We start from the raw sequence: 72089 nt of genomic DNA, 5'->3' as shown, positions 1-72089 counted from the left end.
TCACCGTCGGACTACCCCCCGGATTACCTCGTGCATTCATTCTCACGGATTACTGTGTCCTCTCATTCCTTATCCCTAATCGGATTTCACTGGAATTACTGTGCCACACCTGGATTACCTTACTATGGCCCACACGGACAGGTCGATAAACAAATCCCTCCCTAGGGATCTAGTGGGATTGTTTATCCCGTTTCTCGCATATAGGGTCTCTCACTTCTCCCTTAACGCTGACCTCACGGGGGGAACCAAAGCCCTAGTTATTACCTTTGACTTACACCAGCCTAAAAGATCTAGGGCTCAGCCCCTCCCCCCCCCCCCCCCCCCCCCCCCCACAACTGCCTCGTCGTGACCCCATATCAGCCAACGCTCAACAGCTACCCACCCCCCAAGCCCAAGTGCCATCTACAGGGGATGATATTAGTGACTCTCTGCCGCCAATTCCACTTATTGCCATTAACTCTCAACCTACCAGCCCTCCTAACGCCAATCTCCCACCCCCCACTTCAAACTTACCCACACCCCCACAAAAAATCCCCACTAAAGACTCACACACTTCCCCGAGGAGGCCCCCCGAGCAAATTAACACCCCCACGCAAACTGACCCGCAACCTAAACCTATCCCTACTGAAAACCAAACTGTCCTGGAATTAAACGCACATGCTGATAAAATATTAAATGACCACTACATCCTCCCCTCACCTCTAATGCTCCAAGCCCCTGGCATCCGCATCTACAAAAGTACTCATAAACGTCCAAATTTCACTATGATACAGTATTTAGAACAAGAAAGATTTGAACATGAAATTCTCAGTATTCAGGACCTTAACTCATTCCTTACCGACATTCAAGACCAGGGCATCCAACTCACCACCCAATTCATCATCAACAGCACTGCCCACTTTATTAAGGAAACTTATCACCCCCTCCTAGGACAGGACTTCACTATGGCTAAATACTTACTAACAGGCCCACTTGTTGCTATAACCTAAAACCACTTGACACTTGCCCTCCCCCGCCTTCCACCTCCCTGTACTTAGCGCCATAGCCTCCCCCCCCCCCCAAAAAAAAAATCCAAATAGGATCGCGATCCAAATCACCCACTTCTAACTCACTTCTCCGACGTCCGCGCCTCCAATCAGGATTTTCCATACTACTCAATACTCTTTCACTTAACCAGCCATAAGCTACCAGCACCCCAAGCCCAATGCAGCTTAACTGCTACTCTAATCAACCCCCATAACTCCCCACTACTGGCCTAGTCCAGGTTACTTCCACCCCCCACCCCCCTGACAGTTTTTTGGGTATGGTGTTTACATATTTATACCATATTTATTTTAGTAATACCACCTACCCCGTCTGCGAAATGCAGTAAATGCGAAGCGGACGTAAAACCCATAAATCAGTCAGCTTCAACCTCGTCCAATTAAGCTATGGCCGGATTTACGAAAGTTGAGTATGTCTTGTCCCAGAAAGGTGCCCCACAAGTTCTCCCAGTATGCTAAGAACAGGACAATCTGATGCCATGAACGACTACATCGTTACGACATGGGTGGATGACGATGCCCGGTTCCCACCTCGACTGTGGAATCCCCATGCGACACAAGGGCCCCGTACAAACAACAACCTAGAAGGTTTCCACTCCAGAATCGGCAAGTCCCGCCAGCACAAGCATCCAAACATCTCCAGATTTATCGAACTGATCCAGAAAGTAGAAATTTCGGAGAGAGCGAACTAGCGCAGATGCAATTTGGAGCAGCACCGCCACCCAGGAAGGTTGTCTACAAAGAGAAAGAACATCGCCTTGTCCGACTCAAGGAACAGCTTCATCGCCGTGAAAAGACACCTCTTCAGTACCTGGATGCAGTTGGTCCACTGATGATAAACAAGTGAAAATGACTGATAATTATAAATGACAATGAAATAACATTTGAATAAAAAATTGTGAAATCTACCCAGCTTTCTTTCTTGTTACATGGGTGATACCATTTTACTTAATCAAGGGTACAGGGTACTGATGCAACCAGCCATAACGAGTGTTGTTTTAACGGGTCTACGTTTTTGCAGGTCTACGTTTTGGGAAGATACCCTCGTGGCATTTCAAACACTATACACACACAAACACACACGCGCCCGCGCGCGCGCTCGAGTGCGCACCGGACCAAGTCGAGAGTCGTCAGACGCGTCGTCCTCATGTCATCTGATGCAGACCTGTGTCGTGAATATTTTGTGCTGCCGAATCATAATTGTGCAGTTGGTGTTTTTGACAGTAATTACAAGCACATTCATAACATATACGCCATCTGATCATATGGTTGGTTTCACAACTTGAAATGAGATTGGGTTTCATGACAACCACACAGTGTAAACTTAGCCGTGCAATATGAGATGAATCAATGAAGTATGAAGGTAATGCCACTCATTGAGAGAAGGCTGGTTAAGACACATGAAGTGATCCAAACGTTTATATTGGTCCCTTTAATTTTGTATCCACCGTAGATTTAATAAAAAATCTCAGTGGCAAAGTCAATTCAAATAGTCTTCCTATCCATTTGTACCATGTTGTTCAGTTATAAATTATAAACAACCACCTTCAAACAATCCCGTTGCGCCCCTCGTGGTTTATTCTTCCTGTAGAATTGTATTGCAATATAAGCAACTTCTCCTCGTCGATTATTCGTTAAACATAGAGGGAAAACAAGATCGTGTAAGTTTTAAATTTTGTTAAATTTGGTTACTTGTGAAAAACAGAATCCATTACCTCAACGTATTAAAAATGAAATTTTATAGTTGATTTAGTGTCGCTTATCTTAGACACAGCCAACAGAGAGGTCAAAGCCTACAGTAGTATCATCAATATTTTCAGTATTTGTAAAATTTCTTTCTCTTTTTTTGTCACTATTGTCAGAAATTTATGTACGTATAAATGCGTTATAACCACCGTCCACTCTCTCTCTACATCCAAACTGTAACAGGAATATCGGCTTTGTACCTTATTCACCTACAGCCAGAAGTATAGATTTGTGCTATAAATTGAGCTACATGTACAGATAGAACTTTCAGAAGATCAGCGGTAAGCAGGCGCCCCTTATTTCGATACCGGAAGTGACATAATCCAAACAGGAAGTATAAGTAACAAACTTACAAAGTAAGTTACAGACATAATACATTTTCGATCGAAGGTCTAATTTGGCCAGTTTCTGTGTTTCGAAGCCATTAGTGATATATATTAATCATAACCGGAGGAACTCATTACTAGAACTATGAGAATTCTGTTTTAAAGGTCTAATAAAGTAAGGAACCTTCACAATGAATTGCGAAAGATAGTCCTCGAAGCCCGACATAACTGCTTGCATCTATACTTACTTTTGGTTTGTTTTGATATTATTGAAATATGGAAGTGACTATCATTTATTGAATACAATAATACTGTTTCTGCTGTATGGTTTTGTTTGATATTATTGAAATATTCATTAATTAGAATGTTTTCTCATGGGCATCATATATTATTCTCTAAAGACAGAGGATTTAATCTGATATGTCCCTCTTGAATCAATATCAAAATTGTCATCGTGCAGAAACATTTTCCGTATTCGTCAATTGTCTGTATTTTATAAAAGAAATATTACAAGGGATAGATGAGATATGGCTGCATGTGCGAGGGGTTTTCCAAGTTTTATTCTGACTTAAAGTCATGTACTTCTGGACATTCTGATATCAGTTCATGATTCTGTGGATTAGTTATGTCCCAAGCACGAACTTCTGTAATGCGTTTGCATTTTTGCTTTAAAGCTGCTGACGGTAAGAAAACTCAATGTCATTTCTCCTTATCCCCTACATACTTAATCAAGACACAACACCATTAACATGGAAATACGCTGTGTGATACACGGCCGATTTATTTGCGTATAGTATAAAACAAAGATATTCATTGAATACACATTTGTATATACATTGTCAGCAATCTGCTATGAATATTTATATTTTGCTAAAGCCCGACACGTAAAACCAGATATAAAAACTTTTATAAGAAAACATCTGGAACCGTGTTCCCTCAACGGATGCAGCAGCAAATACTGGAGGGTATACAGTATACTCATGACATGTATATACAAATCCAAACAGAAATACAAACAATTCATGAACATATGTTACAAATGAATTTCATAATTTATTACATACAGTGCAACTCGCATAGTATATGCAGTATTATCAAAAGCAACACTGTATTATAAAGGCCCGCCGGCCAAGCAATATCATTGCATCCAACAATGCACACTTTCACAATAAAGCAATGCTGTATTATAAAGGCTCGCCAGCCAAGCGATATCATTGCATCCAACAATGCACACTTTCACAATAAAGTAACGCTGTATTATAAAGGCCCGCCGGCCAAGCAACATCACTGCATCCAACAATGGACTTTCTCAATGAAGCAGCGCTGTATTGTAAAGACTCGCCAGCCAAGCAATGGCATCACTTACAACAGTACACATTACCATCAAATGTGTATTCCATTTCAACGACTATCTGCAACACATGAAATCATTAAATCATAAAATGAAGAACCAAATTTAATATACATGTTCATCAAATAAATATAAGAAACAAGTGTGAGGCCGTGCATGCACAGTGAGCGAGAGAGAACAATTCAAAATTGAACTACCCCTTATATACCCCCTTAATCACGCCACCTAGGGGCACATAATCACCTTGATTGACATACCGCTAGGAGAAAATAATTTCTATCTTATTCATTCTTCAAACGAGAGAAATATTATTTCTCCTTATCCCCTACATACTTAATCAAGACACAACACCATCAACATGGGAATACGCTGTGTGATACACGGCCGAGATGTACAAAGAAAGTTATAGGCCTAAGGAAAGTGATACTTTCATTCTGTTATCAATACTATCTTTGATGTAACCATCTTTAGCGTTCTCGCTTCTCCAACGACCATGTCGTTTGAACATACGATCTGGTATACCATTATTTGCAGCTGCAGTAGCACCACCACTGCGTAAGCTATGCAGACCATACTTCTTGATGTTGTCAACAAAGGGAGTTAAAGCATCAATAAATAGTTCCCTTAACCTGGTATAAGACAGTGGAGCATTGTCCTTTCTAAGAACATAGCCTGAACGACATTTGCTTACATTCCTGAATATGTATTGATCACAATCTGGATGAATAGATGCAGCTTGTAAATATCTCTCCACACAGGCTACTGGACACAGCTTGGAATCTGTCCTACTAATAACAAGCCATGCGCCATCCCTGTATATATCCGTCTTTGACTTTTCAATAAAAATGACCATGTGTGACTTATAAAATAAAATATCAGAACGAGATATATGAATTAATTCTGCAGATCTTAAAAATCCGGCGAAAGCTAATAAACACATAGATACTATTCGCAGATCCATTAAAGATGCATTGATCATTTTTGAATCATACAACCGTTCAAGTATATCAACTGTGATTGGCTCCTTTTTAACCACTGGCTTAGACAGTTTGCGCTTTGCTCCTTCCAAAACATTCTTGACAAGGCTATTTTCAGTGGGACTCTCTAGTCCAATGTTACAATGAGCATGCCTTAAACTATAAAATGCTGTTAACACTGGTGATATTGTTTCACTCTGTTGCACAATAGACAACAGATAAATAGCACAATGCAAATGTGAAACGGGCAACTGATAACACATATTATTAGCGTTTGCCCACCTTTTCCAAGCAGCAAATCCATTGCTATATTTTTTATAAGTAGAATCTGCCCTGGACCGTGCCAACAAACCTGGTAGCTGTCCAGCTAACTGGCGCACATTCAAAGGGAGTTCATCAAGTTCATCACTATAGGCATTCAGAAGGCTATCTGTAAATACACAGCAAAATATTACCTAAAATCCACATAAAGTGCAATCATATTAAATGCAAATCGTGTTCCCGAACAAACCGCCTTTGATTCTGCTTGCAACAAACGCTTCTTTGGCCCTAGGCAAATATATTTGATCTTTGATTTGCAAAATACGCTCAGAATTCACATATAACAGTGGCCAAAAGCACGCTGAATGCCACTCTGGGACGTTCCAACTGCATGAAACTCTGCCATGTGTTTGATTACTCGCGGTATCAAACAAATAGGGGGAACAACCCAACTAATTGTACCTCTCCAGTTAACAGTGAAACAGTCCACTGCCTGGCATCCAGGATTACTGAAACGAGAGTTAAATTGGACAACTTTTGTGTCATAATATGAAGCCAGCCTATCAACTTGATGAGGTCCCCATTTCACATCTATTTCGTGAAAAATATTTTTGGAAATGCCCCAATCATCGTAATCAATTAGCTTGCTAAGATAGTCAGCTTGCATGTTCTCATGGCGAGGAATCCACTGGAGATGGAGCTCAACACTGTACTGTAAACATAGATCAAAGATCTGCAAAGCAAGCGATTGTAAATGGAGCTTCATACTGCCTTTTTCAATAATAGTTACAACATTTTGATTGTCAGTAAACCATTTGACTCTCTGATGACCTAGGGTTGCAACAAAGCTTTGGAGAACCATACACACAGCTTTCAGCTCTCTCCATGTAGAGCTGCGAGTAATTTCATCACAGGACCACTGTCCATGGGATACTACAGAGTCTACATCCACGCATTATCCACCATAACCACTTTGGCTTGCATCCGAATACACCAATCTTTTTGTCAATGCTGTTTGCACAATCGTTCTAGAAATATACCTATAGTATGTATATTGCGATGCCAAAATGTCAGCTGCTTGATGTTAGTATCTGACAAGTATATAAGACTGTTCCATGATGAAGCAGCAACAACATCAATACTCATAGCTCTTGTCATGAGTTGTACAACTGGTCCTATCACTAATTTCATAGAAATTAATTGACCAACAACTGATGCTACAGATCTAACCGATACACGTTTAGTCTTGTATTGTAACAGTTTAGTTATAGCTTGTTTGACCTTGTCAACCTTCCTGAGAGGTACAGTCATAGTCATGGAAGTAGTATCGATACCAAAACCAAGCCATTCAAGAGATTGGGACGGTAGCCAAAGTGATTTCTCAACTTTAGGAACAAAGCCTGAAGAAAGCAGATCTCTCTTTAAATCACACCCAGCTGTCTGCGCTCCAGTATCCGTGGATACAGATAGAATGCCGTCGTCTAGGAAGGTAACTATCTTATGGCCATCAAACCTCCACTTTTTGACTAGTTGTCTCATGACTTTTGTAAATACATATGGAGCAGACGTCAAACCAAAAGGCAAAACCAAGAATTTGTAGTAGCATATTCTACCTGCTTCGTTAAACCATGCAAAACCAAGAAAATCAGTATGAGATGGAATTATATCTATATGATGGTATGCTGAGTGGATATCAAATTTTATCAACCAGTCATTCATATTAATATATGCCGATGCAGTCTTCCAATCTTCATATTTAATACTCTGCTTGAAGATATATTTATTAACTCTGCTAAGATCAAGAATTAAACGTCTTTTTCCTGACGACTGTACTGAAACAGACAAAGGACTAACAACACTAGGGGGAGCAACACATTGGCACACCAGGTCCTTCTTCAACAACTCACCAATAGCCTGCGAGACAAAATCTCTGTGTTTAATAGCAGACTTGTTATTCTTATCATGCAATTTAGGCGGGGTCGTAATAAACGGAATTATATATCCATTAGCAATCCAATCAATAACACATTGAGATGCACCTATCTCACGCCAATACTGTATATTACTTTTGAGACGGCCCCTGACTAAGATTTCAGCTGTACCTTGTTCATACTCAAAATAGTTATCAGTGAACTTGCTATCCTTGATGACAAAGTTATCATTGAAATACTTAACTGACAAATCTTGACCAGAACTACTGGCGTTGCTGACTTGAGGCAACTTGTCCGCCGGCTGTCGCCCCTTGACCTGTTCCGAAGTAAGGACAGTCTTTCCTGAAGTGAGAGAATTCGCCACATGCGAAACAGGCCCCTGATCTTTGCCCTTTACCACGAAAAAGCTGGTTTGTGATTGACTGCATATGATGTAAAGTAGAACCAGGTTGAACAGCAAATGCACGGGGTTGGTGACAGTCGCCGAACGTCTTGACCTATTTGTAGAGTACGGCGCTTGCCTGGCACGTTTCTGTTTGAGTTTTCGGACAGCTTTGCTTTCAGCTCTGTTGATACGTTTGTCGTCATCGGAATCATCCGCCAGCTCACGAGAAACATAGTTCTTAACCGTTTCCCACCCACCTTCAGATGTATCTGCTATTTTGATAAGCTTGTTCCTTCTATTGATCCTGTCGAGCTCTGACGTTACGGAAGCTTCTGCTTCGTCCAGACGAGAAGACTGGATATCTCCCAGAATTTTCTGGAGGCAGTCTATACTTTCCTGATTAAAGTTGAATTGAATTTTATTCTTGACCATGTAAAATCTTTTTCTGCTTTCAACTTCTTTAAATCTCTTAAGTCTGTATAAACTCTTCCCTCAATGAACCAATCTTCTCATTAAGAGAGGCTTGAAACTCTGTTTTATTTGAATTGAGCTGTTGCAAAATGGCGTCCAGTTTAGCTTCTGTATCCATATTGACGAAACAAGTGTGAGGCCGTGCATGCACAGTGAGCGAGAGAGAACAATTCAAAATTGTACTACCCCTTATATACCCCCTTAATCACGCCACCTAGGGGCACATAATCACCTTGATTGACATACCGCTAGGAGAAAATAATTTCTATCTTATTCATTCTTCAAACGAGAGAAATATTATCACACTCAGGTCACCATCTGTTGCCCTTTAGGTACATAGTTATATTTATAGACGAATATAAGAGAAACAAATAAATCAATTATACACATATGTGAGGGTATAAACATGTGCTTCGAATATTCAGGAATATTCAGTGTTAATCTTTTTGCAGAGTTTGATATGTTTATGTAAAATTAATGGTTTGTCGCTTTTATTTACGAAGTTTCACAATAGCCAAGGTTCAAAATAACCTATATAGCTTTCAACTAATTATATAATTACCAGCGAATCGCTCTTGATTTACGAATTGACCTTCACTTTGTTTGAGTTCATTGGAGTATGAACCTTCATAGAGCGAGGGCCAAACTGTATGAACGTCGGAGCTTGTTCTAGAAAAACATGGGTCACAGAATGGTTAACTTTCATTTAGAAAATACCCGAAAATGTGAAACACTATTTCCATTTGCATAGCTAGCCTTTGTTTACATTTGTTGTACGGCTCCACGTGCTGTCATCGAATATTGTCACTTTTGATGTATAAATATATATTGTCATGCACCTCACTGTCGCAGCTTTAGTAGCATATCTATATAATTATGCAAAACAATGTGTAAAGCGCCCCAAAATACTTGCATTAGGCTAATCTGTTCTGATTTCAGAATAAGCGCGTTGGTTAACAAACAAGCGATAAGTCCAGTCACGTGATATGCAAATAAGCCCGCAGTAGTGGTGTTAGGGCAAGTCCCCACTGCGCTGGGGTGTTGTCAACAATACCACCCGGATGACGTAAACAATACACTGGTGCGCGTGAAGCGATATTTGCACTAGTGCACATCCGATTTGTATTAACTCGGAGCAAGGCGTCAAGCGGTGTCTGTGTCGATGCGGAACGTATCGACCTTCCGCATCCTGTACCCAAGGTATTCGATTAAGAACATCATGTACTGCTGTCATTTTCAATAATGAGAAGATGAAATTAGGTCTGGATTAGATCTCAATTAAAAAAGAAAATAAGCTGAGTAAGGATCAGCCATCTCAATATAAGAAACTGATTCACAGTGCAAATACATATGCGAACAATAAATATTGGATACTAGCGCTAGTATTAATTATCGGTAATAAAGTTCGGAATTAATGTGAGAACAGAATGGTCTTTAAAAGTAATTTATCAAATGTCGATATTTAGGGATAAATGATACCTCGTTTTAGATTGCACAAAACTATGACACGATTACATAAAATACCAACCTGAGAAGATCCGGTTTAGAATTTGTCTTCAGCACACCATGCTTGTCGTAAGGGGTATTGTAATTTCCATGACGCTGTGGAATACATTCTGTTATATGTCATGATCATGTAAGATCATGAGCAATTCAGTACATATATGTGGTAGGTGACTTAATTGTGATAAAATTCTTCAGTACCATAACTCTTGTTAAGTGCAGATTTTAGATGATTTTAGTCACTGGATCTGTAAAACCCCCATAGATATAGCGATACCATTCTTCGTGATCATTTGATAACTTGTGTTTCTAGCTCCTGGTTTAAAACCAGTCCTCCAGGATGCCCTCTCTACAGAATCCCGTAGAATCAACGTGACGTGGACTAACGACGATGTTATCGGAAACTATAGTTCCCTTTACATGGTAGCATGGACCCCAGTACCCTCAGGAACATCAGGATCTGAGAATACAACACTGAAGAATTACTCCATACAGTCTCTGTCACCGGGAACAACATATACGGTCACTGTTACATACATCATCACTGGGTACAACAGGGAACAGTTGATGCCATCGGACACAAGAACATACACAACAAGTATTCATGTGTTTATTTATTTATGTAAACCACAAAAGGATAAAATGATCCACAACAACATTGATGTTACAGTACTTTTCGTGACGTACTTTGGAGTATAAAAGAGTTGGCAGAATGCACCCATTAACTGTCAGTCTAACTACCTCTTGACATGAGTAGTGTCTTAGACAAGGTCGAACTTTCAATATTATCCACTCAGGTAGTGGCCGTGTCACATTTATATCCAGTTCATATCATATATATACTGACAACTACCACACCGATCGACATGACCGTAGACGACATATGTTTCAGAGCAAGAATATGGGGGCACTTGCAGCACCAGTATTCCATGCGATGACGCTAGTAACACCATCTCCTGCAACTTCGGTGTCACAAAGTGTCTGTGTGTTGATGGAAGATACCGCAACGGCCAAGCGTGTATCGAGTGTAAGTACAGAGATAGTTAACAGTAATATATATCATGAGATGCAAGTTCAACATTAAATTTGGGTTTCCTGCCGATTACTGGTTGTATTTGTATGCGTTTATTATGGGACCCTTGTGATTCGATATATTCATGTGTAAACTGCGCATGCGCATGCGTGCAAGTGTTTGCTGACGTAAAATAGCAAAAAGACCTTCAGCTCACTTCATCTTCTAAGTATATAAAATACCACAGCTAGAGTATCGAACAAAACGCATCTTAATCACGATGAGAACAGTAAATAAAAAAATCAAATAATCACAAATAACAAACTCGGAATGTTATAATTTACATCATTTACATTTACATTTTACAACTTGCTGGTTCTTTGGCCGGATATCACAATCTGTCTTAAATAAATCTAATTGTACAAATGAAATACTCAGACAAAGTAAGGGTATATTTATCCTTTTAGACTCTTGAAATCATACTCATCATGACAAAAAAATGTGTATGAATAGACATATACGCAAATTCCGTCCACGAAATTGAACTATTCAGAAGTGGCTGTTGAACCCTCAACATACTACTACTATATGCAAACGAATCACATAATGCCTAAGTTTTTTAACGTGAAGTTTGATCATGATCCATGAGGTGTTTGTATTGTCCAAAGGTGGTGGTTAACGTTTGGAGATGTGTATAGCAACAACTTTTAAATAGGACTCATAATTGAAATTTGTATATCTGTTGGTCTGGAACGTTGTTTATGTGTTGTATGTTATTCGTATGTTGGATTGTGAATAAAGCTGTCGTGCATTGTAGTTCCGAGCCCAAAGGGCACTGGATTTATCAGTGTGGATCTCATGTCACGTTAAACATGTCTGCATAAGGAGTTGAGATTCCATGGAACCGGTTACATTGGCATGGGGAAGATTTGAATGTGAAACGACTATGTTTTATTTTGAAAATCTCGTAGTACTGGCCATGGCGACCACATCTTTCCTACTTGTGACAAATTTACTCTATAAGAGTAAAAAGTTAAGGATAGTCTATTACTGTCACTTTTCTCCACAAAACTGGAATGTTTTTTCATTTGTCGATATTTGCCACAGATCTATAAATACGTTATGTACAAGTCATTGGATTTAGCTGGTGATCAAGAATTGACGATATGTAACGGATGTAACTTCTTATATGCCACTTACAGATTGTGTTGCAATAATCTAGCTTGGCAACACCAGTCTAGCAGAAATCCAACTGTGACAACACCAGAGCTCTCATTGGTGTTGCAGACTTTCAGCCTTGACAATAGTATACACGTTGTAGTTCTGTGGAGATATGATGACCAGCACTCTAAACATCTTGATTTCGACCCAATTGTCATGGCTACTGTGTTAACTTCACTCAATTTCACCGTGTTATATTACTATTCATCCGGGATTTCATGAGTTTTATGACAAAACCAATCACCGTAATGGGGCCGAATCCGGGAATTGAATGCTAAGAGAGTTGCAGCTCCTTAGCCTACTCACCCATCCCTGCCCCCTCAGCTGACAGGACTCAATGGAAGGTGTCTTGATGTGAGATTGTAAGATCAGGCGTGAAGCTTTTAGGAACTATGCATTAAACTAGGCATTTCATTCTGTTGACACCAGTAGGCTTTGATCGAGTCATAAGCTCAAGAGTCTCATTACGTGTCAGGACAAAATATCGTCAATATAACATCTGTAGACGATCTATGTCTAAGTTCGTGCCTTGAAGTACTTGTGTGATGAGATTGTTCCTGAGTTTGGAAATGTTTCCATTTTCATTATTTCGGCATATAAATGAATAGTCATTTAATGACAATAATAAATGAGAAGAGATCATACTTCACATCCCATAAAACATACGACTGAACGGTGGTCCTTTTAAATGGGTAAACAAAATGACTTACTACCAAAACGCTTGGAACTGATATCTTTCCTCGAGAGTTACAATCTATTAATCAAGATATGTTCCTGAAGTACGGGTGTCTCCTGGTAAGACAAGCAGATTGTGTGTTTACATTCGAAGTAATATTTTGTGTATGCATGAACGGCTTTCATTAATATTGCTTGCCACTCGACAGACATGCAAATGTGGTGGTTAACATGAAGGCGACCTCGATAATGTTGTCTTTCTACATGAGTCAGAAAAATATGTGGGAGAATTAGATATTCATGGTATGCAGTTTTTCCCTGACAGCTATGCTTATTATTGTTTGCAGACAAGAAGGTCACAACTTTGGCTTGATGTCTTGTCACTAATCAGGTTCATATGTTAACTTGGCTGAACGTTATGTTATTAAAAACAAAAGACAAAAGTTATGGTGTTTAAAAATAGATGACAGGAAAGCAAATTCAGTACCAAAACACACAAAAATGAAATTGTAAAACAACATAAGTATCTTGGACGGATATCTACCAGTAACTTAAATTTGAAAGTGCTTCAAGAATCATTAAAAACTAAAAACAATGCTTTAAGTTGTATAGTATTTATTTTAATAAAGTAGATAGTAAAACCTAGAATGTATTCTTCATATTATTTGACACCAAAATATTCAAAATTTTATCCTGTGGTTGTAAACTTTTTGGGTTTAAGAAGTTTGATTGTTTAATTTTAAAAATACAATTGCTTGCTTGTCAGCAGTACGTCAATCTATCTGATACAATTCATAGTATTGTTGTTTTGATAAGATTTTGATATATGTTCCATTTCTTACGCAATAAACATAAACAACTTAGTAATAACTACGAATGAAACTTCTGATATTATTAAATGCTTACCTATCAATAAAGGCTCGGGACCTGACAGAAACAGTTATAAGCTACTACCATGTATAATGTTCAATTTCTCATTAAAGCAAAGCGTGTTTCCTGATGACTGGGAACTATCGAACTATAGGCCGATATCTCTTATTAGTTGTGTTCGGAAACCATTTGAAAGAATTGTGTTTAAATACTTACATAATCACATTTATACGACCAACCCATTTTATAAGTATCAATTCGGCTTGCAAGTGGGCCAATCAACTGTCAATCAATTGATTGAACTTAACCATCAAATATGTACATCATTAGACAATTGAGAAACTTGTGTATGGTAGTTTGCGTCGTATCTAAAGCCTTGGACCGCGTTTAAAAGGGCTTATTTACAAGCTAACAAGGTATGGTATAAAAGAACAATTGTTAACATGGCTTTTAAGTTACACAACTAATTGTAATCAGTGTGTGTTTGCGAATGGAGCCCAATCACGGCCACGATATTTAAAGGCTGGGGTCATCCTAGGGTCAGTCTTAGGACATTTCTTTTTATTGTTTATATTAATGACATAACAGATAATTTAAGTTGTATTACAAGACTATATGCTGATGACACATCACTTGGGGTTCCCCGAAATGTAGGGCAATGATTTAAATTAATCTCAACAGAAACTTAGCTTTATTACAAGAATGGGCCAAAAGCTGACTGATTTCATACAACCGAGATAAAACGGAACTTTTAAAGTTACATTTAAGTTAGATACATGTAAATTAAATTACAGTTTGGTGGTCAGGCAATTAATACAGTTTAAAGCCACACATTTTTATGCGTTACGTTCGAATCAACCGGCAAGTAGTCTTGTCATATAAGCAATGTTGTTAAAAAACTAAACAAATTACATACTAAGTGAGAAATTAAGTTTATGTTAAACCGAGACACTCTCAATAATTATTTTTTTTAGATATTCACGAGGCCCCATTTTGTGTACACATGTGAGCTTTGGGATGGTTGTAAAATAGTTCAGAGTGGCAGACAAGAGAGATTGCAGTACGTAGGAAGCAGCCAGAATCATTACTGGGCTACCAAAACACACAAAGCGATCATCATTATATTACGAAACTGATTTGGAACCTTTTCAAGAACGTAGAAGGAAACGAAAACTCTGTCTTTTATATAAAATATATCACAACTTAACCCCATCTTACTTAAAAGATATTTTACCCTATTCGGTATCTTCCCAAAATTACACAATCATTTAATTTAAAACCTTCACATGATTCTTTTTTTCCCGTTTACTGTCAATGATGTGGAATGAGATACCATTAAAAAAGAATTTGCAGTTCAACTCAACATTTTAAGACACTTATAAATCAAAATCACCCCAAGGCCCCTTTGTACTTCTCCTTTGGCCCTAGAAAACATAATACTATACATACTAAGCTAAGACATAAGGTCGGTCAGTTAAATTATGATGTACGTAGACGAGGAATCAAATATACAGCAGAATGTTAATGTGGTAGTAAATGTGAAAATGCACATCATTTTTACTTTGAATGTTGCATATTAAATTCAGAAAGACCCATTTAACTTAGAAACATAAGTATTATAGTCGAAAATACACCAAATGGTCTCAATTTGATATTTGAATGGAAATGGGGTTTTACCAGAAGTAGTACAAAAATCAAATTTAGTTATATAATATGAGTTGTATACGTAATGCAAAGAGATTTATGTAAACTATATTGTTCTCATTGTTCACTTATCTTTCCTATTCCTTCTCACCTACTGTTCTGTTCATGTTTCGTACATTCGCATTCACTTTTTGTGAATAAAATATGTTTTGGGCGAATACGTTGCCACTGTATATTGCTTTTATGGAACGAACTGTGAAATATTGATTGAAAATGGATTTACAGATATGCTTAAAAATGTTATATAATTTATAAATATGTTGAATGTGGACATCATAAATGGGTAAAAATTAAAAGAACTATCTCTATGAATTAATCTCACATTAAATAACGTGTATGACCACCCCCTTCTAATCAGTTCTTGTCGGTTGGCTGGAGGATGTGGTCGCTGTTAAACACGACGATCCATGACATCACATAGGTGTTCTATGGAGGACATGTCTAGGGAGCGGTCGGGGCGGTCGGGTAGTCTAGTGGTTAAAGCGTTCGCTCGTCACGCCGAAGACCCGGGTTCGATTCCCGACATAGGTACAATGTGTGAAGCCCATTTCCGGTGTCCCCCGCCGTGATATTGCTGGAAAATTGCTAAATCGGCGTAAAACCATACTAACCCACTCACTCTAGGGAGCGTGCAGGCTCACGTTAACGTTCTTGGCTGCAAGGAAAATATGTCCGATTCGGCCTGTTTGGAGTCTGGCGTTGTCATGCTGATAAATGACACATCGTGGCAGCTGTTGTAAAATGGGAGGCCAATCAGACGAAGAATACCATCCATGTAAGGCTGAGCTTTCATATTTCCGTAACCCATGAAGACTTCCTGAGCGCTACATGCCGCCTTTCGTTCTCCCCTTCGACGTTAAACATGCTGTCTTCCATCAGCTCTGAACAGACAGAACCGGATTTCATTAAGGATGACGACTCTCTGGAAGTCACATCGCAGCCAACGACATACAGGCCTGGCCCATCTCAATCTCTGACGTCTATTTTGCCCTGTCAATAACAGTCCTCTCAGAGGTCTGTGAGCTCTAATTCCTTGAGCCCTGAATCGTCTGGCCACTGTCTGTTAATTAACCATATGCCCTAAGGCATTCGTTAGGACTCGATTCCGGAGATGCAAAGTACGCAAGTACCGGTCTTCATTGGGCGCAGTTACCCTTTGTTTGCCTGTCTGATGTCTGCCCGGTGTGTCTGTAACGTTGTCATAGTCCGGGCAATCAAGGCCATTTTTCACTCAACTTGGAACAAATTGCAACAGAATCTATTTCACCACAATGCATTTCTACAAGGTCCCGAAAACAACATACTAAAAGACCCAACCCCAGTTGTGGAAATATGTCTGATATGCATAATCCAATATCGCCACCAATTATCAATATATCTTCAATATTTCAGATGAGGTTCAATGTTTTGATGAAAAAGAAACATGTGTTGTATTGCGAAATAGCCATATTATGGTTCTAAAAAGATATTCACAACTACTGAACGTTTTCGACTATTGACAAATCTGCAATTTCAAGATGGCCGACAAGTTTCCTAAATGTGTGTTTACACTGTTGAATCTTTTAACACTCAAACAGTGTGCTAGGACTTATATTCATATAACTTGGCTAACTACATTTGTAACTCTCTGAAGTATCGTTAACACTCTTAGATAGAAACTCCATCACCAGAGCCCCCTGTTGGCCCAAAATTCTAAGATGGCCGCCAAGAGTTTGATGGCTAGACATAGGATATCAATACACTGTTGGTCTCTTATGACATATTTGAGTGATTGGAACTTCTACATCGGGGTAAACAGACTCAAGGATGCATGTAAAATACTCCAATATGACAACCAAATATCAATATTTATCTCTTAAATGACATGTTGATGGCTTCTCAATACAATGATTTAATTACAGCCTAGCCGTGTATATTCACGGGGAGGTGCGGTAGCCTAGAAGTTTATTCGTTCGCTCGTCGCGCAGATGACACGGGTTCGATTCTCCATAGGGGTACAATGTGATAAGCCCATCTCTGGTGCCCCTGTTGTGATATTACTTGAATATTGCTAAAAGCGGTGTGAAAAACGACTCGAACTTACTTGAACATCCACACTGCATGTAACTATGGAATGTCACTGTTTTTGTAAATGTATGTAGAGACTGTAAACTACTTGAAGTATGAGGAATGTAAAAGAATAAAGGTATAAAGTGCAAAAGAATAACCTGAATGACCGGAGAATGTGCCGATGGCAAGAGCAATCGGTACACCTGGTGTCATCTCTGAATTGCAGAATTTCAGTGATCCATTCATATAATTGTCACCGCTATGTTGCCTTTTACGCCCAATGGAATCTGTTTCAGCTGAAACATTAGGCTGTGTATGCTCTGACGTTCACATGTTATATTTACAATATAAGTCATAATATACTTGTATGTATCAGTACCTTTGCTCTCTAATCGTCTCCAAATATCATCCTTCAGATTCAACTTTGGCACCAAATTTTGGCACCACGACCACAGGAACTAGTTACGTCTATGTCCAATGGAGTGATCAATCTGCCTCTAATTACAATGATGTGTATCAGCTAACCATTTCACCCGATGGCACAGTACGTACTGCCACCGGGAAATTCTACAACTTTACAAATCTGCAACAAAGAACAAACTACCTCGTCTCTCTCGTGCGAACCATTACTAGATATGGGAGAACTCAGAGTCTACCTGCCGTCACCACAACGACCAGAACAAGTATGTCGTTCAACATAGAGTGGTGAAGCTTTGTGAAGAAATACTTAACGTTACTGCCATAAGGTTTATTTACATGCATGTCATCATACCACTTCAAATTCTTCAACGAGCTCTATACGTCATAGTCATTGTCTGCCGCATATGTAACCACAATAAGTCATGGCGCACGTTTTCTGTAGTCCTGTTTGAGTGATTCATTCAGACTGTCCAAGCATTTGCCTGTAAATCGTAAATCCTGTTTAATACTAACTTGTAAATGCGATGCGTTGGGTTGAAGTATATAAAAGGATTACTGGAAATTCGTCTAGGTATTCATATTATTTGAGTAAAGTATGTGTTATAAGTCTCGATAGGAACAACGTAATCTAGCGTGTGCTTACAAGGTTGAATGGTCACGGAGGTGACCCGGTATGATTCCCTCAATGCATGTAGTGTGTTTGGGGTATTCTTGAGGTCTTTGGCCATCAAACGGACTCTATATTGTTAAACGTAGCCAACAACACTCATTCTTGTATCCTCGATAATGGGAGTAAGTGGTTTTACGCCCCGTTTACTAATAATCCAGCAATATCACGGATGGGATCACCAGATGTGGGCTTAAAACACTGTATAACTTTTAGGCGAACCCGGGCCTTCAACGTGACGAGCGAACGCTTTAAGCACAAGGCTGCCCCGCCATACTTCTCTGTATTATGTAACATAACGTCAATAAGTATTGAAGATTTTAGATATAAATCATTCATGGAATGGGGTTAAATGCTTTTCATCACACTGTGGGTTCATATGTTACCAGCATCAAAGTATAATTCATTTTTGGCACAAGATCTGAATGTTACATAGATGCCTTTAATATGACATATTGAGATGGACAACTGAAGATTTCTACATTGATTTATATATAAGTATTACTAACGTTATTTTGTATCACGTAATGAACACAAACCAAAATGCCCACGGTACACCCCGGCAAATTCACTAATCACTTCTGTATTGGTCAGCGAAGCGGTAAGGGTACACAGTCGTTTCAGTAGTCACTTCAATGCATTGTTAAACCTTGTTGTCCTAGCTTTGATGACAAAAAATGTTCTTTTACTTAGACCATCCTTGTTTAAGACATGCTTTCAGGTGAACCATTGACTTCCCTTTGCATGTGCTTGTGATGCAGGATACGCTCACCTCTTCGTGAACAAAATGTGATGTTTAGTATAGAGTCGGAATCTTACAATGGACACTGCGCATAGCACATAATTCTTTTGATTATTGAAATGGATTGTGTCGCTTTAAATTTTATTATTAAAATCCAACCGTGAACCGTTAGCTATGTACGTCTCTAGACGTTCGTGTTCTGTGCAAAATGAAAAAAACACGATATTTTGGCAAAATCTTTTTAGATCTTGTTTTAGAATGAACAGAAAGCTACGTCCTTATGACTAATACAAGCGTATACAAGCAAATGATTCACATCATACACGAAAGGAATGTGAAAACAAGACATTATGGCCACGCTTTCGGATTCCGGCATTTGTGTAGTCATTCTTGTGTTTATACCAATTAAAAAGGTTCGCATTTATTCTAAAGCGATTTGTCTACTTAGAAATTGTAAGTTTCAATCAAGAAGAAAACCGTTACCGTGTTTGGTTCATGGGATCTGATACCTTTCCTCAACACAACGTATACGCTAAGGGCACTTTGACCGCAACACAAACGCCATTTCCGTTTAGGTTTTGTTCCCATTCGTCGCATAATCATTAAGACCAAAAAGGGTTCATTGGGTTACTGTCCTGCCTTACTGGCATTGAGACCGTTCATGGTGATTCGCGCTGTGTGTGGTCTGGCGTTGTCTTGGTAGAATATGGTCCAAGGGTAATGTTGCAGGTAAGGGAAACCATTGTCGAATTACCTCATCCTAGAGTTGAAAACTGCGAAATCCGTCTTCCTCTTTCACATGTTCCGCCCCATATCATGCGCTACCACCACCAAAAGGCTTGACCTCCTGAATGCAACAACGTGCTTTTTGCGCTCTCCGTCGACCGTAAATACGAAGAGGTAGAATCTAGTTTCATCAGTTTCTGTTTTGCCATTGGTTGACGGTCCATATGCTCACCTTTATCTTTGACGTCGATGTCGAGGTGTCAAGGCTATTCCGCGGTACGTTCTGAATTCACGAATGTCATGTTGCCGTAGTCTCCTCGATACAGATCTTTGACTGACGGGGTGTCCACGGGCAGTTGCTGACGATGACGTCACAGTGACGAATATGTTCCTCATATGTATGACGCGTAGACGCCGGTCTTCGTTTGGGGTTCCTGACGGATGGTCTACCATTCCTGGACCTGTCACTTAAGTTGGTTGGTTGGCTTGTTGTTTAACGCCACACTCAACAATATTCCAGCTATATGACGGCGGTCTGTAAATAATCGAGTCTGGACCAGACAATCCAGTGATTTAAATCATGAACATCGATCCACGCAATTGGGATCGATGACATACATCAACCAAGTCAGCGAGCCTGACCACCCGATCCCGTTAGTCGCCTCTTACGACAAGCATAGTCGCCTTATACAGCAAGCATGGGTTGCTGAAGACCTATTCTACCACGGATCTTCACGGGTCTGTCACTTAAGGGTTTGACCAGTGCGGATGTAGCGTGTCATCAGCCTGGTGCTTGTAGTGCTGGAACAACCGAAAAATCCTGATATGTGGTCATGTGAACCTCCCATTTGTATCTTATCTATTCCTCGTTTTCCCTCTTCTTTCGATAGCCCTGGAATGGTCGATTTGGGTGCATAAGACGACAGCTGCACTGCTTTATACCCTAACTGCCCAACTATAAATAACATCATGTTGCACGTGCATCAAACTCTCACGGTTGGGGTCATTTTGCACGAAATCCCGAAACGCTCGTGTTGGTTGGGCTAGTCGTTTTAATTTACATGAATTGTTTTCATTTTGTTATCTAAATTACAACAAATTATAATTTAAAGTTTGGCATAGCTTCTCTTGCCCGTGCTATTTCAATTATGCAAATTCTTTATATTTATATAGTATAGACAAAACTAACATGCGCTGTATTTATGAACTAATGCATCGTTGATTCATTCTATATGTTGTCGTAAAGTATGCAATACCTTGCGTTATATGCTTATGTCGTCGGAAATAGTCCGTCGTCCATACGCCTTTTAAATGTTCGACTTCTTCTCCGAAATGACTTCTTCCAATGTGAAGGGTAAGAAACCTGAAACGGGTCACCATATGTAATTCCAAATTTGTTCAAACTCAAAGGCATGTTGATTAGAACCCAAATCATAGTTCCCAGGATCAGCTAACATTATGTCCTTGCTTCCACCATTTCTTACACCACAATTTGGAATCTGATTTTCAGTTAGGCCACAAACCAGCCATTTTCAGCCAAATCTATGTAAATACTTAGCCTTTTTTGGTCCAACATAATGACATCCAGAAATCGTAAATAGGAAGATTATAGCATTAGTTCAAGAATCATTGTATTTCAAAATGGCTGAATCTTCTATTTCAGAGGTAGGCTACAACAAAAAATGCCAATCAGCGTCTGACACGTGTATTGATACCAACACAAGCTGTTATGGCGGTAAATGTCGCTGTAATTACAGATTCTACTGGAAAACCGGCTGTGTCTCTAGTAAGTGGAAAAATCATTATAAAACTAAGTTTTGCTATTTATTGGGCTTTTGACATTAAGGGATGTCCAATTAAGACACGTTGGACTTCACCTCGGTTGAGGATGGGTTTGTTTAAGCAACAGAAAAGAGATTGCAAAATAGCACCTTAAATGTGGTTTCAAAAGTACTTAGGGTGCTGGTTGAGATGTTGCAAACAGTTTACTGAAAACAATTAATATTTTGTTATGTTTACATCAAAATTTGAACCAGATAAAAATGCGTGTAAATGTACATGACGGCCAGTGACGTGTTAATGTATTACTTACAACTGTTTCTTCATAGATATGGTCTTTGCTTTAAGTATATATAATATCCCTCAAAATGTGTCTAATTACTCATAATTCCATGCCTTCAGAGGAAGTATTGAATACGGTCCATAATTTTTTTCAAAATCGTTTTGCGACTCAGTTAGTAATAATTACACTGAGTTCGCCAAAGTCATTCATTTCAGAAATAGAGCTGCACCCGAATTAATTGTCTAAAGAGTTATAAGAACGTGGATCGCACAAACAGACTGTATGTTTCTAACTTTAGACTGAATACGTAAACCTGTTGGGAGGAAAATACCATTCTTATACCATCTATTACATCGGGCAAAAAATTCGTGTTCATGAAATTGAAGTCAAATATGTACCTACATTTATTTTCTGTTAAAAAATTTAGTTTATTCATTTATACTTTTACGATATTAGCATAATAAGAATCACTGATGGCCAAGTATTTATGTGATTTAATAAAGTATCAAACGATAATTCATAAATGATTACGAACTTTCAATCTGTTCTTGAAATGCCCATTGAAGGGATAATGTAAATGTTACTACTTTCCTCCTTAATTAATTACCATCTGTGTATCTCTTGTGTCAATCAATGAATGATTCCCTATTTATATGACTGCGAATAACACCATAACTGTACAGAAAATATTGCTTTACATGTACAGTGCATGAATGATATTTTTTGTCAAATTTGTCAGTCATTGTTTTGTTATTTCAGTCGACGATCTCAGTCCCACATCTGTCGGAGTCAGCGTGGACAGCACAACCACAATGACTGCAAGCTGGGAATCGCCCTCAAACGCTGTTGTTACCGGCTACGAGGTGACCGTCACACCTGGTGACATCAATCAGATCCCTGTAGGGAACGTCACAAGGACCACGCCCATCACAGGCCTGACGCCAGGGAGACAGTACTATGTGTCTGTGAAGACAAAGATCACCTACCTGCAGGGACGAGATGAGGAGACAACCGCTCGTTTTGCGCAACCCAAAGTAACAAGTACGTAGATCAGGGAGGAGAAGAAATGTTGCAGGTCAACGAGGGCACGTTATGATGGATAAACAACTTCTTTCACGTGTTTGATAAAGATGTGAGAGTCTACACCGAAACGGAATTACAGTAAAGAAGTTGTCTATCTGTAAGATCATGTCCTTGTTCATCACACCGACTCCAAAATTCCACTAACAGATCTAGAAATGTTGAAGGTCCACTGAAATATTCGTTCATCAGCCTGCATATGCTGGATCCTACTGCGATATACCTACAGCGTATTACACTAAGTCTTAGTGTGTGTCGCCGCGGTGGTAGTGCATTTCTTCATTTCATTCACCAGCTATCTAAGTACAGTTCTAACTGCAAACCCAAATTTAAAATCTAGTCTATGACAGCACAGAACTGACAGATTGATAGATGTCTCAAAATCAACTATATAGCGTACCAGTGTTTGTGTTAAGAAATAACACAATGTAGCTTTGCAAGGGGGTGGATGCCTTTCAGCTAGCATATACCATTTGTGGTTAGTACATGTGTATGAGCAAACTAATAAGGCAGACTATCTTCTGTGTGTCCTCTGAGAATAATGGAATACAAACTACGTCGTGACAGAACAATATTGAAGATATCGTGTGGATAGATGAAACATGACTGCCTGAAAATGACAGTTGTTTGTACCATACATTAGTATAAAGTGGCATGTACATGTAAAAGTTTTGTAATCGATGTGTTTTTGTTGGTTGTCATCAGCACCTGATACCGTGGATGAGCTCGGCGACAAGACCAACCTCACAGCCCCGAACATCATCATAGACTTCCTGAAGGCTGACGGTGATGTCCAGTACTACCGGGTCCAACTACAGGGGATAACTGATGTGAACTATCTGCAGACAACGTTCGTAACTCCACCTGCGACAAATAAGACTTTCAATGGAGTTGTGCCTAACTTCCAGTACAATTTGACGATAACAACACACAGTAATCAACAACAGAGTACTCCTTACGCTCGGACTATTCGAGTTAGGGCTTCACGTAAGTAGCTTTTCTATAGCTCGACTACACCTGTTAATGCTGTAGTTATTTCATTTTCCCGCAAATTGCCCATTGTACGATTGGACTTGTACCAAGTGTACGAAATAAACTGCTAAACACACAAGATGTGAGAATACTTGTAAAGGCACCCATATGTATGACATAGAAACAGACTTGTGATCCGGAGAAGATGAAACAACAGGGAACGGACGTTTTAGAAAAAGGAAACGGCACGAATTGTTACAGACATGTATCGTTTTTCGAGGTGATTCGGCTAATATACCTACAGTGCTGACGCTTCTTGGGTTTCACGAATGAAACTGTAAGCGTATTGGCCGATTGGGTGTAACTGACCTATATCCAACTCCAGGCAAGTAAACGTCTTTTTTCCGTTTCTATTACATGGATTGTTCACGTATCATAGATGACAAAGGTAACTGAATCAGCCTTTCAAACGACCTTTAAAACGAAATGTCTTCAAAACACCAATTGTCTAATAATGCTCTCTCATCCTATCCGGTGGCAGAGCGGTGATGACAGTGGGTTAACAATAAAAAGTTCAAAGGTTGAAACGTAAATGGTTTCTTAACAGTATAAGTTTCATTTTCGAGTCTGAAATGGTCAACACATTTACGTAAAAGAGTTAAAGATTGCAAACTGAGAATAGTTCCAAGTGCCTGGAATATGTGTATTGGCCAATACACCTTTTGAATCAAAACATTAAAACCATGGCAAGGAGACAGGAAGAGGGGTAGAAGGTTTTCTCCAAACAGCAGGACATTACCTACCTCACAACACACTGCATAAACATACATATTGAATCACAAGCGTAATTCTGTAGGAATTGCATTGAATGTCAAAGAAAAGAAAACTGAGACAGTAAGGCAATTATTAGTTATATACCACACCCTCAGCTAACAGATGTGTGCACTAATGGACCAAATGTAGGTGCATGTAGTGGGAATGTTGCCTTATATATGCCGAAATATGTAATTTGGCTCTTGTTTCTTTGACGATTGGTTGGTTGGTTGTTTTACGCCGCACTCAGCAATATTCCAGCTGTATGATGGTGGTGTGTAAATAATCGAGTCTGGACAAGACAATCCAGTGATTAATATCATGAGCATCGATCCATGCAATTGGGATCGATGACATGCTTCAACCAAGTCAGCGAGCCTGACCACCTGATCCCGTTAGTCGCCTCTTACGACAAGCATAGTCGCCGTTTCTTTGAAGAAGGAAAACATTTGCAGATAAGATAAAAGATATTAATGTCATTCGGCTATGGCTTACAATAATGTAATTTAATGAGTGCTCGAGTTGATTTTGCTTTTTACCGCTAGTTTCCCTTTTACGCTATTTGGAATATGTTTGGTCGGATAATCAAGACTGGTTATTCTCTGTCGTTTTGATGTAGCATAAGCAATTTTCACCGGGGCAAGAACAAAGCGTCGATTGCAAATATGCCATCATATGTATAAAAGCGACAAAACACGCTTTAAATAAATAATCATAATACATCGATGTTAAATGCAGAGATCATTGTATTCCGACCATATCATGGAACAAGTTTGGGTTGTTAGTCTCGGTCAGATTTACGTCATACCTGTTTCATTGCAATATATTTTAAGGGCATTTATCTTTTTATCTAGTTGAATACAAGTGTCCGAGAGAGCGGAAACATTACCAGCCAACTCAAGTGGAAATAATGGCAACAATAACAAACGTAATGCCTGTAACTATTTGTACATAAGTCACACATATATTTTGTTCATCAAGGGCATCAAACACTGCTTAAACCACGGGCCATAAACCAACAACAACAAATGCTAGACCACCAATCTTATATTGGAGGAAGGCCCATCCATACATCGTACCAACCCTCAGTTATAACGTCAAACCGCAATAATATATATAACCAAACATCAATATCTTATGGGATAATGTAGTCGAATAATTCTCTGGTTGGAAGCGCTCACAAATTTAGGCGTGGAATAAATGTTCACATATAAGTAATACGATTAGGCTTGTCTGTATGAATAGTATCTTGATACGCACAGAGTATGTGAACCATAACTCTCATGAAATATAGGCAAACATGTTTTTGTAAAACATTATTCTTTATTTATTTATTTAACAACTCATTAAAGATATAATCTCCCGATTGGTTTATTTTGAACAACTATTCCTAGGGAATTTGTATTTTTATTAAGCTTTCCTTTCCTGAAATTCCATTTGGTCGCCACAGTTGGTGAGGTTGGGGAAGGGCTGAAATCTAATAATACGTTCACTTTGACCTTATTGCATGCTAATAATATTACATGTACTTAGATGGTGGACCTGTGAGTGTCATGTATCACAAGGAAAATCACGGATACCACCTTCTCTATTGTTCCACGGCAAATTCTTGTTCCTTCTTCAGGTGTTGATAGTGTAGGAGACCATGATATATATTTGTGACAAAATTAAATGCTATTAAAAGGGGAAGAAGATTGTTAGGGTGCTAAAATTGTACAAGGGAATCATTAATGTGTTATAAATATGTTAATTTGATAGATTAAACGAAGAGCTGATTGAATTGACTGGAAGTTTATACTGTTGATGAGTGTTTATACAGTGAACTTAATGTCCCAAGCACTCCCTGATCGCGTTTGATGGATGGCTTGGCTCGACTGATGTGGTTCGTATCTTGGAGTTTGTGCTTTATTCACAAACTGTATTTAAACAAAGAGGGAACATTTCTCTCTATGGTATGCAAGAATCACACCCCCGTGACTCTGCTGAGCTGGTAGTATGGGAGTTAAAAACATATACAGTCGAATGTTATTCTTGATACTTGGGACTCCCAAATGAGTTCGAGACAACCGGGATTTCGACACATCCCGTTCGACAGATCGGAGTATAACTTATAAACGCGATAGAAGGAATTCGCAGGAACTGGGAGGTGAGTTCAAGACAACCGGAAATTTGACACATCCATGTTTGACACCAGGAGGTTCGACTGTATTTAGATCTATTATGAACTGTTTATTACCGGTTTATTGCTGAGTTTAACATTTAGGATTTAAGGTAACTAAAATTAGACCAATTACAACTAGATGTATATTTTCATTATCATTTTTAAAAGTATACTTCTCATAATTTGGTGGTTTCTTGTTCAAACTACTGTTTGTGTGATCTAAATTTTAAAATGATGATTTACAAAAGAAATGGTCATGCAATAACGATTCTTCATATACAGTATTTCAACGCAGTAATGAATAGAGAGGGCAAACGAATTACTTCAAAAAGACTATACGCAGAATGATATGATTGTAGTGAAAGAAAACAAACTCTTTTGATCTCTGAATGCAATATTATATTTATTATACCTCAGTCTATAACTAAGTACCAATCTCATTTAAATGAGATCTTAATGCTCGTTACCGCTACGCGATCTTTGACTGCCCAATAAAATGAATTATAGCAAAAAAAAGGACATTTATAACCAATCAGAAAGCAGTTTTCTCGGAGCTTTACGGAACTAGTTTCATACTGGTGACGTCCATTCCAGCCTACGCTTTGAAAGATATATTAATTATACCATTGAAACGAGAAATAGAAATATGATTTTGACCGAATCAGTCTCCTAGTCCGTAACTGTCGTTCGGAATACCCTGTGTTAACCTTTTTGAAGTTACATGATATATTATATTATTATTGTGGTATGCAAAAGAGACGCAACACTGCACAGCACATTGTGCCTTAGAAGATTGGGACCAGTGAGACCGCCTCGAAAGTTTCATATTAGCGTCTATGCATAAAGATTCAAAGTGACAAAATTATCATAAGACCGCGTGACACTCTGCTTATTATATCTTTAGATAATATGTGTACGTCACCTGTTGTGACTCGTTGATATGATGCATGTAATATCGCCTATGATACCCGAATCAGATACATCACCATCGATCAATATTCTTTCTTTGTTACACCTGGTATGATTACTATTTGATAGAGCTTCATAAACACATGTTCATGTTATAGTCGAAATCGTACAATCGACTCGGCTTTATGCAGAGATTTCTATTGGATATGGAAAGGGTTTTGTCGCTTTCTTTAGTCACCATTCATTGTGGATGTATACTTTCTTTGGCCTGGCAGTTTATAAACAAAATTATCATTTTGATAAAACTCCTAAGTATCCCGTACATACTTGTAGGAAAGACTACGTAGAAATAATCCCAACACTCTGACACCATAGAAATAATCCCAACACTCTGACACCATAGAAATAATCCCAACACTCTGATACCATTGGCATTATCTACACCAGGACCTTTACCTGATTTCATCTGCTTTATGGACATAACAGGCTTCTCCACTCCCCTGTAACTACACTCCAATCTATCCAACTGTATAAACTCTACCCCAGATAGACAGACAGACAGACATTTTATTCGTATTTTTTTTGCTATGAGGCAAGTAGTAAAGTGAAAGTTCAGATCCGAATTACGTAGATCGATGTTCATGATGTCAATCACTGAATTGTCTGGTCCAGACTCGAATATTTTAGAGACTGCCGTCATATAGCTGGAATATTGCTGAGTGCGGCGTTAAACAACAAACAAACAAACAAACAAAACTAACATTTGCATCTCACGCGCTGCAATAAGGTAGGGGGTTGCGAGAGATATTTCCTCTCAAAGAATAGTCACTGGTAACGAGGGATGCTTGTCCTCACCCTCGGTCCTCAGCCTTACAGAGAAGGAATTGCGTAATAGGGAAATCCTTTGCTACGGTTGGTTGGTTGGTTGGTTTGTTGTTTAACGCCACACTCAGCAATATTCCAGCTATATGACGGCGGTCTGTAAATAATCGAGTCTGGACCAGACAATCCATTGATTAATATCATGAGCATCGATCCACGCAATTGGGATCGATTACATGCATCAACCAAGTCAGCGAGCCTGACCACCCGCCTTTTCCGACAAGCAGAGTCACCTTTTACAGCAAGCATGGGTTGCTGAAGACCTATTCTACCACGGAATCTTTACGGGTCCCTTTGCTACGGACATTACGTTATGTCATGGAAGTATATCCACAAAAAACTTCACTCAAATGAGCAAATTGTTTCGTTGTGACGCGTCAGCAAGAAAAAAGCATGGGTGTGTGACCTTTGGAAAATTTGCAAACATGAGGAACGTGGCATTGATCAAGTACTTGGAGATTGTTGTTTGCAGTTATATGATGTAGTATCGTCTTCGGGTAATGCTCAAGATAAACGCCAATATTTTAGTTCATGATGACACTCTGAGTGTTACTGTTAAGAAATGAACATTGAAATGGTTAACTGAACTCGTTAATCCTCCAAAGGTAGGTTTTAACTTTTGTTGACTAGATGTCATGTTAACCACAGAAATACCCTAACGTAGAAAATTGATGAGAATCAACAGCAATAACAATGTCACTATTATGTGGCCAATAGTACAAACAGTTTGTAAGGACACGCGTTCACAAGAACAACTCATGTTACAATGTTACTCAGACAAAATCTGAATTTTTTTTGTTAATGGTAAAAATCTATGGCATCAAAAATGGCAATCGTCAATTGTGTAGATAAGGTCTGAAAAGAAGCGCGCATTACTGCCTCTATGGAAACAATTATGATGTTTCTGAGAGATTCACACTTCAGGTATGCACAATCATAGCTGCTCTTAAGTTTCTCAATGTCATTTACAAAAATGAGAGAATGATTGTGCCTCGCATGAACTTATCGTTTTGCTCATAATACTGTTTTGTTTGTCTATCACACATGTGAGAGAAGTAATACTGTATGGCCTAGCAGTCGATATGTTCATGTCGGTGTATGCAGTATTGAGATCGTGCATAAAGTATTGCATAATGTAGAACTAACTACACATTAACACAATTTGTCTGACAAAACAACTGTTTTTTGCTGAGGTGTTATATGACCTGATAAACGTCAACACCAATAACTGAGGAACTAACCACACACAGCCACAGGGACATTTGTCTTTGAGATGACAACACCTGGTATAATCACCATTTGATCGTGATTCATAAACACATGCACATGATACAGTCTGAATCCTACAGGGCTTTTGACAGAGATTTCTTATGAATATGGAAATGGTTCTTGTCGCTTTTATATATCATTATGAAATGACAGTATGCATTCGAATTTCACGTACCCACAACTACGTTTAATCGTGGTCCGTTTGAAGCAGGATTTCATGTTCTCCAACTTTTAACACTATCGCGATAATTGCAGCATGTAGATGCAGGTGCTTTCGGAACCTCAAAAAGGCGAAATATCTACATGTGCTTTCTCAAAGGGCATGTGAAACGAAATAAATTTATTATAGAGAGACATTACGTATAAAAAAGGTATTTGAACGTCGAACTTTTGAAACCAACTACTATCTAGAATGTAGGGAGATCTGCCTTTTATTGTGTTTCGTGGCAACAAAGTACGACAGAGGTCGTGCGATTGGGTGACTGCAGGTTGGAATAGCCATTAGAAAAGTTGCAAGACGACTCCAACGGGTAGAGAGGACGGGTGAAGTTCAAGATCGACCACCTTCAGGCAGACCAAGGATAACAACCAAGGGAGATTACTGTTAAATTATCCTGACATCTCTTCGTCTACGTGCACTGACTCTCCAGTTACAGGCACCTACGCATGTGTATGTCTGTTCACAGATCGTCCCCGTACTGTCAGGATCAATTCAGACTACCCCTTCTGTAAGACCATAGAGCTGCTCGCTTTGCGTTGTGCATGGTTTCTAATAGTTCGAGTTGGCAGCAATGGTCACAGGTGTTGTTTACTGACATATTACACATCAGGCGCCAGTTCAACGATTGTTTGATTGGAGTCTTCAGACGTTGAGGGGAATGCTTCAAAGATGTAACCATACGAAAAGGGGACCGATTTGGTGTTGGGTCGGTTATGGTATAGGATGGCTTCAGACTTCATCACTGAACTCCTCTGTAACACGTTTATGGAAATCTAACATTACTGTTCAGACGCGAAATTCTTCGGCCACTTGTCGTTACTGCTTTGAATGTTATTAGACCTGGTGCTAAACTCCAAGATGACTGAGCTCGTGTTGATACACAAAACCAAGGATGCAGTGGCAAGCTTACTTTCCGGATCTGGCACCAATAGAGCATCTTTGGGACGTCCTTGGTTAAAGGTTTCGTGTTAATCATCCACATCCTGTAAATCATCAACAGTTCATTCAGTTTCTCGAAGCAGAGTGGCAAGCCGTCCCTGAGGTAACTCTCTAAGGAGGCTTGTTAGGTCGATGAGAAGACGCTGTACATAATGCATCCTACGTAGTGGAGGCCATACGCATTATTGACATTTTCACTTTGTGAATCAATCCTGTTCATTTCACAACCATTTCAAAACGGTTTCATAAATGAAAAACCTTCATTTAATCTATGATTTGTTCGCACTCATGTTGTTCTTGACTCCCTAAGTCGAAGAAGGTTGATTCTTCATATATCATTTTTAATGATTGTATTTAACACATTACTCAAACTGTAAACATTATTTCGCGAACACCTGGTATCATCACTATTTGATAGTTCATGTTATAGTCGGAATCGGGGAATCGAACCTGCTTTTAGCAATAGTACTGTCGCTTTTAATTACATAATAACTCCAGCATCTAAAATAGATCTAATATTTATTGATAGAATTTGTGTTTTATTGTAACAAATCAGCTTCACTGAGGAAGAAAGTGTAGCTTCATGCGTTTTTTTACTATGCACCAATGTCACATACACATAACTATTATAATATCAAACAGCCAATTCGAACAAGAAATCTATCAGACTGGCAAGAAAGATATACTGTTCACCACTGCACAGATATTGGCGTAAGACTACTAACGTTTAGTCCGCAACGGAAGTGTTTGTTCAAGTATTGCATATTTATATCGACTGTGTGTCATGGCGATTTAGCACGGTGCTAGAAACGAAACGTCAGTGCAGATTTTCTTTCTGTTTATAATGATGATTTACAGTAAATATACACATCTAAGATATGGAAAGATAGCTATGATCGTTAATATTTAGGTGGTATAGTGTATATTTATGGGCAGGAAGATCATGATCCAAACGTAAACATTGAATGGACAAGCCCTGTGACCGAGAGGGCACGTTCGCGTCATAGCAGTGCCGCGATTTCTTGTCTACCAGTTGTCCTACATGTACGTCCGTTTCGACAAATAAGTGCTGCTTTTTTCAGTGTCATGTGTTATTGCTCAAACTACCTGACCATGTGAAGGAATTGCCCTAACCGTTTACATTTTGTCTCAAAAGGAGATTTCAAAAGTGTGGCCACGACATCTAACGTTAGTCGACGCCATATTGTAAACACATTGTGTCAATGTCGGTTTCACATGTGGTAGTTTGGCATCCGTTTCGATAAACGCGACACAAACATAATTTGTGTATGCCAATAGACGGTCGGTTATTTCCCGCCGCTGTGAATTTGTCGTCTGGACAGGTGCGCGTTATTCGACAACGCGTGTTGTGACGTGGATGACGTCACGTCAAACAACTGATCTAATGTTGTGGTCGTATAATGGATACACGTGATTTCAGTTTCCAAATGAATATATTCTCTCTTTGACTGAACTAGAAAGTAGACCAGTACAACACAGATTGGAAGATTTCCACGGCGACCGACGAGTGAATGAGACCCATTTATAAACTTGAGTGAGTGAGTGAGTATGGTTTTACGCCGCTTTTAGCAATATTCCAGCAATATCACGGCGGGGGACACCAGAAATGGGCTTCACACATTGTACCCATGTCGGGAATCGAACCCGGGTCTTCGGCGTGACGAGCCAACGCTTTAACCACTAGGCTACCCGACCGCCCATTTATCACTTGAGGTCTCAGGTCTAAGAGCAAAGTGAATGCATTCTTGTGGTTCTTTTTTCGCAGTTTTAAATTGTATATGTTCCCTCCAAGCTGTAGTTTAGTTTAGGCCAAAAGAAGAAAGGAAAGACATAAAAATGAAAAAACATTTATATTAAAGATTTTGGAAGTTATTTTTTTTAAGTTCAATACTAAGAATATCTTTTTTCCTTTTATGACAAATAATTCCATTACTCACCATTACCTACAATCATGATCTATTTCAAACTTTTCTTTTTGTAGAATGGGATGAAATGAAAAACTGTCCTGGAAATAAACGAGTGTCCTTGAATGTGCATGTACATAACTAGGTGTAAAATACACTTCTAAAGTCGCATTTATAAAACAATATGAAAGAGAATGTTGTATTTCATGGACTGGCAATACAAGTATATTGTGACCAAAGGTCTAAGAGGGGCACCTTAGTGGGAATACAAGCTGAGACGAGGATGTATGTTTTCTTTTGGTCAGAGTGAAACAAATTTGTTCAGAGTTTTGAGCACATGAACTGTATATACATTGCACACTACTTTAATCGAAGTTATTCATATTTTCGTAATTTTCTCTCTCACTCATTCTTGATATTATTTATAATCGTCCCGTAAACACAATAATTTTGCCTTCTTTCACATGTACAAGTTATCGTTTCCTTGTATTACATATAACCTACTCTACGCTTCTTGAGCTTTCAAAGTAGTATGAAAGTATTAAAATTGTCCAATTACATTTCGTTTTAAGGTTTTTATAAGTTAAATTTAAACCATTAACAACGTATCATAACACCCGAAGTATAAATAAGCGGTCTGTGTGATTGCACAACGAAGCAATGCTGGTATGACATACGGCGCCCGAGTTACGAGTGATCGAAAATAGGTTCGTTAAATAGATTTGCTGCCCATGAAAACCTTTCAACGATTTTGATTGAATCTACGTGTACTTACTCTTTGGTGGTAGTACGTTTGTATAATCTTGTTAATTATTATGAAATAATTATGCTGTCCGATATTGAGCGATGTCAATTTGAGTATTGTTAGGGCTGATCTTTCACAATTTTTTGTCCTTTGAAAATGTCAGATGTCTATTACCAGATGTTTTTATCACTAATGAAAGAGCACGGACACTCAAAGTTACATGGACGTAACCGGATTTCTTCAAGATGTACATTTCAAACTGTCATTCGTATTGTAACATAATCTTTGACAGAGTCTGCGTATGAAATAATCACGACCACTTCCGTCGGTTTGGTTCCATAAGAGGTCTTCGATAAGTGGTTCACGAAAGAATCACAATTTCTATTTTTCAATGAAAATATGAATGTCTTGTTTTATGATGTGAATTAATAAAGTCTTATTCCTTTATTGAACAGAAATGTGTGTTTTCAGAGGCCGGCACTGTGAATTATTTCAAAACATTGGCGCTTACATCACGCAGTGTATCAGTGTCTTGGAAGCGGCCAGTGAAGACGAATGGAGACCTCTTCGAATACCGCCTGGAGGTGTCAAACAGAACCTGTAAACAGCTGATTGTTTTCAACTGTACGGAATGCAAAAGAAATGTACGTAGTAAATGAAGTTCTATTTTTCTTTCCCGGTACTAAGGAACAAAATCAATATATCGAAATGAAAACAGTCGGAAATGATGTTCAAATATCCATTGAAATATTTGTAACTATAAGGAAGAAATGCAGATATAAACTTTAACATTGATAATATTTACCTTTACATTTACTTTACATTTCTTAAGACTTCGATGGAGGCGAGTGGAAACTGTGGACACACAACCGTCGTCCATCTATCTGAATCTGACATCAACGATTCCACGCATGTAGTGAATTACACGATCACTGGACTCCTTCCAGACACTACGTACGTTGTTAAGGTAGCAGCTTATAACAAGGATGGAAGAGGGATAGAAAGTAGTCTATCGGAAACAACCGATGAAGAAGGTAAACTCATTTCCTGCCCAATAACAATCCTATCTACTCATGTTACTTTTTAATAAACCCTGATATGTCCGCGTATGAACATGCCATCCTCTCCTAACGTCCTGTACATGTTAGAGCTGTCACGTTTCTCACAACAACGATGGATAACCTTGATGTTGCTACAAATGTTAAGACTTCCTTTCTTGGCTCACATATGAGTAGACACATGTTTTGGTTTTCGCATTTCATACTACAGTAAAGTACGGTTATAACGAACACAAAGGGACTACTAAGTTTAATTCGTTATAACCGTAGTTCGTTATAAGCATATATACAGCATAACTACAGCAAATAGTCGGGACCAAAAAGTAAGTTCGTTATATCCGTCAGTTCGTTATAAGCGTGTTCGTAATAAACCGTAGTTTACTGTACTTAATTTTCACTGTATATTTATCAAATTAAGCATTTGTCATTTGTCCGTCAGGAACATTTTACGTTCACGTTTCTCGTATACTAATTCTATGGAACATTTTAAACCTATATGATTTTTTTGGTGAACTTTTGCAATTGATCACCCTAGCCCTACATCTATAAGTACAGCATTTATTTCCTTCAAGGGACCCATAGCTACTGGTATTTCTTCATTCGGTATTCCAGCTGCCAGTGAACCTACTGCCTTTACAGCGAACAACAAAACCTCCGACACCATAACGTTAACATGGGCACCGCCTGAACCAAGACCTGGACGTACTCACTACAACATCAGAGTCTACGAGAAGATTGAAAACACACCCGACTATAACTATATTGATACCAAAAATATAACCGGTAAGTCTTCAGATGAATATGTTATTATATTCGTATGTTTAAGCATATGTGAAACATTTCATCACTGGTCCTTAGCAAATTCGTATGACTTTTACGTTACGTTGGACCAAAACGGATTAAATGAATGTTATTGTGTATGAAACCTTACGTAACTGACACCTTCCATCCTGGTGATCATTTATATTCACATGCGTTGGTTATTATACTCCACGATATTTTATAATCTGTATATGCATTTAATGATGACAGTTCGACACATTAAAAACTGTTATGCTGTCCGTGCTCATGATAATATATTGTGGCGATCCTTTTCTTTAGGTTATCGCCATAACATGTATTCCGTGAACAATTTATCAAGTGCCTGGGAATACAAGTTCTTCATTCAGGCCTTCACACTAAAAGGGGGATCTGGAAACGTCTCATCTGATGTGGTGATGACTGAAGAGTCGAGTGAGTTGTGGCATACAGACATGTGGCATTTCCAATCATAGAGCTCGATCACGATAATAAAGATTTTATTATCATATAATGAATAGAGTTATCGATGCGATAAGCCAACGACTCGCATTATACAATTTCAATGCGTGATAAGATATTGACGATACAGAAACACACGACAAATAGTCATTGACCGTTTAGGTTGAAAGTTCGAAATAACGTTGACACACTGTACAGGTAGGTTATACTAATAACCATGTATTAACTGAGTATGCAGTTGTATTGTCACTCGACCTCTAATGTTGTCATTAATGGGGATATGTTATGGATACCAGTGGTCTTATATTGTAAAACAATAACAGCATTTTAAGAATATGCATTACAAAGGTTTGCTTATGCCTTGCTAGTTATAGAATAAAACAAAGATGTGTTTAAATGTTGTAGTTCCCTAAATTGGGCTGGTTTAAGAAAGGGTCATACTTTCTTATTGTTCCGTGAAAAATGTGGATCTCCTGTTTTAAGATGTAAATGAACAAGAAGTCTCCTTTTAGTTGATAAAATTCTTTTCATATATGAACACATCGATTACCACAACGCACACAAATAGAGATATGCCATGCTGAAACAACAGCTTCGTTGTGTTCATAACATGGAAATTGAAAGATGACCCTGTGGAATAAGTCAAACGTACTGCACAAATGATTTGAAAATTATGCACATTACAGGTAGCATATCCACACCGAAGACCCGGTAACGATTCCTATGCCATAAATCCGACGAAGTATATTTTAGAAACCCGTCTGTCCTGCAAAGTAACCGTGTATTTACTTCTAGGAGTACAGTTTAAGATGTCTTTTATATATAGTGTTCACATATTATTTAGACTTTAACGGTATGTAACAAATGTTATATTTGGGATAACACTTTCTTAGTAAAGTACAGATTCTAGTCCTTTTTTGGTTTGAGTCCCATCCGGGATTCGAACCCACATTCCCCGAGTGAGGCACCTATACAATCGACAGCACTTAAAGTCAGCGATCTAACCCACTTAGCCACAGAGGATTCCGACAACTTGTAGTCTAGATCATGTACTTTCTGTGTACCCCTCTGACAAGTGTAAATGGCCATGGCTCCCATGGCCAATAGCTATGAATACACAATGCCATTTAGAAAGTGTTCAAACGTAACAAATGTTTTATTTGGGATACTCTTAGTAAAGAACTTTCTTATTCGAAAACGTTTTTGGGTTGAGTCCCATACGTGATTCGAAACCACACGCTCAGTGAGACACCTAATCGCCAGCACAGAAAGTCACTGATCTTACCCACTCGGCCACCGAGGTGTTCATTGGCCGCTCCAAGATACCCCTACATTGCGTGATGCTTTGGTGTCGTTTTGTTGAAACCCTTCACAGTACCGGCCTCTGAAAGCACACATTTCTGTTCAATAAACGAAGAATATTTTATTAAGTTACATCTTAGTTCATATTTTCAAGGGAAATTATAAACAAGTGATTCTTTCTTAAACCAAGCCCATTTCTGGAACTAAAACATAAACACATATTTGTTTCACTTTATTGCGAGCAAAGCATAACGAAACCTTTGTGCATTTTCTTAAAACGGCATCATTGTCTTACAATATTAAGCCACTTAAGCCACATCCTATATCCCTATTAATGTCACTTTTTAGGGCATATAACCCAGTCCAAGAAGAACCTTCTGGCCCTCTTATTGAATACCACAGACACATCATTACACCAAACCGTGGGATGGGACTCCCGTAGTTTAAGTCTAGATTTGGAAAATCACAGTCCATATTTTAAAAGCCCTGCTGCATGTGACTTAATGTATTTTCTTTTGTCGACGATCAACAAATGACGATATGTAACAGATGTCACTTCTAATATGCCACTGAAGATAGTGTTGCCGTAATCTAGCTTTGACAACACTAGTCTAGGAGAAATTCAACTGTGACAACACTAGATATCATATGGGTGTGACAGAAGTTCAGCACTTGACAACAGTGTATTTATTGTATTTTTGTGGAGATATCATGACTAGTACTCGGAACATCTTGAATTCGAACCAATTATCATAGCTATTGTGTTATCTTCATTCAATTTCACCGTGTTATATTACTATTCATCCGGGATCTGATGAGTTTCATGACAAACTTATTATTACCATGGTGCCGAATCTGGGAATTGAATGCCGAGAGAGTTGCAGCTCCTTAGGCTACTCACCCATTCCTGTCCCCTTAGCTAACAGGATTCAATAGAAGGTGTTTTGCTGTGAGATATTTTATATCAGTCGTGATGATTTCAGGAACTATATATGCCTTATACAAGGCTGGCACATAACATTCAAACATTGCAGCAAGTTGACATCAGTAGTCTTTAATTGAGTGCTAAGCCCAAGAGCATCATTCCGTGTCAGGACAAAATATCGTCAATGTAATTCGTCAATCTGTAGAAGATGCATGTCTTAGAGCGTGGCTAGAGATACTTGTGTGATAAGACTTTTACTTAGATTGGCAATTTTGTCATTTTCATTATTTCGGCTGTTATATTAAAAGTAATTTAACTACAATTATAAATCAGCAGGGATCATACTTCACATCCCATACAAGTACTGAACGGCGGTCCTTTTGAATGAGTAAACAGATTGACTGGCACTACGGTAACGCTGGGAGCTGATATCGTTCCCAGAAAGTTAAGACATGTCTCCTGGTGAGACAAGCAGATTGTGTGTTTACGTTCTAAGTAATATGTTCTGTATGCAAGAACGGCTTTGATTCACATTGCTTGCCACTCGACAGACATGCAGATGTGTTGGTTAACATGAAGGCGACCTCGATATTTGAACTTGGTTAAACGGTAATAACACAATGTGTAACATGCGCAAATATGATATTATTTGCACATTGAATAAATGTGAGTGAGTGAGTGAGTGAGTTGGATTTAACGCCGCTTTTAACAGTATTACAGATATATCGCGGCGTGTCAGCTTAATGTGGGAGGTGATGCCCGAAGTGATGCAGGTCTTAGACGTTTACCACATCGGTGAAACCCACGAGCACGGGTATGATGTTGACAAACCTAGAAACATAATCGGGGCGAACCGGGATTCGAACCCATAATCATAGGTTTCTGGTGTGCCCAAGGGACGCAACTACGCGCAGCAAATCGCGGCGCCTTAGACGACTGGACCACCCGTGCCCCCTGAATAAATGTACTGACAACACATCATCTATATGCAGTCACATAAGACTAAATCAGTGATGTTGTAAAGCGTCCGTCGCCTGTTTATGGTATTGACTCTATAAAGTAATTTATGTTTGTGATAACATAACACGCAAAAACCTTAACGTCATAATACATTGGGAGAGGCCCAGTCGTCTAATGCGCCGCAATTCGTTGTGAAACGCCAGAAACCTATAATTGTGGGTTCGAATCCCGGTTCGCTCCTTGTCAGCACCATACCCGTGCTCGTGGGTTTCTCCAAAGTGGTAAACGTCTAAGACCTGCATCACTTCGGGCTTTCCTCCCACCTCAAGCTGACACGCCGTGATATGGCTTGATCATTGTTTAAAGCGGCGTTCAACCCAACTCACTTACTCATAATGCATTGATTATGAATCACTCAAAACAAGACAGTCTGCTGGACCACATGAATTGATTTTAGAACGAATGATTAGTGATTTTTATATTGTGTTACCACACTTGAAGTTATTGCTTAATCATCCGCATACGAAAAGAGGCGTTTCTGCTTATTTTTCTGCTGAGATATTTACAGCCGAACTTCTTTTATCATGTATGTAGTTAATACTTTCATCTACGTACATGTAGATGATACTTACATCTACGTAGAGGACGCTTACATCTACGTAGATGATACTTTAATCTTCTAGATGATACATTCATCTCCGTATGAGATATTATAATCTTACGTATCGTTACTCACACAGTGATATTGTCTTGTGAAGTTGGGACCCTAGAGGGATACTAGTTGATACACACATTTATATTTTAAGTAAAGGTGACTACTTAATAACTGTCAATTTAATTTGGGAGTGTGTTGGTTGTTTATTTCCATTTGTCCTTTTCCGTATTTTTATAGCAAACTGAGATCATTACAACTTGTCAAAATATCAGCCCTAAAATAAAATACAAACTGCAGAATTGTACCTTCAGTGCTTTACAGAATGATGACGAGTATTAATTTTGTTTGATATAGCTTTATAGTTTGAGTGATTCTCACTGCTTCATATTAAAGTTTTTATTCTTAAACCTAATTTCTGCAATGGAGATACCACGAGAGTCAAGATATTCGAGTGTTTACTCCGGATTTGTTGTTGTTGTTATTGTTGATATATAATTTCGCTAAAATTTTGAATAATAACCTACAGTTGTTTGTTTCTTAGTAGTTTGGGAACATGTTGTGCTCTCCTCTCTTTATTAAGGTTGTAGTGTGGCATGTAGCATTCTCCAGCAACTTCGACACATTGAAATGTTTAGATAATACCTCAAAAAGACATGGCAAGGTAGAAAGTTTCGGTCATAATTAACGTAGATGATACTTTCATAGTCGTAGCTGATACCTTTTAGACTGTGACACTCATACGCTTCCATAGTAAACAGTTATATCCTGAAAACTACACATATTATTGTTTGCAAACGACGTTATGATTTCAGAATTTACAGGAGTGTCACAACTTCAGCTAGATGCCCTTTTCAATCGAATCAGGTTTATATGTTAACTTGGCTTAACGTTATGGTATGTAAAAAAACAAAAGACAAAAGTTATGGCATTTAAAAAAAGATTGTAGATTATCAAATTCAGTAGTATGATACTACCAAAACAGAAATTGTACAACATCATAAGTATATTTGGCAGATATCTACTAGAAACTTCAATTGGGAGGAGAATGTGCTTCAACAATGATTAAAGGCTGGTTTTATATTGTAAAGTGAAACAATATAATAACGTAGAAAGTAAGCCAGGAAAATATTCTTCAAAATATTTGACACCAAAATATTTCCAATTTTATCCTATGGTTGTTAACTCTGGAGGTTAAAGTAGTTTGATTGTTTCATTGAGAAAATGCAATTGCTTGGTTGTTAGCAGTACGTACGTTTATCTTATACAACTAATAGTAATCCTGTCTTGATAAGATTTTGATAGATGTTCCATTCTAAACATAATATATATTTCCCAACTTACTAACGTTGTAACTAAGAATGAAATATTTCTGATATTATTTAATGCTTACCTATCAATAAAGCTTCGGGACCTGATAGAATCAGTTTTAAGTTATTTAAGAAAAGGGTTAAATGCATCAATGTACCACTATGTTTATTGTTCAATTCATCATTAGAGCAAAGTGTGTTTCCTGATAAACGGAAAAAAGGCAAGTGTTAGGTGACCATACTACCGTATCGAACTGCAGGCCGATATCTTTTATAAGTTGTGTTGAGAAACTATTTGAAAGAATTGCGTTTAAACACTTGTATTATTACTTTAAAACGAACAACTTGTTGTAAAAGTATCAATCCGGCTTCCAAGTGGGCCACTCCACTGTCGTTCAACTGATTGAACTATACCATCACATATGTACAATAGAGAAAAGGTTTGTATGGTATTTGGCGACGTATCTGAAGCCTTTGACCGCGTGTGGCTTAAATGGCTCGTCAACAAGATGGAAAGGCATGGTATGAAAGGACAATTGTTAAAATGGCTTTTAAAACTTATGGCTAATTGTAATCAGTGTGTGTTTGTGAATGGAGCCAAATCCCAGCCAAGATATTTAAATACACACTGCGATCATAATTATATTTCGAAACTGGTTGGGAACCTTTTTTATGAACGTAGAAGGAAGCGAAAACTATTGCTTTTGTATAAAATATATCACAACTTAGATCCATCTTACATAAAAGATATTTTACCAAATTCGGTATCTTCGAAAAAAAATACATATACCCTTAGAAATTTGAAAAATATCACAATTCCCCTAACAAGACTAAAACCTTGACATGATTCTTTTTTCTTATCTACCAACAATCTGTGATATGATCAAATATTAGAAACTATTACTCGGTAAATGTAATAATTATATTTCTTCTTTTACACTTAAGAACTATTATTGATCATAAACTGAAATGAGCAATCGCATCTGAATGATTTTGTACACATGCTTATTTTTTTTGTATGGATGAAAATTGCTGTCCACCTGTTGTTGTCACGTGCGCAATTGACAAAGCTTTTGGTCGAGTCCAAATCTGAATGGGGGAGGGAGGAGATAAAGCAGCCAGTATTTTGTTCTGTTTCATATTTTCTCAATTTATTTTGACATATTTGATCCCTATTTGTCAGTTTTACTTTACCTCTCAGTTTGACCTTCCCCCGGTTTTCTTTCTTTTATCCTTTACATATTCTGTTTATTTGACAGCAATCTCTTCTGTTTGCAGTTTCATCGTTCGATCAGACGATCCTCTCAGTTCGCCCAGGGGGCGGGTCAGTGGGAACAAACGTCATTCCACTTGAAATATGTGCTGAATGTCTGCACAACGCCGTGAATGGCAATATAGTCAAGTCTGGGCTACTTGTGTGTAAAGTTGGAGACTGCCAAATACGTAAGATGGATGCTTATGTTTCAGATATTCAGTGAATTGTTGTCAGTCCGGGCCCCTTTTATGCTGAAAGCTTGATATAACGGTCTTTTGTTAAAACGTCGATATGTGTTCAGTGGACACAGTCAGTAACCCGTACTAGTGATTCGTTCATCTGGAAAATTGACGGTAAACATGGACTCACTGTACAGAAATCAAACATCAAAGATTTAAACTTTTTTTATGTTTATCCAGATTGATTTCGAAGTTAAGTTTTGACCTAAATGGTTTGCAACGGTGTCTGTTTCAATGAATAGATGTTAGTCTTCCCCGCGATCCGTCTGAGGCACACCCTATCAGGAATGTTTCAGTGAAAAGATATGTTACAATGCAGAGCGGCGTTATCATTTAATGAGACTGTGAAACGAAAATCGCGCGCAAGTGTCTATTGAAAACACAATACGTTTATTGGTTTAAATGCCTGGACCGAGGCAACCGAATTCTCTTTCGTCGACACATTATCTAGCATCATGTTATTGCGACTTAGTTTGTAGCTCTCTTGTATCCCATGTGCACTCTCTTGTAATAATCCTATTTGGAGGCATGCACAAACATAGCCGCATCTATTCTCAGGGTATTTATTTTTTGTTAATTTGGCCTTTATCATACCACGTACTTTGTCATTTTTATGCTTAAGAAGTGATGCACTGACGTTTAAGATAGATATAACCCATTTAACAATATATCGAGGATATTTAGTTATTCTTGTCACATAAAGTACATGTTGATCTCAACGGCGACCTGACACAATTGATATTATTTTGATTGAGGCTGATACGATTGGAGATGGCACCTTTTTCAGGAAACGAGATGATTTAATACTACATGTTCTATTTATTGTGCATTTTCTCACTGATCCTTCATATCTTTGTATGAACATCATAGTGTCACTCAGGCATTTTGAAAGTATTTCCGGTAAAAAGTGTTATATTTTGAAATAAATATAGTAACTTATCTCTCGATACATTATAAAAAGGGTTGTGGGCTCTTCCTTACATATTAGACACCGTGATATATTCTTTACATAGTGATAATGTTTAGTCAATACTGTCAGGTCCGACCAAATTGTTGCAAGGAATATGATGATCATGCAAAACATGGTAATGTCTCTATATGTGAATGAAAAGACAAAAGATACACCATTATTATTATGTTCATTGACACTATGAAAAAGTAGTCCAATTTCCGTGCAATTACAATCGCTCCAAAATAGCGTTAATCAAACTCTTTGATGAGCTGGAAATTGGATTTTGCTTTAACTTGGTTGTCAAGCTAAGTAAGGACACACAGTGAGACGAAATGGGGTTTAAAGTCACCTTAAAGATTGTTTCACTTATATAGCGACGTTGTACATGCACGCGCGTGCGTGCGTGCGTGCGTGCATGTGTTTGCGACAGATACATTATACCGACTCCCAGCCGACCTGTCCCTGTTGAAGATGGAAATAAGAACTTTGCTGTAACTAATAGCTTCTGTAACGATGCGGCTGTCAAATCAGTTGTTTCAGTCAGTGGCGGTTATTCTGATTTCATGCTTATAATGGACCAATTTAGAATCCATATTTAAGGTAGAGTTCGGTTGTGATATTTAATATAAGAGGACCTGTCCGTAATACAAACTTCTCACCAAGTATCTGTCGACAGTAAAATGTATTACCACGTTTCTATGGTCCCATGTTCAAGTTAACAAGGTGACATGTTCAGTCATCTAGTTCTCTTATAAAACAGGAAACAAGATACACGACGCCCGTGGTGATTCTTATGATCGATTACCCAACTGGCACAGTGCAAGAGGAAGTGGTTTCACGTCTTTGTATCGTGCAACTGCTGATGACTGGATGAGCGGCAAGGAACGTGAGTTCTTTCTTTACATTTTTAGGAATAACAATCGAGACATCAATTGAAACAGAAAAAATGTCAAAACTAATCATTCGCAGGTGACGACATAGTCCTATATACAGTTGGAGGTGAAACGTGTGAAATTGCGGACCAGACAAGATTTTGCAATGGACCCTTACTTACTGAAAACTCATACAGGCAAGTAGTCTACCAATCACAATGCTACAATATATCAAATCATTCTAAAACTTTGCTACCCAGTCATCTCAGATACAACGTCAAGTTACTCCAAAGTTGCAAAGTTGACTACAGATAGGAGCAATGATGCACTGGGTGTAGATACATTGTAATTTGGTTGAAATGCATTTATGCAAATCTAATGATGTTCTATAATATGTGGATGACAGGGAGTCAATTCGACACAAAATATATATAAGGATTCAGAGTGACAAACCACTCCCCACAAGACTGTATGACAAGAGGGATGAATTCAACTTTCGAATAGTCAATTTTTCCAATACTCAATTTTACCTTCATGTCGAGCAATATTCCAGCAGCTCAAGCCTTTTCTGTTTACATTTCAAAACTTTTGAAATACAATCGATCATGGGTTTTTTAACCAAGATTTCGAAGAATGTGATACGACTCTTGCTCAGAAGTTGTTTGATCACGGTTCAACATTCAGGCCTCAGTAAAGCTTTCAAAAACAATTATGGGAGACATGTGGAGGACATTTCCCAATTTGACGCAGCAGTGACAAAAATGATGTCCGATGCAATTATCTGTTTTGACCATATATTCCCGTGTTTTTTAGGTGAACAATTGACTTGCCTTTGCGTGTGTTTGTGACGAGTGCCACCGGTGTGGCAAGATACGCTCACCTTTTCGCGAACACCTGGTATCAATACTATTTGATAGCGATTCATAAACACATGCTCATGATATAGTCGGAATCGTACAATCGACTGGAATAGATTTTCAATTGGATATTGGAAGGGTTTTGTCGCTGTATATCATTATATATTGTTTTTGTCGAATTGGGTTTTGACTCGAATAGTCTTTCTTTTTAGGGTATGGGTATTTGCTTGTACTAATGTTGGCTGTATGGAGACTCTATTCGTTGAAGTAGCTGTGACTGAGGGTAAGCCGTTTTCATAATACAAACACCACAAACAATAAATGCACTGCAAAAAAGAAACGCAAATGTACTTTTAGTTGTTTGTGTCATATATCATATAAATAATCATCAGATGGTAATCGATTGTTCACAATTGGCACACATCACTGTCATTTAGCCAGGTTCCAAACGGCACACATGGAACAGTAGATTTTGAAGGCGTGGGTCGCCTGTTCTCAATGTCTTGTATGACCACCATTAGAGTCTAAAACTGACTGGCATCGTCGTCACATGGAAGCGATCAGATCCTGAACTGTGGCCTGAGGAATGTTCACCCATTCTGCCTGCAGTGCTTGTGCCAACTGTGAGGGGTTCTCTGCTTGCTGACGTGCTCGCAGTTATTGATCCAGTGCATCTCATAAATGTTCGATTTGGTTCAAATCCGGAGACCTTGATGTTGTGATTCCTGAAAAAGGCTGTTGTCTGTCTTGCCGTGTGAAGTCGGGCGTTGTCTTGTTGGAAAAAGACGTTCGCTTGTTGCATAATGGGAAGGATGAGTGGCCGAAAAATCTCATCCGTGTAACGTTGTGCCGTCACATTCCCCAGAGCTTGCACAAAGTCTATTCTAGCAGTGTCGAAGGTGGCTGCCCACATCATCCCACTACCACCACCAAACCTGTTCAGTTCCTGAATGCAGTTTCGTGCAATAACGTTCCCCGCATCATCCGTAAACACGACGTCTACCATCAGGGTGTCATCCCTAATTTTCAGATAGTTTTCACCGCTATTTTGCCATTTTCGTCCAATGGAATCTGTTTCGTTGGGTGGCGGTCATGTAGCCTTGTGGTTAAAGCGTTCGCTCGTCACGCCGAAGACCCGGGTTCGATTCCCGACATAGGCACAATGAATGAAGCCCATTTTATGGTGTCCCCCGTCGTGATATTCCTGGAATATTCCTAAGAGCGGCGTAAAACCATACTCACTCACTCACTGTTTCGTTGGATAATCGAGACTGGTTCTCTGGCGTTGACGTAATATGATTAGTCCTTCCACATCAGCATGTCTTAACACTTCGTTTTGGTTTTACAGCATATGACGTTGGAGCTGTCGTTGGTGGTGTCGTTGGCGTGATAGTGTTCGCAGTGATAGTTTTTGTCGCCGTTGTTGTATACGTGTGAGTATTCAAATTTTGAAATACTGTCATCCTCCCAAATCAGTGTTGTGTATGTCTGCAGGTATGATCTTGACAACAGTTAACTGAATGCACACGCAGCTGACATGACCTAATTAACTACTGGTTACCCCTTAATCATGTATGCTGCTACGTCTGTAAAATATGTATCATTGCTTCGTCTGATATTGTGACAGGATACTGTTGAATCTAATTGATATTACATGATAGATCCTCGGAATTGTATAAAGAACCTTCATTTGAGAGGTAGAACACTATGACCATGACGTAAAAGCTGATAATAGATTAGTTAAATGATAGTGTATGTTTCAGGAGAGTACGTATGATTCATGGAAACGATTTTGTAGCATTTAGTTATGTATCAGGCTTCAGATAAACCTGCGAATTGTAAAGAATACTGCTGGTAAAAACGACACCGATAAATATTCAAGTATCGTTCAAAAAGTATAGGTCCTGAGCACCTAATGATTGTTGTTCATATGCATGTACATATGTGCCTGTGACTTGGCTGAGTGTGTCATCGTGCTCCGATGGTATAGGTCGTTGCTCATCACTGGTTTGTTTGCCCGCCGCAAACATTCACATACTCAATAAAAATGTCTTTGCTTTTTCCAGGCCAAATTCGCTCACAATCTGACTGTATACATTCCTCATGATTATAATACATCTACATGTATGAATTGATAACTGATTATGATTACTATATCACCTTCGATATTGTGTACTTATAACAAAATTGTAATAGTTTATTTTATTACTTTCTGATATGAATGGGGTTTTCTCAAGCGCCACTTAATACATGAATATTTGGTTATATATTTCAGGAAAGTAAAGAGAAAATCCAGATCAAAGAAGAATCAAGATAGCATAAATCTTGGGCCTACCCAAAAGTTCGATGACACATATGATGAGGTCGGTGACGGTCAGAGGATGCATGCCATTACGGAGAGCAGCAGCAATGATGGTGGCTATGTTAACCAGGCGTCTGGACTTTCACTTGACGGCTTTGACAGTACATACGAACAGCTTGCCACGTATCAGAATGCTGAAATTCATGACTACGGACAAATCAATGTTAAAACCAGAAATAAGGGTGCAAAAAACAAACGCTAATTGACGTCTCACATGTTTGGCAAGGATACAGACTTCATTATCACAACTCAGTTGGATACAATATAATGCGCTTCGAATTCCTTAAAGACTAAAAAAGGATTTTCTGTAAATTAAACCGACCGTCAGTAGACATAACACACTTAACACTTCATCCACATTCCATCTAGCTCATTTGTCGAGCCCTTTCACATTACTAGAGTTAATGGGGAGCTCTTGTAGCCCACTATGGCTTTACATTAAGTGGGTTTTGCTGCACAATTCAGAGTGTCTGTCCATTTAACACCTCCCACCCCCACCCCCACCCCAACCCCCACCACACACACACACACACACACACACACACACACACACACACACATACTTTACCGTATACATCGCCTGTAACCGGGACAGTTTGATCACTACACATGAAGGAAATACAGAAAGCACAACTGATACTAAAAACATGGTAGTCATGACTTGATAGCAGGATGGTGGTGGGGGATTGAATGTTTACTTGTCGATGTCACACCATTGGCAAGAAGAGATAAATTCGCGGTCTGAAATCGTAGGAAAACTGAATGTGTTGCCTTATTTCTTGGTTTTGACGTGTTATGTCGTGATTGGCACCAATTGTGATCCCCTTCTTGCAGAAATGTTTCTTTATGCTTAGAATCAGAATTTCGAATGATCAACTTTCCTTTTATGTCGAGCAATATCCCTGCAATAGCCCATGGTATCTACATTTCACAGCTTTTGAGGTCTTTCTACCAATATTTCAAAGAGCGCCATTCTATTCTTGCTCAGAAGTACTTTGATCAAGGTTACAACATGCAAGGCCTCAGTGAAGCTTTCAAAAGTTTTATGGAGGACATTTCCAAATATGACGCATCAGTGACAAGATGAAATTCCATATTTTGACTTTTATTACCATATTTCAGGTGAACAAATAACTTGCCTTTGCATTACACATAACACATCAAACGTTGTTAGCCGTTTTTGGATATCTTTTTTAGTTGCAGCTATAGTAGATTTTAATTCTGATCTTTATTTTTTTCTCATAAATGTTTCTTTCAAAATCATATCTTGCATGAAGTTTCCTTTGAGCGTACGTGCGTTTTTCGTATGCGGATGTGCGTGCGTGCCTGCGTTTGTACGTGCATGCAGTTTTGTTTGCATACGTGCGTTTTTATGTGTTTATGTATGCGTTCATGCGTTTGTATGTGCATACATTTAAGCGTGCATTTGTGCGTGCTTTCATTTTTATTTGCGTATGTTTGTACGTGCGGGTTTTTTGGTGCGTGTGTACATTAATGTGTGCATTCATGAGTGCGTTTCTACGTGCGTTTGTGCATGCATGTGTACATTTGTGCGTGCGTACATGCGTGTGTTGGTATGTGCTTTTGAGCGTGCATTTGTGCGAGTGTGCGTGTTGCTAAGCCACTTTGCTTGTTTTCTGAAACAACAAATGACAGCTCATCCAAATTGAATTGAACGTAATTTATGTCAAACGTTTTTGTTCGTGCCTACGTTGGTGTGTGCGTTTGTGTGTACATGCATTTGCATGTATACGTGTACGTTTTTTATTATTTTATTGTTTTATTCTTATGAATTGTGTTCGTTATATCATGTCTGTTTTACAAACTGTTTAGCACTATGAGCATCCACTTGTGAATGACGCAATTCAAATGTACTTATTACTTTTATTATTTACATATTAAAATTAAAAAAATGCAGCAAAGAGGGTTTGGGTGATCCTGGCAGGGTCATACTGGTTAGGCTCATCATCAGCTCAGGGCCCTTGCCCCCTCTGCACGCATCCCAGACAGCGAATGGGACTTCTCCCAGGAAGCGCTGCCTAGTCGAACCCTCCCAGAACCCTTCCGGAGAATGTGAAGACTCCCCAACATTGCAGCCTTCTGCATTACCCAGATTGTCAGAAGGACTGTATTCCTGCCAGCAAACATGGGTACTCTCCCAATGTGAGTCAACAGATTTGGAGGTACCAAACCTAAGGCAACAATGGGGAGTCAGACAAATTGGTACTTGGAATGCAAGCGTGCCATTTCGAAAGCGAGGTCTGCGAATTTGCCATGTTTTCCTGAATTTTGTCAATCACATTTGAGTCACAAGGGGCAGAAAATTCAATAATATAAATGATGTCATTGAATTTAACAAAAAGGACAAGATTTAGCTTTAATTTGTTGGTCTAGATAGGTCTGAGATTGATTACGGGTCTATTTCAAAGAATGTTGTATTTATCATTGTCCATGTCGCCCTCCACATATTCTGGGTCGTACAATAGATGGACCTCTGTGTCAAAACCACAAGCATGGTAATACAATTGTCGAACCACTGTTTAAGATACTGTGTTTGTGCAAAAGATGGGTATCCACTCACAATGTGTTGGACAGTCTCATAAATTTCACTGCATAATCTACATTTCTTATTTACATTTTGATGCAAATTCACGTATTGACGGTTTCGAGTGGGAAGTGACTGGTCCTGAGTAGCAAAGAGAAAGCCTTCTGTTTCACTTTTCAGGCCAGACAACTTCATCCAAGCGAAGGACTCTGCAGGGCTGCTGATCTTCTCAACACTCTGCCAATAAACACGATGCAATGGTCGTTCAGATAGCCTCTCCTTTAAAAACTGAGTCTGGGCCAATTTGATATTGCACTTCGCTTGACTGACACTCATTTCTGTACCGTCGAGCAGTACAGAACGGTCAACAAAATCAACATTGTCACTGACATCATGTCCCACATACATGGCTCGTTTAAGGAAACTGTCGAATGCCTTGTTTTGACATGCTTCACAAGAGGATCATCAGACAAATAAAAGTGTGCAAAAGTGCACAATACAATTCTATCATGAAGAGCCTCCACATTAATCAAACCACGCCTTCACATTATAATTGGTAAAAGTAAGTTATTTAGGGAAGAGTGAGGAAGAGAAGTGTTTCGTCTAATCAACAGCACAAAAAGAATGCGAAAGGACGGGTACAGCATAAGTATTTGTGGCTTTGACTTAATTGCGATCGTTCAGCTTTGAACTTTTCTTAAGTCTACATTTGTACACTGCCCGAAGTTGTTCCTTGATATGAGCATTCTAGAGTTTGTCCCTAACCTGCATTCCCCAAGTACGTATAGGCCTGACCTTCCACGAGATGGTCAATAACTCCTCCCTCAAGTAAACTGACTGATCCTCCCTCTTTTGCCTTGTCACGTTTCAGATGAAGAATTTTGCATTTGTCAAGTACAAAGGAAATGCCGATATAATTAGAAAAGGACCTGACAAGGAGAATCCTCCATTGGCAATAAGTTCAAAATCAACCATGTAAAGGAGTTGAGTAAGGGATGTTGGGTATGTGTGTTGAGGAGGTCCAGGATTATAACCTTCCTTTTTACTTAGCAAAATGCTTGAAGGATTGACTGACAAACAGAAAAGCAATGTACTAAATGAATCGCCCTGAAATATTCCTCTTCTAATTGAAATGGTCACTCATCTCAAGTTGAGTTGATCAGCAATTCATTAAAGGCTTGAGTAAAACAAGTAGTCGCTCGGGAAAGTCAATACATTCCAGTGACTTCAAAATCCATTCGTGAGGTAGAGAATCATAAGCTTTTCTGTAGTCTTTCCAACATATTGAGAGGTTACGGTGGTAAGTTTTAGCCTCTTCAAGATCATTTTCTGAACTAGTTGAATTGATCCTTACAACACCAGCATCCCTTTCTGTCTCCTTTCTGCTCCATGTACATAATGTCAATGGAAGCGCAGTATGATGACACAAGATCTGAGAGACACCCGGTGAATATTTCGTACTGTGTAAATAATAGGGCGGACGTTTTTAGGGTCAGTCAAATCACCTTTCTTTGAGAGAAGTATTGTTCGACTTTTGCACAACCACGGCGGAACAACCCCTGTTTTGACAAGAGAATTAAACTGTGAAGTAATGGTATTTGAACACAGGGGGGGGGGTTGAGTTTCCAAAACCGGTTTCGAATACCATCAGGCCATGGCTCCGTATTAGATTTGGAGTTATCTTTAATTACCTTTTGCAGGCAATCAGGTGTAATTGAACGTAACAATGGTGACTATTGTATTTTGTCATGTACATTATTATTGTACTCATTTTGTACAAATTCATTATATCTTTGTTGAAAATTGATATTCCTACATGTAAGTTAGGGAAATTCCAGCTCCGGTTATTTCAGTTTCTATGAATGTATATAGCAACTGTCAATTCCGAACAGTGTTTATTAATAAATACAACCTACAAACGTCAAAGGTCAAATTAAGTTGGGTAAACTATGAACTTTGATATTTATTTCAGTGATTTTACCCTTTCTGTCCACTTTTGATATTTATGTGAAACGAAATACATGTCGGATACTCAGCCTGACTAATGTTAATCTGTGTATCCTGAATCACCGGAAGAAAATACAGAATGGACGGTTCCAGCATTCCTTGTCGATATATGAAACTTCTCACAGGCCCAAGTAGGCGACATATATTTTAAGGTGGTACATCGACTTATATCGGAGTATCAGAAGAAACACCATTCTACTTCACACCGTAGCATTCTTGCAACATTCATGTATATGCCGGTTCGGCAGGCTGCGTATGAAGCCAGGTAACTACTAAGAGAAACTGGGACTTGTATTCAAACTGATCTGCCAGCAATGCTAAAGAAGAGACGTTCAATTCTGAGTGGAGAAGCTGCAACGATTAGATTGGTTTCAGCCGAAGTAATCCTGGAGATCAAAGACGCCAAGAAACCGGGATCCCCCAAGCGCAATGTTGACCAGAAGGCAGTACAAGTGTTACATTAATGAATTGTCAACAGAGTATGAACCTTTTGTTTTCATGTAACTTACTTTGCATGTGTTTGTGACGGGTACCACCGTTTACAGGATACGCTTACCCTTTCGTGAACACATGGTGTAATCACAATTTGATAGTGATTCATAAATACCTGCTCATGATATAGTCGGAATCGTACAATCTAATTTTCATTTATGAAAATGGAAAGTGTTTTGTCGCTTTTATTGACTGCTGATAATGCTTTCCCCCTGAAAATGAATAATACAGAATGTGTGATTATTGTCTTCACTGCTTATAAGAACTGTATAATTTGTACTGTATGTGAACTCAATTATTTCCCACAGTCAACATTTTGACAGATAATTACATGTTCACTTAACTTCTTATTTTATATTTCTACCATCAAGTCGGAACTTTCAATATGTTGAGTTGAACAACGGTCGACGAGTGCTAACACGTGTTCCATTGACGCACACTTACAGTTTTGTTGCAAAGACTTGACAGTATTTTATGTTGATAGTTGTATGTAAATATTCGGAGAACTTTATGGACTATAAAATCTAACTAAAATTTTGAAAACGTTTTTCTTTTACTACATTGCTTAACATGGTATCTTGTTTAATTTGATTTTAATGTTGAATGCCATTATATGTACTTGCATGTATGTGAATATACGCTTGTATCTGTAGGTAGGTATTGATATTTAGTAGTAACTGTCTTTATTCATATAATTTTTGAAGGTGTGTATATGGATAAAGGCATATACTATCATTATACTATTACTCCATGGGTATTTTCCTACACCATCTCAAAAGCCAGAGCACAAGGCGACTAAATACGCTTTTTTTTTATTCTTTTTATCCCTTTCTGTCGTTGTTACACAAAACAAAAAATGATTTCAGTTGGTACTTCGCACAGTGAAACATGATATTAATAATACATGAAAGTGCATTTGTAGTATCAGTCTATTATAGAGGCCTGAACGTAAAGACGAAACGAGTCGAAGTTACACAGAAAATAGAAACTATCTATAATTTGTTGGAAAGATGTTCCTATATCCAAAGCTGATGAAAATGTTATGAAAATGAATTGGGGTCTAAGAAAACGGTATTGGTCCATATAAGTCGAAATGCACGAGGTGTAGCAATCCTCTTCAACAACAATTTCGAAGATGTAATATCTGAAACATATTGACGATAACGGTTGATATTTATTATTTTAAACATCACGGTTCACCCTCACCTTAGTGTATGGCCCAAAAAGTGTTAATGATCCTCAAGCTTGTAAATTCGTCCTAAAGTTACGGACAGTCAAACAGAATTTATCCTGTGCAGATGTATTAGCGAAAACATTCGACTCTTGAATGACATTATTTTTAAACAAAAAGAATAAACATGTTAAAGAAGAAAGGGGTTATCATATAAGTAAATTTTTAAAAAGCATTTGACACGCTTTCCAAACGATTCATAATGAAGGTTTAAGATAAGTTTGGCTTTGGAACATTTATATACAAAGTGGTGAATATCTTTATTTCAAACTCCACTTCGTGTGTCATACAAAATGGTTACTTGTCTCAAATATTTTTATAAAGAAAGAGGGTGTAGACACGGGACGAATTTCACCATATTTGTTTCTTTTTGTGGCAGAAATGCAAGAGATAATGATAAGAAATAATACAAATAATAAAGTATTGTTCTTGGTGAACCTGAGCATGTAAAAGGTCAATATGCAGATTACACCGAACTATTTCTAGACGTCTCAGCACCCTCTCTAAATGAAGCACTAAAGTAAGTGTTATTAAATGTCTTGCGTAAAGTGTTATATATGATAAAATTAAAGAGGTATGGCTAGGATCAATGACAGAAAGTTCACTAAATAATGTTTTAATTTAGCATTGGATTGTATTAAAAACCTTGCTTTTGTCAATCAATTTAATGCTTCTATATGTGTTATTTTTGCATATGTTATTTTTTCAAGGAAAAAGACATCAATGATATTGAGATGTTTCTTGCAAGAAGAAACAGGACAAATAAAATGTTCACTAAAAGTGGAGTTTAATGGAGCAAACCACAAAGCAAGATGATGATTTAAAGTAATCATTATCTCATATAAGTATTACAAGTACATCGTTACATCAACGTTACATCAAAATGTTGTACATTTTACTCATGACATTCACCATTTTACGATGACTTTGTTCACAATGGTATGTACCTTTGACTTGAATTAAAAAAAAAACATTAAAAAAGAAATTTTCTCCCGCGTCGATTATTTGTTATTCAGATACATGCGTGAGTCCCACCCCAACACCATACGCACACTGCCACACGCACACGCACACGCACACGCACACGCACACGCACACGCACATACATATACCACGCACAGCACAACACGTACACACTAGTGAGAAACATCCTTTTAACTTCGTATCCTGGAAGGAGAAGAAAAATATATTTACATGGCAATATCATAGTAATTACCTCTGTAATTACAGTCCAGACTTTTTGGCTCGCCTATCTACGTATTTATATTGTTTTGTGGGCTTGCAAGTGATAATATTACGAAAGGTATGAACGGGTATGATAGGTAACCCGCGACAGGACTTGTTTTTTCGGGTACGTGAGTCTGTAAGATTTAACTACTTATTGAAATATTCCGTACACGTCACAAGGACACTCATTGCAGAGGGTGTAAACCCGCGAGAAACATAGTATCACCAGTGTGCGCTGTATGTACACACTACTACTCACTGACCTACTTAAGGATTGCTCACAATCTATATTTTTAACCCATTATTGTATATTGTCAGGAACTGTGAGTCTGAATACAGGTTCATTGTGTGTAAGAATGGACGTGCAACGTTTCCTACATACTTTCTCTAAATAGTTTCTCCTGGGAGCGGATTTCCGAGGATGGGTGGGGAGAGTTGTCACTTGCCCTGATATACATGTACATTTGTTATGAGATTATGACATGAACTATAACATGACATGAAGGACAGTTGGTTGTCATTCTCTTGCAGTTCTTTACCGATAAAAGACACATTAAAGTAAGTACCACATAGACTGTTTCCCAAGATATGATGTTCGAGTTCAATATGATTTCTTGAGGTAAGACAGTATCAATCATGCAACAATGTACTCCAGATTTAAGCCTTTTTATATGTCAAATCGGGACGTCCTTCGTAGTTTTGTACGCCTTGTAACGTAGATAATTTATGAAGCCTCTTGTTATAATGATAAGTAGAGATCTCACTTAATCGATAGCGAGGACCTGTGTACTTGGGGAACCTTGAAAAGAGATGGAAACTGAGAACAGTGTTTTGACTCCTTTTATTAATGGAATGCAAGTGACCATTATAATTACAACATAATTATAAAGCTGTTATCGTATAAACAAAGAATAAAACAAATAAATGTTAAAGTTTTATATAGTAAGTAATGCAATCTATGAGTGATATATTTTAGAATCACTACGGTAATGGTTTTGAAATATTTCGAGACTTACTACAGTTGTCACGTGTTTTTTTATTGTATACACATAGCTCACACACAGAAAACACAGTGATATTGAAACACTAACAAACATGTAACTGTCATATACATGCAATATAAATGACACCAAAAGGCACCTAGTACATAGAGATTACAAGCATTGGCGAATGCTTCGGCAGGAGTGAACCACTAGACATATTAGGTCGGTTTACACTAGGTTTACAAAATGTAAAAGGTGGTTTGCCTGGTACACTTAACCTAGCCTATTACCTTACTCTGTATTTACCATATGCATTATAACTAGATAATAAAATACAACAACCTTTACACAAAACAAATACACAAATAGGTTTGTACATCTGCAGCGCCAAAGGGAGATAATCATTGTTATATCATTCTCATGCGTCCCTAAGGGAAATAATTCAGAATGCACTTTACTACTTTATCTACAAAGCTTCCCTAGTAACGGTGAGAGATAATAAATTTATAATAAAACAAGCTAACTTTGATCCAGTGGGATCAACACGGCGCAAATAAAATTTAGTACCATAAATGTACCTAATATATGCAGGCGAGGAGCGCAGGCGCTCTAGGGCAAGTAAACTAGTATTTTCATAATTATTTATGTATTTCGTATGTACGTATATCATTATACACACGTGAGACAAACATAAAATTTCTTATAAAAGTTGGGTTACATATTTTCAACGATTACTTATCCCCATGACCCATGCCCCCATGTCATTTTCTCAAAACCATAACAAAAAGGGCTAGGCGCCCAGCGCCGAGAATAAATGAAACACATTTTTGTTCTAGTACAACGTTTTCACAGAAGTTGTAAACGTCTGAGACCTGTATCACTTCGGGCTTTCCTCCCACATTAAGCTGACACGCCGTGATATAACTGGAATACTGTTAAAAGCGGCGTTAAACCCAACTCACTCACTCTAGAACAACGAAGGCTATTTTATATAACTTGCAATATGTAACACACATACATTATTCATCGAAAACTAAGGTGACGGTAGGTCAAATGGGGTTTAACGTCGTGTCCAAGATTATTGCACTTGTATAGCGACGTGCATGTACGTGTGTGTGTGTGGCTGCTTGTACTAGTCCGGTCTAATGCCGATTTATAGTGCTAGCCCTCTGATACCATGCCGAGGTTTAACATGAGTACCCCACTTTCAACTAAATGAACACATATTAATACACCAATATAGCCCTTAATAATGCACATACATTTTTTAAGTACAAATAATGTACATGTGAACTGCTTCCCATGAAAGGAGAAGGAAACCGTGATCACAGTGTTTTTGACGTATACTCAACAAATGCAAGTGTTTGTTAGGACTATTGTTGATGCTTTAAGTGTTTTAGAGGTCGCGTCTCCCTAAGCAATTTCGGCTGTCCCTCTTTGGACTCATGTGCACATATCTATTGTGAGTGTTAGTATTGATAACATTTCTGTATTGATAAGAATTTAATTTTCGCATTGATATGAATTCATTTTTTTTTGTAATTGGATAGAATTTCTTTGGCTGCTCTCTTTATATACTTTCGAGTAGCTGTCCATGTATCGGAAATAGAATTAGTTTGGCCTCCGCTATTGTATATCTTGTATAGGCTGTATCCCTGCTTTGTCTAGAGCTAGCTTCGCCAGTATGTCTGCTTTTTTCATTTCCACGAATATCTTGTTTTAACCAACCCAGGGCGGGGGCAAGGTCTTGACATTCCAATAACAAGTGAGCAATGGATTCAGGTTGATTGCAAGATGGGCATGCCTTTTCATAGTGCTCTTTGTGACCAAGTCTGAGGCGTAATATGGCTACTTCAACTTTCATTTGAGTATGAGTATGGATTTTGGTGGATCTTGGGGTGAATTTTTTTTATAGGCTTTGGAGGGTTTAATTTGTATCTCAAGTTTGCTGAAGGGAATAGGCTTATCTCTGCTTTGTCTAGAGCTAGCTTCGCCGATATGTCTGTTTTTTTCATTTCCACGAATATCTATGTGATACGGTATCCAGCACAGCTCCCCCTTGGTCCGATAGTTCAGTATATTCGTACAGAATATTCTTGACTGTGATTGGTCTCGAGTTTGTGTTTCTGCCGCTGATCGCTTGTAATGCACTTAGCGAGTCTGAAAGGGTGACTGCCATTGCCGTCGTTAGTTCCAGTATCAGTTTGGGTGCATGATGAATTGCTTCCAATTTAGCAGTAAATACTGACTGGCCGTGAGGCAGGCGGACTGAATGTGTTTGGGGTTTGGAGCTTTAAATATAATTTCCGTCACCAACAATGTTGTTGATAGGATTTTTGGATCAATTAGTGTATATATGGACCAGCTGTCCCAGGTAGTGTGAATTTTAGTAATTGATGCTGATCGTAGTAGTTTTGAGTTTTCCTTTTTAGTGCCGTCTGATGTTAAAGCAGTTTCTACGTTTGATGTTTTTAATTTCCAGGGAGGACGTAACCCGCTGTAGAGGCTTTCTGGTGGCTGAATGTCTAATATCCCCGATGGTTTTAGTGAGGGATGTGTCCGAGTAGGGCTTCATCTCGGGTGTTTTTGTTTTGCCCTATCTGCTTCACTAATGGATTTAATGTTTGTCCCCAGAACGTTAATATTTCCTGCTCTCTTCTTAGCTTCAATTGAAGTATTCTTTTCTTCTACCAGTAGTGCTTCTAGTGAAGTACCTGTTGCTGCACCTGTGGCTAGTATTTCGGCTTTTTACTGTTTTCTCTCCAGGCGGCTCAAGGCAGTGTTTGATGCTGAGTGAATGGCTTAGTCATAGTCCATTTTTTATCTGATTAGTGATGTCCAGCTGAGTGTTCCGAGAGGTACCCCAGTATGTGCCTGAAATTCCCGCAATACGTTTTCAACATATCTTACATATGTTTGCTCCAAGTGAGGTGTTGATCGACACTTAGGATCATGCCCAGACATTTTGCGGAGTTTTCGAATTTGATTGGTTTGCCATTTATGAAGTGACGGGGTATCATGGCACAGTCTTTTTATATAAATTTTAAACCCCCATTTATTGCACCATTGACCTACTCTGTCCAGGACTGACTGCTTTTGGGATTTGTGAAATATCCCTGTGTTTTACCCATATTGCTCCGTCACTAACGAATTTAGAAGTTTGTGTAGGAGAGTTATCATGATAAAATAGATAATTCATCATGTCCAGTGACAGGATCATATTGATTGTTCCCTATTTTAACTGATATTAAACTGTGTTGCAGGAAGCTGTCTATGAAGATGGCCATGTTCCCTTCCTCTCTATTTTGTGCTAGTTTGGTGAGGTGTCCGTCATGCCATACCATGTCGAAGGCTTTGCTGAAGTCCCGAATACTGTGGCGATCCGTTGTCTGTTTAATAGAGATTTCTTTATTTCATTTTCCAGTCTTAGTTTATTATCTTGACATGAGTGTCCCTTCCTTAAGCCGCTTTGATCAGGTTTGATATGGTTGCCAGTGTGAAGGTGATGCATGGGCCTTTTTGTAAAAAAAATGGCTTCCATAGCTTCGCACATGTTTGACGTGAGTAAGAAAGGTCCCTGAGAGTTTGTTAAGGCTTCGTCCTTCCCTTGCTTTAGAAGCGGTAAAACTGCAGCATGTTTCCATGCTTTTGGGACTTCTCCTTTGGACCTCATCGTGTTGTTGTTTTTAGCTTTTGGAGAAGGCTTTGGTTTGATCAGGTAGGTTTTTAACATCTCGTAACTGGTTGTGTTAAGACGAGATGCAGTGCCTTTTCACAGTTGTATTGCATCATCATACTCTATCACAGTTAATGGTATATGGCATATCAGATGCTTTGCGTCTGTGTTGATATCTTAGGCATAAGCATTTTGTCCTGTTGGAATTCTTTGCTGCAATGTGTGTTGCTGCTGACAGATGAGAAGTGCTCAGCTGGAATGTTGGCCATTTCTTTGACTGTATGAGGATTGGCTAACTTGGCTTTTTTATCGGTTCACACTTACCCCTCAAGCGTGTATTTTGCTACAGACTGTTTTAGCATTTGCACTTTCTTTAAGAGATTTGCAGAACGTCTGTCATTACTCATTTTTAGATTCATTATCAGATTTATTACTTTTTGACCTACTTAGGGCTATCTTTCTCACTCTCCTACCTTTTGTTATTTTCCATTGTACAGGAGTTTTGTCAGTTTTGTGGACTTTTGGGGGAATTGATATTTCAGGTGCGGCAATATTTGCGGAGGTGAGATTTTAGCACAACAATCAGATTTATCTAAGGCAATTTCCGAGAATTTGAATGACGTACATGTATATTCCTCCCTGTATTTAGGCCAGTCAGCGTTTGCAAAGTCCCATGTTCGCTGAGGATACGGCTGTTCATCTAATTGTGGTGGGCTACCTATATAGTTGAGTGTCGGAAGGTGCTCGCTTCCCCAAGTGTCACCATGGACTTACCATTGGTTCTTTGTGGCATTTGTGAGGTCAATTGAACTCTTTGTGTTGCAGACATTGCCATAACGGGTGGGACTGTGATTGTTGACAGTTATGAGATTGTCATCCTCACCCCATTTATCTATGATTTGGCGTATTTGCACAAATCGTTCATGTTTTTCAATTAAGGACTTTTGGCTCTGAAACCACCAAGGATTATCCCATTTTAGCCAACTATTTGAAAAGATGAAAAGGTGATCAATATCCCTCGCAGTAAGAGTATGATTGCTCAAAATAAACCAGGTCAGCAAGCCTGACAGCCTGAAACATATGGTCGTCTGTTGATTGGTTAGGACCGATTCTTATGGGTGCTGTCTATCACCAAACGCTGAAGGATCAATATCGGAGGAAAGAAACTATCATAACCAATGCAACTACATGTATAAACAGTTCTCAACAATGCACAATTTGATAGTGATTCATAAATACCTGCTCATGATATAGTCGGAATCGTACAATCTAATTTTCATTTATGAAAATGGAAAGTGTTTTGTCGCTTTTATTGACTGCTGATAATGCTTTCCCCCTGAAAATGAATAATACAGAATGTGTGATTATTGTCTTCACTGCTTATAAGAACTGTATAATTTGTACTGTATGTGAACTCAATTATTTCCCACAGTCAACATTTTGACAGATAATTACATGTTCACTTAACTTCTTATTTTATATTTCTACCATCAAGTCGGAACTTTCAATATGTTGAGTTGAACAACGGTCGACGAGTGCTAACACGTGTTCCATTGACGCACACTTACAGTTTTGTTGCAAAGACTTGACAGTATTTTATGTTGATAGTTGTATGTAAATATTCGGAGAACTTTATGGACTATAAAATCTAACTAAAATTTTGAAAACGTTTTTCTTTTACTACATTGCTTAACATGGTATCTTGTTTAATTTGATTTTAATGTTGAATGCCATTATATGTACTTGCATGTATGTGAATATACGCTTGTATCTGTAGGTAGGTATTGATATTTAGTAGTAACTGTCTTTATTCATATAATTTTTGAAGGTGTGTATATGGATAAAGGCATATACTATCATTATACTATTACTCCATGGGTATTTTCCTACACCATCTCAAAAGCCAGAGCACAAGGCGACTAAATACGCTTCTTTTTTTATTCTTTTTATCCCTTTCTGTCGTTGTTACACAAAACAAAAAATGATTTCAGTTGGTACTTCGCACAGTGAAACATGATATTAATAATACATGAAAGTGCATTTGTAGTATCAGTCTATTATAGAGGCCTGAACGAAAAGACGAAACGAGTCGAAGTTACACAGAAAATAGAAACTATCTATAATTTGTTGGAAAGATGTTCCTATATCCAAAGCTGATGAAAATGTTATGAAAATGAATTGGGGTCTAAGAAAACGGTATTGGTCCATATAAGTCGAAATGCACGAGGTGTAGCAATCCTCTTCAACAACAATTTCGAAGATGTAATATCTGAAACATATTGACGATAACGGTTGATATTTATTATTTTAAACATCACGGTTCACCCTCACCTTAGTGTATGGCCCAAAAAGTGTTAATGATCCTCAAGCTTGTAAATTCGTCCTAAAGTTACGGACAGTCAAACAGAATTTATCCTGTGCAGATGTATTAGCGAAAACATTCGACTCTTGAATGACATTATTTTTAAACAAAAAGAATAAACATGTTAAAGAAGAAAGGGGTTATCATATAAGTAAATTTTTAAAAAGCATTTGACACGCTTTCCAAACGATTCATAATGAAGGTTTAAGATAAGTTTGGCTTTGGAACATTTATATACAAAGTGGTGAATATCTTTATTTCAAACTCCACTTCGTGTGTCATACAAAATGGTTACTTGTCTCAAATATTTTTATAAAGAAAGAGGGTGTAGACACGGGACGAATTTCACCATATTTGTTTCTTTTTGTGGCAGAAATGCAAGAGATAATGATAAGAAATAATACAAATAATAAAGTATTGTTCTTGGTGAACCTGAGCATGTAAAAGGTCAATATGCAGATTACACCGAACTATTTCTAGACGTCTCAGCACCCTCTCTAAATGAAGCACTAAAGTAAGTGTTATTAAATGTCTTGCGTAAAGTGTTATATATGATAAAATTAAAGAGGTATGGCTAGGATCAATGACAGAAAGTTCACTAAATAATGTTTTAATTTAGCATTGGATTGTATTAAAAACCTTGCTTTTGTCAATCAATTTAATGCTTCTATATGTGTTATTTTTGCATATGTTATTTTTTCAAGGAAAAAGACATCAATGATATTGAGATGTTTCTTGCAAGAAGAAACAGGACAAATAAAATGTTCACTAAAAGTGGAGTTTAATGGAGCAAACCACAAAGCAAGATGATGATTTAAAGTAATCATTATCTCATATAAGTATTACAAGTACATCGTTACATCAACGTTACATCAAAATGTTGTACATTTTACTCATGACATTCACCATTTTACGATGACTTTGTTCACAATGGTATGTACCTTTGACTTGAATTAAAAAAAAAACATTAAAAAAGAAATTTTCTCCCGCGTCGATTATTTGTTATTCAGATACATGCGTGAGTCCCACCCCAACACCATACGCACACTGCCACACGCACACGCACACGCACACGCACACGCACATACATATACCACGCACAGCACAACACGTACACACTAGTGAGAAACATCCTTTTAACTTCGTATCCTGGAAGGAGAAGAAAAATATATTTACATGGCAATATCATAGTAATTACCTCTGTAATTACAGTCCAGACTTTTTGGCTCGCCTATCTACGTATTTATATTGTTTTGTGGGCTTGCAAGTGATAATATTACGAAAGGTATGAACGGGTATGATAGGTAACCCGCGACAGGACTTGTTTTTTCGGGTACGTGAGTCTGTAAGATTTAACTACTTATTGAAATATTCCGTACACGTCACAAGGACACTCATTGCAGAGGGTGTAAACCCGCGAGAAACATAGTATCACCAGTGTGCGCTGTATGTACACACTACTACTCACTGACCTACTTAAGGATTGCTCACAATCTATATTTTTAACCCATTATTGTATATTGTCAGGAACTGTGAGTCTGAATACAGGTTCATTGTGTGTAAGAATGGACGTGCAACGTTTCCTACATACTTTCTCTAAATAGTTTCTCCTGGGAGCGGATTTCCGAGGATGGGTGGGGAGAGTTGTCACTTGCCCTGATATACATGTACATTTGTTATGAGATTATGACATGAACTATAACATGACATGAAGGACAGTTGGTTGTCATTCTCTTGCAGTTCTTTACCGATAAAAGACACATTAAAGTAAGTACCACATAGACTGTTTCCCAAGATATGATGTTCGAGTTCAATATGATTTCTTGAGGTAAGACAGTATCAATCATGCAACAATGTACTCCAGATTTAAGCCTTTTTATATGTCAAATCGGGACGTCCTTCGTAGTTTTGTACGCCTTGTAACGTAGATAATTTATGAAGCCTCTTGTTATAATGATAAGTAGAGATCTCACTTAATCGATAGCGAGGACCTGTGTACTTGGGGAACCTTGAAAAGAGATGGAAACTGAGAACAGTGTTTTGACTCCTTTTATTAATGGAATGCAAGTGACCATTATAATTACAACATAATTATAAAGCTGTTATCGTATAAACAAAGAATAAAACAAATAAATGTTAAAGTTTTATATAGTAAGTAATGCAATCTATGAGTGATATATTTTAGAATCACTACGGTAATGGTTTTGAAATATTTCGAGACTTACTACAGTTGTCACGTGTTTTTTTATTGTATACACATAGCTCACACACAGAAAACACAGTGATATTGAAACACTAACAAACATGTAACTGTCATATACATGCAATATAAATGACACCAAAAGGCACCTAGTACATAGAGATTACAAGCATTGGCGAATGCTTCGGCAGGAGTGAACCACTAGACATATTAGGTCGGTTTACACTAGGTTTACAAAATGTAAAAGGTGGTTTGCCTGGTACACTTAACCTAGCCTATTACCTTACTCTGTATTTACCATATGCATTATAACTAGATAATAAAATACAACAACCTTTACACAAAACAAATACACAAATAGGTTTGTACATCTGCAGCGCCAAAGGGAGATAATCATTGTTATATCATTCTCATGCGTCCCTAAGGGAAATAATTCAGAATGCACTTTACTACTTTATCTACAAAGCTTCCCTAGTAACGGTGAGAGATAATAAATTTATAATAAAACAAGATAACTTTGATCCAGTGGGATCAACACGGCGCAAATAAAATTTAGTACCATAAATGTACCTAATATATGCAGGCGAGGAGCGCAGGCGCTCTAGGGCAAGTAAACTAGTCTAGGATAGTCTAGGCTCACCAGTCTACCGGTTAGTCTAGGCTCCCTGTTTAATGTGATTGTTGCCGAATGACATAATTATGTTTTGTGTAATAATTTACAGTTTACAGCTAGGAATGTTGTAAAAATATTTTCATAATTATTTATGTATTTCGTATGTACGTATATCATTATACACACGTGAGACAAACATAAAATTTCTTATAAAAGTTGGGTTACATATTTTCAACGATTACTTATCCCCATGACCCATGCCCCCATGTCATTTTCTCAAAACCATAACAAAAAGGGCTAGGCGCCCAGCGCCGAGAATAAATGAAACACATTTTTGTTCTAGTACAACGTTTTCACAGAAGTTGTAAACGTCTGAGACCTGTATCACTTCGGGCTTTCCTCCCACATTAAGCTGACACGCCGTGATATAACTGGAATACTGTTAAAAGCGGCGTTAAACCCAACTCACTCACTCTAGAACAACGTAGGCTATTTTATATAACTTGCAATATGTAACACACATACATTATTCATCGAAAACTAAGGTGACGGTAGGTCAAATGGGGTTTAACGTCGTGTCCAAGATTATTGCACTTGTATAGCGACGTGCATGTACGTGTGTGTGTGTGGCTGCTTGTACTAGTCCGGTCTAATGCCGATTTATAGTGCTAGCCCTCTGATACCATGCCGAGGTTTAACATGAGTACCCCACTTTCAACTAAATGAACACATATTAATACACCAATATAGCCCTTAATAATGCACATACATTTTTTAAGTACAAATAATGTACATGTGAACTGCTTCCCATGAAAGGAGAAGGAAACCGTGATCACAGTGTTTTTGACGTATACTCAACAAATGCAAGTGTTTGTTAGGACTATTGTTGATGCTTTAAGTGTTTTAGAGGTCGCGTCTCCCTAAGCAATTTCGGCTGTCCCTCTTTGGACTCATGTGCACATATCTATTGTGAGTGTTAGTATTGATAACATTTCTGTATTGATAAGAATTTAATTTTCGCATTGATATGAATTCATTTTTTTTTGTAATTGGATAGAATTTCTTTGGCTGCTCTCTTTATATACTTTCGAGTAGCTGTCCATGTATCGGAAATAGAATTAGTTTGGCCTCCGCTATTGTATATCTTGTATAGGCTGTATCCCTGCTTTGTCTAGAGCTAGCTTCGCCAGTATGTCTGCTTTTTTCATTTCCACGAATATCTTGTTTTAACCAACCCAGGGCGGAGGCATGGTCTTGACATTCCAATAACAAGTGAGCAATGGATTCAGGTTGATTGCAAGATGGGCATGCCTTTTCATAGTGCTCTTTGTGACCAAGTCTGAGGCGTAATATGGCTACTTCAACTTTCATTTGAGTATGAGTATGGATTTTGGTGGATCTTGGGGTGAATTTTTTTTATAGGCTTTGGAGGGTTTAATTTGTATCTCAAGTTTGCTGAAGGGAATAGGCTTATCTCTGCTTTGTCTAGAGCTAGCTTCGCCGATATGTCTGCTTTTTTCATTTCCACGAATATCTATGTGATACGTTATCCAGCACAGCTCCCCCTTGGTCCGATAGTTCAGTATACGTATATTCGTACAGAATATTCTTGACTGTGATTGGTCTCGAGTTTGTGTTTCTGCAGCTGATCGCTTGTAATGCACTTAGCGAGTCTGAAAGGGTGACTGCCATTGCCGTCGTTAGTTCCAGTATCAGTTTGGGTGCATGATGAATTGCTTCCAATTTAGCAGTAAATACTGACTGGCCGTGAGGCAGGCGGACTGAATGTGTTTGGGGTTTGGAGCTTTAAATATAATTCCCGTCACCAACAGTGTTGTTGATAGGATGTTTGGATCAATTAGTGTATATATGGACCAGCTGTCCCAAGTAGTGTGAATTTTAGTAATTGATGCTGATCGTAGTAGTTTTGAGTTTTCCTTTTTAGTGCCGTCTGATGTTAAAGCAGTGTCTACGTTTGATGTTTTTAATGTCCAAGGAGGATGTAACCCGCTGTAGAGGCTTTCTGGTGGCTGAATGTCTAATATCCCCGATGGTTTTAGTGAGGGATGTGTCCGAGTAGGGCTTCATCTCGGGTGTTTTTGTTTTGCCCTATCTGCTTCACTAATGGATTTGATGTTTGTCCCCAGAACGTTAATATTGCCTGCTCTCTTCTTAGCTTCAATTGAAGTATTCTTTTCTTCTACCAGTAGTGCTTCTAGTGAAGTACCTGTTGCTGCACCTGTGGCTAGTATTTCGGCTTTTTACTGTATTCTCTCCAGGCGGCTGAAGACAGTGTTTGATGCTGAGTGAATGGCTTAGTCATAGTCCATTTTTTATCTGATTAGTGAGGTCCAGCTGAGTGTTCCGAGAGGTACCCCAGGATGTGCCTGAAATTCCCGCAATACGTTTTTAACATATCTTATATGTTTGCTCCAAGTGAGGTGTTGATCGACACTTAGGATCATGCCCAGACATTTTGCGGAGTTTTCGAATTTGATTGGTTTGCCATTAATGAAGTGACGGGGTATCATGGCACAGTCTTTTTATATAAATTTTAAACCCCCATTTATTGCACCATTGACCTACTCTGTCCAGGACTGACTGCTTTTGGGATTTGTGTAATATCCCTGTGTTTTACCCATATTGCCCCGTCATCAACGAATTTAGAAGTTTGTGTAGGAGAGTTATCATGATAAAATAGATAATTCATCATGATGTCAAACAGAGTTGGTCTTAAAGGGGCACTGATCTAACGGACTGGTTGTTGCCTTTGTTATTGTTTTTCCCCCGTGAGTGCCGGATGATACGCAACGCAACTGAGCGTGACCAGAGACTGGGGTACCGTCTGCAAGGACAGCTAAATAAACTTGGAGGCTGGAGGCAATATTTGTTTTACGCATTTTTGAACACTGATTGGTTAACTGTGATCTATAATGGTTTCGACAAGGGGCGCATGTTAATTAATTTCTTCAGCCTAAACAAACAGACAAAAAGAACAAGGGAGCTCATGAGATGTCGTCATTTGGAAATACCCCAGATGGTTATAGTTTAAAACTAAAAAAAAGTATCCATGCAGTGAAAGCATTTTCGGATTTCGGCTTGCGTCGATAATACGATTACTACTCCCTTGTTGTCATCCACGTTTTCTCGTATAACCCTACACTTGTGTATTTGTCGTCATTCACTTGATACTCAGTTAATGAATTTATTACAGGTACAATTAGTGGTAGCACCACTTAGATTACCTGACAAAGGTTCCCATTTGGCATTTATTGTGTCTGGGGTAATTATTCAATCTAAATCCAGGTTTGAAGTGAGGTGAAATGTGTGTTATGTAATATGCACGTGGCAGCCCAGCAAGAGATGAATGATCAGTTGATTTACTTTTTTTTTGTAAATCAACGGATCGTTCCTAGTCATCAAAGGATTAACAGAAAATACGTTGATTGATTGATCACTGTTATCTTGCGCAGTGGATATGTCAAGAGTGAGTGTTTACATGTCTAGGTTTACTAAAACAAAGGGAATACACTCATATCATGGCGCGAAGTGCCGATGTAAAAACAACATACTTTGTTCAAAGGGTTAACTGATAATACGTTGATTGATTGATCATTGTTATCTATCACTCAATGGAATTTTTAGGAACCGTGGACGTTATGAAAATAGTTGTCACGTGGGCTTTCTCAGCCGACCATTGAGACTTGACACCTATGTAAAACACCGGAAATAATCCAAGCGATCAGTTGATAAAAACGAACACGGGTTATAATATTCCGAAACGATATATATCTTTTTAAATATTTGACACGTGACATCGAATAAGTTTCTTTGTACAGCTGCAGACGAGTGGGATATTGTTCCTTTGTGTGGATATTCACGGATACATTCTTCGAACAAGGAAGCTGCCAAAAACTTATACACATAAATTTGGTAGGTTGTAATTATGATATTTGCATTTTGTTTTCCTTCATTTGAACCGATTCGTTCTTGTTTCTCTACGTCTTGGCTGGGAAATTCTTCAATGCGCGATAGACGTTGTTGTCACAGGTCAAAAGCGTGTATATATTACCGTCAATTTGTAAAAAGTGATTCTCTCAGGCAATTTATAAAATGTGTAAATATTTCAGTCATTTTGACTAAAAAATCTGTCCAGATTGATCAAGACGATCAAAAGGGCCTACAGACATCACATCAGATTATTATGTAGGATTAAAAGCCAAACAACTTAGAAATGTACTTTTCAACGTAACATTTTCAGTCTCTTGGTGATGACATTAAACATCAAAATGTTTGGAATTCGTTGTCATAATAATACAGATGGAAATGTTTTTCAGTCACTTTGTAAAATAACTGAATATTTAGACGTTTAATAAATTTGTGACACATTTGACAATAAAAAAATATACACACTATAAAAAAAAGCATATGCTCAGGTGAAATATTTACTTTGTGTTGCAAGTCAAAATAGTGTAAACGAAAATCGCAAAATTACCAAGCAAGTGACTTATCAAAACTTCGTCACCATTACCGATGCTACTCACAAAGATACCTACATTTCCTTATTATCTCGAAAACTTTTTGTTGATCAATGTGACCATACGCCCTTATTACTACCCATAAAAGTGACTAATGCGCTTACGAATGGCGCTGCAGAGGTCGCGAACTAGTCTAGATTTCTGCTATACATCCGGGTACTCACTGGGAAAAAACAATAACAAAGGCAACAACCAGTCCCGGGGAATTGCGTTAGATCAGTGCCCCTTTAAAATGGTGCCTTTTAGCGTGCCGTTGTCCAGTGACAGGATCATATTGATTGTTCCCTACTGATATTAAACTGTGTTGCAGGAAGCTGTCTATGAAGATGGCCATGTTCCCTTCCTCTCTATTTTGTGCTAGTTTGGGGAGGAGTCCGTCATGCCATATATACCATGTCGAAGGCTTTGCTGAAGTCCAGAATACTGTGGCGATGCGTTGTCTGTTTAATAGAGATTTCTTTATTTCATTTTCCAGTCTTAGTTTATTATCTTGACATGAGTGTCCCTTCCTGAAGCCGCTTTGATCAGGTTTGATATGGTTGCCAGTGTGAAGGTGATGCATGGGCCTTTTTGTAAAAAAAAAGGCTTCCATAGCTTCGCACATGTTTGACGTGAGTGAGAAAGGTCCCTGAGAGTTTGTTAAGGCTTCGTCCTTCCCTTGCTTTAGAAGCGGTAAAACTGCAGCATGTTTCCATGCTTTTGGGACTTCTCCTTTGGACCTCATCGTGTTGTTGTTTTTAGCTTTTGGCGAAGGCTTTGGTTTGATCAGGTAGGTTTTTAACATCTCGTAACTGGTTGTGTTAAGACGAGATGCAGTGCCTTTTCACAGTTGTATTGCATCATCATACTCTATCACAGTTAATGGTATATGGTATATCAGATGCTTTGCGTCTGTGTTGATATCTTAGGCATAAGCATTTTGTCCTGTTGGAATTCTTTGCTGCAATGTGTGTTGCTGCTGACAGATGAGAAGTGCTCAGCTGGAATGTTGGCCTTTTCTTGACTGTATGAGGATTGGCTAACTTGGCTTTTTTATCGGTTTACACTTACCCCTCATGCGTGTATTTTGCTACAGACTGTTTTAGCATTTGCACTTTCATTAAGAGATTTGCAGAACGTCTGTCATTACTCATTTTTAGATTCATTATCAGATGTATTACTTTTTGACCTACTTAGGGCTATCTTTCTCACTCTCCTACCTTTTGTTATTTTCCATTGTACAGGAGTTTTGTCAGTTTTGTGGACTTTTGGGGGAATTGATATTTCAGGTGCGGCAATATTTGCGGAGGTGAGATTTTAGCAAAACAATCAGATTTATCTAAGGCAATTTCCGAGAATTTGAATGACGTACATGTATATTCCTCCCTGTATTTAGGCCAGTCAGCGTTTGCATAGTCCCATGTTGGCTGAGGATACGGCTGTTCATCTAATTGTGGTGGGCTACCTATATAGTTGGGTGTCGGAAGGTGCTCGCTTCCCCAAGTGTCACCATGGACTTACCATTGGTTCTTTGTGGCATTTGTGAGGTCAATTGAACTCTTTGTGTTGCAGACATTGCCATAACGGGTGGGACTGTGATTGTTGAGAGTTATGAGATTGTCATCCTCACCCCATTTATCTATGATTTTGGCGTATTTGCACAAATCGTTCATGTTTTTCAATTAAGGACTTTGGGCACTGAAACCACCAAGGATTATCCCATTTTAGCCAACTATTTGAAAAGATGAAAAGGTGATCAATATCCCTCGCAGTAAGAGTATGATTGCTCAAAATAAACCAGGTCAGCAAGCCTGACAGCCTGAAACATATGGTCGTCTGTTGATTGGTTAGGACCGATTCTTATGGGTGCTGTCTATCACCAAACGCTGAAGGATCAATATCGGAGGAAAGAAACTATCATAACCAATGCAACTACATGTATAAACAGTTCTCAACAATGCATATGATGTTGCATGTGAAGTACATATTTGAAAATAAGTAAAAGAAACAAAAGAAAAAACAATGGGAATAATTAGAGAATGCATCAGCCAGTTTTGTTGTGTTTTTTTTAAAACAAATGCAATGGCATATTTGGCTAGCTTAAAATTCGCGCTTGCTTTGTGAATGTGACTTTGTTCATACTGACCTTTTCATTTGTGTTTGTACGATGCATAC

At 38.4% G+C, this 72089-nt stretch overlaps 2 protein-coding genes across 2 annotated transcripts in view; both read left to right on the top strand.

Moving 5' to 3' along the window:
• Positions 1 to 13275, top strand: part of LOC125373054 — a 19282-nt gene extending 6007 nt beyond the window's left edge. The window contains exons 3-5 of the mRNA XM_048383869.1: positions 10308 to 10592; positions 10887 to 11021; positions 13250 to 13275. Of these exons, the coding sequence (XP_048239826.1) occupies positions 10308 to 10592; positions 10887 to 11021; positions 13250 to 13275 (446 nt within the window). The remainder of the gene's footprint in view (positions 1 to 10307; positions 10593 to 10886; positions 11022 to 13249) is intronic.
• Positions 13276 to 21968: 8693 nt separating this feature from the next.
• Positions 21969 to 48512, top strand: LOC124128422 (fibronectin-like). Its single transcript, XM_048383868.1, has 13 exons — positions 21969 to 21972; positions 22902 to 23183; positions 23928 to 24209; positions 34529 to 34701; positions 34890 to 35091; positions 35728 to 35898; positions 36217 to 36348; positions 42803 to 42967; positions 44731 to 44856; positions 44940 to 45039; positions 46309 to 46322; positions 47048 to 47132; positions 47975 to 48512. Exons 1-13 carry the CDS (start codon positions 21969 to 21971, stop codon positions 48261 to 48263), a joined length of 2025 nt encoding a protein of 674 aa, XP_048239825.1. The 3' UTR covers positions 48264 to 48512.
• Positions 48513 to 72089: the final 23577 nt, after the last annotated feature.

The sequence above is a fragment of the Haliotis rufescens genome, unplaced genomic scaffold (genome assembly GCF_023055435.1).
Source record: "Haliotis rufescens isolate VD_foot unplaced genomic scaffold, xgHalRufe1.0.p SCAF_5, whole genome shotgun sequence".
Taxonomy (NCBI): Eukaryota; Metazoa; Mollusca; class Gastropoda; order Lepetellida; family Haliotidae; genus Haliotis; species Haliotis rufescens.
This window is presented reverse-complemented; position numbering and strand designations above follow the sequence as displayed.

Excerpts from the sequence above, each read along its gene's own strand:
- LOC124128422 (XM_048383868.1), top strand. Across the intron at positions 34,702-34,889 it reads GTACGGAATGCAAAAGAAAT|ACTTCGATGGAGGCGAGTGG; the intron begins GTACGTAGTAAA and ends ACATTTCTTAAG. Across the intron at positions 44,857-44,939 it reads CTGGATGAGCGGCAAGGAAC|GTGACGACATAGTCCTATAT; the intron begins GTGAGTTCTTTC and ends AATCATTCGCAG.